Source organism: Leuciscus leuciscus (assembly GCF_965113295.1).
Source record: "Leuciscus leuciscus genome assembly, chromosome: 1".
NCBI classification, from domain to species: Eukaryota; Metazoa; Chordata; class Actinopteri; order Cypriniformes; family Leuciscidae; genus Leuciscus; species Leuciscus leuciscus.
In genome coordinates, this window is record NC_138725.1 from 67,590,241 (window position 1) to 67,662,329 (window position 72,089).

At 38.6% G+C, this 72,089-nt stretch overlaps 1 protein-coding gene, 4 long non-coding RNA genes and 1 pseudogene across 9 annotated transcripts in view; 4 read left to right on the plus strand and 2 right to left on the minus strand.

The window, feature by feature from the left end:
* Nucleotides 1-23,076: 23,076 nt before the first annotated feature.
* On the minus strand, nt 23,077-33,322 carry LOC309498812 (dynein regulatory complex subunit 3-like; annotated as a pseudogene). The gene is made up of 8 exons: nt 32,212-33,322; nt 31,108-31,224; nt 30,859-31,025; nt 30,551-30,687; nt 27,556-27,697; nt 25,845-26,199; nt 24,630-24,897; nt 23,077-24,487 (listed from the first exon to the last, which is right to left on the minus strand). The product of its transcript is annotated as a dynein regulatory complex subunit 3-like (transcript).
* A 2,027-nt stretch (nt 33,323-35,349) lies between these two features.
* Nucleotides 35,350-42,810, plus strand: LOC309504787 (uncharacterized protein). 2 transcript variants are annotated; one of them, XR_014208165.1, is made up of 15 exons: nt 35,351-35,563; nt 35,650-35,776; nt 35,868-35,927; nt 36,019-36,096; nt 36,212-36,580; nt 36,662-36,763; nt 36,852-37,084; nt 37,169-37,347; nt 37,443-37,536; nt 37,642-37,992; nt 38,389-38,506; nt 40,823-40,914; nt 41,017-41,134; nt 41,286-41,390; nt 42,670-42,810. XR_014208165.1 is itself a non-coding variant. In XM_082178079.1 (11 exons), exons 1-11 carry the CDS (start codon nt 35,462-35,464, stop codon nt 38,464-38,466), a joined length of 1,773 nt encoding a protein of 590 aa, XP_082034205.1. In that variant the 5' UTR covers nt 35,350-35,461; the 3' UTR covers nt 38,467-39,025. The 2 variants fall into 2 exon arrangements, 1 of the variants encoding a protein (XP_082034205.1); XM_082178079.1 differs by lacking the exons at nt 40,823-40,914; nt 41,017-41,134; nt 41,286-41,390; nt 42,670-42,810 and having other exon boundaries at nt 35,350-35,563; nt 38,389-39,025.
* A 1,773-nt stretch (nt 42,811-44,583) lies between these two features.
* On the plus strand, nt 44,584-51,841 carry LOC309478499. Its single transcript, XR_014199015.1, has 2 exons — nt 44,584-46,367; nt 50,858-51,841. It is a non-coding gene; the product is annotated as an uncharacterized lncRNA (long non-coding RNA).
* A 2,814-nt stretch (nt 51,842-54,655) lies between these two features.
* The window catches only part of LOC309512612, a 99,184-nt gene continuing 81,750 nt past the window's right edge, over nt 54,656-72,089 (minus strand). Inside the window, exons 1-7 of one of the 3 annotated variants that reach the window (XR_014211105.1) lie at nt 58,981-59,026; nt 57,565-57,608; nt 57,335-57,386; nt 57,046-57,133; nt 56,751-56,790; nt 55,707-55,781; nt 54,656-55,356 (exon numbers count right to left, since the gene is read on the minus strand). This is a non-coding gene — a long non-coding RNA (uncharacterized lncRNA). Of the gene's footprint in view, nt 55,357-55,706; nt 55,782-56,750; nt 56,791-56,975; nt 57,134-57,334; nt 57,387-57,564; nt 57,609-58,980; nt 59,027-72,089 lie in introns of those variants that run through there. The other 2 variants (XR_014211106.1, XR_014211104.1) reach the window with 2 other exon arrangements.
* On the plus strand, nt 63,618-66,719 carry LOC309482052. Its single transcript, XR_014200178.1, has 3 exons — nt 63,618-64,376; nt 65,318-65,483; nt 66,590-66,719. It is a non-coding gene; the product is annotated as an uncharacterized lncRNA (long non-coding RNA).
* LOC309512996 overlaps nt 71,487-72,089 on the plus strand; it is a 1,889-nt gene continuing 1,286 nt past the window's right edge. Inside the window, exon 1 of the long non-coding RNA XR_014211240.1 lies at nt 71,487-71,533. This is a non-coding gene — a long non-coding RNA (uncharacterized lncRNA). The remainder of the gene's footprint in view (nt 71,534-72,089) is intronic.

The following is a 72,089-nucleotide window of genomic DNA, read 5'->3' on the forward strand; positions in this document are numbered from 1 at the left end:
TTCATGCCTGGTGTAAAAATTATGACTAGTACTACTATACAAAAGTTGAGAGTACAGGACATTAGGAACTTTAGACACAGAGATATTTATTATAAAATAAAGCAGAGAGACAATCGGTCAGACCAGAGCATTCTTAGTATATTAGCTCTTCTTTAACAGTTTAAATCGAGTCGTGTCGCTCTGTTCTGGACAAAATATTTTTTTTCAATTAGTTAATTTTTTTTCTTTACTTGATGCACTCGACTACACCACTGGGCAATAGCACGCAATTCATCCAATCACTGATTGTGCTGTAGTGACTGACACCCCTGAGAGCCAACAGTAGCGGCATATTCATAAGGCCCGCCCACAGGTCGCGCCTGCGCCGCCGTCAGCATGAGCAGAGAGAATCAGATGAGAACAGATCTGGAACAGATCAGATGAGACAGCAGAACGGAGCATTTCTCCAGAAACTCCTTGTACTAAATGATAATCATAATCTATCGGGAACTGTGATTGTGTGCACTTGGAAACTTTGGATGCTTCAGCCTGGAGTGTTGTCGTCAGAGAGAGAAAGGTGAAGTGGAAATCGGAGTAAAGATTTAGTGGATCCCAGAGTGATAATCTTTATTGAATAATATTCTTTAATTGAATATGTGATGCAATCTCGTGTGGGTGAGTGACATTTTTTATCATATGTTATCTTATGACAGATATGTCAATTTCAGAAATGATTTGATAAGAGATGAGTTGAGTAGGCCGCACTCACAGCGCGAGCTGAACTAGTTAGCCGTGGGCTAAAGCTACCACGTGTAACAATGATCATTGTGTCATGAGTTGAGACTCTAGAGCTGTGTCCCAATGTGAAGGCTGCATCCTTCGAAGGACTGAAGACTTCAAGGATGCAGCCTATGCGTCCTCCGAAGGACGCACCATGTAGCCTTCATAGGATTTCCTAATTGCGCAACCTTCTGATCACCGCTCCTCAACGGTGCGAGAGGACAGCTGCCATCCTGATAATTCATTTTAGCCAGAATTGGCTATTGTCATTTTTATGTTTTATATTTTACTGGAGGACATGGTGAGGATGTTTCAGCCCCGGCGCTGCCAGGTCATGTATTTTCGGTTTAGCCCTGTTTGAATATAAAACCCAATTGAATATAAAAAAGTCCTGTATTTCTCGCGCTCGTCATCGGCAGCTGTCACGGTTGCCAGGCGACAAGAACATTCCTTGTAGGCTAGACCGGTCCGAGCGCTTCAGATGCGCCCTTTGATATGGGACACAGCTGTAGTTAGCAACAATTTGTTATAGTGACAACAGACCTACATTTTGTTACTCTAATTTTCGGAACTGCATATTTCATTAAATATTCACGTACAAATGTGAAGTAACCTACTGAAGTACCTTTTTTCCCTCACATATGATTTTACATTACACAAAAGTATATAATGTAACAACCTTGAAAATATTCAGAAGTAAAATGCAGGAGTAGCATAATATAAATACAAAACTATAATAAAAACCCTGACAAGGAGTTTTTTCCCCTGCAGAATACATACCTCTAGTTTTACTCTTGATACTAAAAACTTGTTATTAAAAGTACTTTTTTCAGAAATTACTCTTTTTGAAAGTCTAATTATTATTCTAATAAATTCTAATAAAAGTCTACATAATTTTTTTCTTATTTTATGTAGGCTACTGTAAATGTTTGTTGATTTTGATATGTTTAACGTATGTTGTTAATAGTTGGAAAAAGTACTTTAATGTAGACCATGGAACAAATGATTTTCATTTACCAATTTTATTTGAAAAAAAAAAGTTTGTTTCAAGTAGAAATTATGACTGTCAAAAAAATAAACAATGTCCAGAACAATTCATTCTCTTTTATTTACACATTTAAAGTTGCATAAAATTTTTTTTCTTTCCTTTTAAAAAATTGTGAAAAAAGTTAAACAAGAATATGTAGAAAAAAATATATTTTTCAATCATTTTCTCAAGAAGAGAAAACAGCCTGTCCATCCTCTCCCTACTCTCCTTGCCTCTGGGCTGGTGTTCCTGCTGCTGGCTCCTCCTCACCGTGGGCACCCACTGCTGAACTGGGCCATGAGGACAAACCAGGGCCAAGTTTCAGCAGTGGGTTTCCCAGTCACACCCTCACCTGTCCCAGGACACTTGCAATCCTAAGGGCAGAGCAAATGAACCATGGCTTGTTAACAACAAAAGCACAATACATTTCAGCAAAGACGTGTGTATTAACTTTCTTACTTAGTATTTTTTTTTTCTCCTGAATTGCTCTAAAAAAGCTTAACACAGGGGTGCAATCTTAAGTGCATTGTTAACACTGCAAAATATGACACATCAAGACATGCATACAAAATACTTAAGAAATCATATTTCTATATACTCAAATTTGGTTAAAACCACATAGCTTGCATGACAGCACTACAAAAACACATAAAAGTGAAACCCCATTGCCTTATCAACTGCTTTTCTTATTGTTGTGGGCTTACTTCTTTAGCATATTTCTTTTAGCCTAATACACAAGTGAGATAGACTAGTGCAAATATTACAAATAGGTCGTTAAAGGGATACTTCACCTCTGGAAAGATGAATGTGTATTTAAAATAGGTCATTTATGTAGAAGAAATGTGAAGACATTTTTGAATTTGGAGCTTTCTAGACTGAGAAAAGCCAGAAAATGTATTTTTGGCTTATGTGGATGAAAGACAACAACTCCCAGAATGCACTTGCTTCGCTGCCCTAGGAGGCCACTCCCAAGCCACGCCTACCGGTTACAGAGCGCAGTTGAAAACAACAAGGATTAGCTACTAGTGAGTCTCCGTGACGAGTTTGCCAGGGATTTCGAGATCGCTCAAAATGTCCGCGTTTCAGCTTTTGCGTTCTACAGTCGCCATTCATCATGTTTACTGTGGCGAGCAGGACGAGGCTGAGGGGCACGGGAGAACGACGCGAGGCCGGTGGCGTCATTACTGAGACGCATCGGTCTCCGAGGAGCGGGAATTTTCTTAGCAATGTTAAAACGCACATCAACCGAGCACTTGTTTAGCGTTCATGTATTCCTCATTTGTATTTCTTTCGAAGTGGTGAATTATTGCATGGTTACGTTACCGGGATGTTCAGTCAGATGCGGTGCGAAACTAGGATGGTTCACAACACAAACGTCCGTGTCCTCGTCTGATTCAGAGATTTCGTCCAGGAGAAATTGGCATCGTTTAAATGCTTTGCAGCAGACGGACTCTATCTCTGTGTTCGTAGTTGCATAGTGAGATCACCGGCGCCACCAGTCCGCCCCCAGCTCGAGCCAGTCTGGGCTTCTCGTCCGCGACAGGCAGGTCTTCTGCCTCGGCTGCTCTTCGCTATGCGGCTTGTAAAGGTAGCCACAAACACCTGATTCGAGCATCAGACTTCCGAAATCCTCTTCTTCTACATCATATTGAGTAACGTTACCCTCCGCTATTGTCATATCTTCACAGCTTGCTCCACAGTGCCTGTTAGCTTAGCTTCCAAACAAGATGGAGGATATTGCTTTTAGTTTCAGAAAGTGAAGTCCCACCCACTGATCTGTAATAGGCCTGTAGCGTGAGCGGGTCCCGCCCCCTGGAATAATGAGGAGCTTGTTTGTAGTCTCTACACTTTTCAATGAAATGTGACTTCCTGCTTATTATGACGCAAAATGATGATTTTTACGTCATAATAAGCAGGAAGTAAAACACTTAAATCCTTATTTCTCCCATCTCAGGGAAAAATTAATGAAAAATCCACGTTTATTATAATATATGACTGGGTTTCTAACAATACAAAGCTTAATGCAAATGGGTGAAGTGTCCCTTTAAACTAATATCAGCACAAGTTTTGCCTCAAACTACCTGACAAATGAAGCCACGCAATAGTGACGAAGGAGTTAAGATGAAGTTTATAATAAACTTTAACTTGGTTTCGCTAGCCATTTAAATAAATGAAAACATAATACTTACATTTAAATGTGAATTTGCTGTCCACCACCGATCTCTAGTCTCGACCGCCTTTAAAAATAAATGCTGTCGTCAACGGCGCGCAATGACTTATGGGGTAGGATAGGCCGCTAAGTGTTCATTTATGTATCCTTCCTTTCACGGGGAAACGAAGGACGCATTTGGCGTCGCTTTTGAATCAGGGTAGCCTTCGTCGCGTCGCGATGACGCAACTGGCCTTCAAATACGGCCTTCGGAGGATGCAGAACTGAATTGGGACAGCCTTCATCACACCGTGGTGACGCAATCGGCCTTCAAATGCGACCTTCCAAGGATGCAGCCTTTGAATTGGGACGTCCTTCGTCGCGCCGCTGTGACGCAATCGGCCTTCAAATGCGGCCAATCGGCCTTCGGAGGATGCAGCCTTCGAAGGCCGATTGCGTCACAGCGGCGCGACGAAGGACGTCCCAATTCAAAGGCTGCATCCTTGGAAGGTCGCATTTGAAGGCCGATTGCGTCACAGCGGCGCGACGAAGGACGTCCCAATTCAAAGGCTGCATCCTTGGAAGGTCGCATTTGAAGGCCGATTGCGTCACAGCGGCGCGACGAAGGATGACCCAATTCAAAGGCTGTGTGGTCGCATTTGAAGGCCGATTGCGTCACCGCGGCGCAATGAAGGCTGTCCCAATTCAATTATGCATGTCGCTACTCGATCCGTACCGGAAACACGATCTGTACTGCGCATGTGCGAGAACGCATAGAGACAGAGCGCATTTAGGCCACGCCCACACCGGGGGGGAAAACAAACCAACCGTCACCATTGACTTTGCATTGCGAGAGGCTGCCTCCTTGTCATTTCTTGCTTCTAACAAAAGACAGAAAAATGCTTAAAAGCTGCTGTGTGACAAGGTGTACAGCAAACAAGCTAAAAAAAAACAGAAACAAGTTTTTATTAGCTCTCGACCCCAAAAAACGAGTGTTTAGGACATAAAAGTGGATACAGGCAGTTGCGTCACGTGTCTCATTACTCTTGAGAACTAATGCACGTCCGCTGGAGGAGACCGTAATCGGCAACACAGGATAGTTTATCTTACAGAAATATAATATATAAAACTGACATTTGGATATTTGACTCACCAGTGACCAAATGTTTAACTTGCTGCACACGTAGTGTATTTTTAGTGCATACTGAGTGTCAGGATCCCACAATTTACCCATTCGTTCCAGCCTGTATCCACTTTTATGTCCTCAAACGCTCGTTTTTTGGGGTCGACAGCTTATAAAAACTTATTTCTGGGTTTCTTAGCTTGTTTGCTGTACACCTTGTCACATAGCAGCTTTTAGGCATTATTCTGTCTTTTCTTAGAAGCAAGAAATGACAAGGAGGCAGCCTCTCGCAATGCAAAGTCAATGGAGACGGTTGGTTTGTTTTTCCCCTTGGTGGGCGTGGTCTTCAGATTATGACGCGTTGCGCTCTAAATACATAGACGCCCTATTGGCCGCTTTGGAACGTTGCTGCGATACGTCAACGCGTCCGCCATTTTGCGGAGGGCAAGACTGCGCTGTAATCAAATGCAAGTAAACAGGTGAGCTGCGGTTTTTCTGGATAAAAACCCCCAAAAAATTATATTTATCAACCGATTTCAGTGGTTTGTATGTGGTGTATAAAAAAGTTCCATCTCTAGTTATTTAAAATCTCGATAGTTAGACTTATTTTTTTAATAAGGAATGGCCAAAGCTCAGGCTTGTCATGTATTTGGCTTTTTATTCTTGGATAAGAATTGTGAACACCCCCATACTGAGATATAATTTAATTTTCACATTAAATTAAATAAAATAAAGTTTTCTTATTGTGGAAAAAGCATATTCTGTCATTGACCCGATTTTAGCAATAACAAAGATAACTGATGGATCCTTTATGGTAATACATATGATATGGTACAACTACAGTGCAATGCAAATAGTAAATATAAGATAAAGTGAGAAGTAGGCTAATAGTAAATAGTTTAGTCAATAAATAAACAAACAGTATACAGCAAATAAAATAGTAATGAAAAGTATAATTATATAATATCATAAAGTACTATAATATAATAATATATTGATAATAGCATATAGTTTATGTATAATACTATAATAATAGCAATAGAATATGAAATATCAATTACAGAATATAGACAATGAAAAATAATAAGTTAAATAGTTACTATGAATAGTACAATCATTTAACAGCATAACTATAATAGATTGAATATCGCAAGTGGTATATTATAATAATAACAATAATAAATAATGTAAATTTATATATTTTAAAATATTCTTACATAGGCTATATAAAATAAAATGACACAACCCTGTCTCTTTTTGTTAAATTTCAGTTTTTAAAAGGTATAAGAAGCTATACAAGTCAAGAAATAAAGTAAACGATTCAGTCAAACATACAGCAGGCTACAACGTTAAATTTAAATAGCCTAAATATATAAAGTTATGAAACTTCACTTTGCCTTCAGCCAAAACGATTTGCCAAGGAACAAATGATAGATTAATGAGACCAAAGATCGCCCGTTAGATATACACAAGACGAATTATTCTCATGTTTAACCACTAGACTAAAGACATCAGATCCAGCGGCGAACGTCAGAAGCACTAGCCGAGGTAAGGCTGTTCTCGGCGGGGTACATGAGCGCTGAGCGCCCGGTGATCGCTGGATCTCACATCTCCGAAACCCTCAGATAACATTTTTAAATAGGCGCTATCTTTATAAATAAACCACAGATTTGAGCTTTAACCCTCTGGGGTCTGAGCTGTTTTCTGGCCCTGGAGGTGTTCTGACATTTGTGCTTATTTCTGTTACTTGTGACATTGTCATGGCTAAAGTCTTATTACACTGTATTTAGCACAAACTCTGCTACAATAATATATCAGCAGCATGTATGTAAAAGTTTGTAGTTTTGAGATAATGATAAAAAAAATTGTCACTGAAATAAGGCCATGAAACCCATACTGATTATTTCTTCACAAGACTTTTGAAAATTGTATCACGTAGCCTAGAATAATTGCTCCAAAACTATGTGAAAATCACCCTGACTGCTCATTCAGATAAGACAATATATTGATTAAAAATTTCTAAGACGTGTTTTGTGTGAAGAGCCATATGCGAAGAGGCGTGATCATCTCATGAATATGTAAGCCTTCAACACCTGAGAAAGACAAAGACACTCCCCTAACTGCCCTATTAGGAGCGATCAGGCCCTGTCATTCAGAGCAACCTTGCACAAAGAATGAGAATATTTAAAAAATAATGGCTTTTAGATTGTTTGGATTTATTTACAACACAACACAATCCAAAAATACACAGCAAATGACAAAAGAGCACATTGAAAACAATGATCCAAAGACAGAGACCTTTGTGCCATTCCTAAAAACATTGTACATACCTTTCATTTCCAAGGTGTTTGATTTTCACTTTACCATGTTCATGTACAGAGACTCATGTGAATGTTGAAGTCAGCAGGACTCAGTTGCATCTGGTCCCTGAAAGAAAAGAAAAAAAGTGAACATACTGGTATCAAGAGAAAACTAGGCCTGCACGATTTTGGGAATACATTTTAGATTTTTCTCGTTAAAATTGCTTTTTAAAATTCACAGAATACACACACACACACACACACACACACATGTTTCCAACAATATATAATATAATGAACAACATGTTTGTTGTGCCTTGTAGGCATACGCTATGTGCAGTACTGCATAAAATAATTATAACAATAACCTATAGCAGCCTATAAATCTTCCAAAAGATTTCAGTAACAATGCTAGAGAAAAATATATTGATTATCTTATGTTACTTCAAATGTTTCCATTCGTTATGATGATATGAAATGAGATAATAGTAAAAACATAAAGCCTAATGTTTGGTGCATTTTTCCTTTCAAACGCAATCGCCCCAAAATATGATGCATTCAAACCCACAGCGCGCTCCAAAATATGATACATTCAAACGCCATCGCGCTCCAAAATATTAAACATTATGGTTATACATATCTATGTTTGAGCAGATATCCACAAACAGTATTTAACAGTAAACACAGGTCTAAATAGTATAATATTCACCATATATCTAGCAACAGTTCAACTGCAATGTGAAGTTTATGCAACAATACCATAAACTAATAAGTACGAATTTCTTACCTTACATCTTTCTTGTCTTCAAATCGCGTTCTTCTTCTTCTGGGGGTAAATCCAATGTAAGCTCAGACGTGTCTTCCAAACTCGACGAAAAGCAGAGACTTGTGAAGTGTTTTGGTGTTTTGTGTTTGAGGTAACGAGGGGGTTCGCGTCCCATGTGGACGATTTGCATGTGAATCACTTTTGCGCGAGTGGGCGTGGTCGAATTAAAAGTAATTAGCAAGCGTTTGAGATACTGGACATCCTGTTGGTTTTATACAAATTACTTAAACAGAGAATATTTGTTTTCAGTTTGAATCCGATCATTTAAAAGTGCACACTTAAATGTGTATAAAGGTGTATGGCTCATAAATGTGTGACAAGTATTCGCTGAGTTTTGTTTCAGTTTATAGACGTGCTCAAGAAAAAAAAGTTCACCGCGACGGAGAGGCAGAACGCACACCCTGTTTATTTTCTTTATTTTACAAAAGCACAATGTTTTGATTTGATTGTAAGTGGACACACACAAAAGTAGAAATATCACAGATTCTTTTTTTATATTTCTTTTTTCTGTATAACCATAAATGACGGAGTAATTTAAGTTTATTGTACTACAATGTGAAGAAAATCCAGCAAAACACAGGGGCGCGTTTGCCGACCTCAGAGGGTTAAACAACTACATTGTCGACTGAAAAACTCTTAAAACTACATTTCGTGACACAATAACAGTAGTATTTTTAAATTTCGCGGCCTTTCTCCTCTGAAAATAAAAATAGTAAATGAAATAACACCAGAAACAAATGTTCAGTTTTGCTTGTGAAAGGTAATTCCCTGAGACCTGTTTTCAATTGTGTGGCGATTTGTACAGCCCCAAGCAAGCACACGAAATAGGCATTTTTCTCAATTCTCGTTATGAGAGGTATGGGAAAGTTGCCCTCCGCAGTATGGCGGCGCCGTTGACGCACGATCCAGCGGCCAATAGGGCGTCTATGTATTTATTATGTCTATGCGAGAACACGTCTCCTTCCTGTCTGATGTCGAAACCATTTACGGCAGTTGTTGTTCGACACTACACGATCCGTATCGTAACTGAAGCCCCTTAACTGACTTTTATTTATCCTTTGTCATTTTATTTATTGTTTATTTATTTTATTTTAACTTTAATTTATTTTCTTCTCCCTAAAGTTGTGTGTTATTCCTGTTAACATTCATATTTTTGTCAATTCTGTATAAGCCAGTTATTGTACATTTTACATCTTAAAAAATAAATAAAAAATAAGATCCGTATTGGAAAGTTATTTACTAGTGATTATCTTAACATAAATATATAAAATATCAAGGTTACATTAAATTGATTCAATAATTAAATGGAGAATTAATATTCTCGAGGATTTAAAGAATTAAATAGTTTATGTATGGGAAATACAGATGTGCATTAAGTGTGGGCATTATGATGCCACTAGTGTGCGATCAGCCTCCTCTGCAGAAGTAATATTGTGTAATATATTGTAATATTTACAATATTACTACATGTAATATTTCATTTGGTAAAGGTTTGTTCTATTTATTTCAGCATACTTTAACAAATGTCTGCACTCAAGAAAACACTGAAACACACCGGATAAAATTATTTATTTATTTATTTATTAATAAATGAAATCATCCATACCTACCTCCATCCATCTATCATCCATCCCTCCATCCATCCATCCATCTACCCCTCCATCTATCTCTTCCTCCATCTATCCATCCATCCATCTACCCCTCCATCTATCTCTTCCTCCATCTATCTATCCATCCATCTATCCCTCCATCTAGCTATCCATCCATCTACCCCTCCATCTATCTCTTCCTCCAGCTATCACTCCATCCATCTATTATCATCCATCTACCCTCCATCTATCTCTTCCTCCATCTATCACTCCATCTATCTACCCCTCCATCTATCTATCTATCACTCCATCTATCACTCATCTATCACTCCATCTATCTACCCTCCATCTATCACTCATCTATCACTCCATCTATCTATCACTCCATCTATCTATCCATCCATCTATCTATCCATCCATCTATCTATCATCCATCTACCCTCCATCTATCTATCCATCCATCTATCTATCCATCCATCTACCCCTCCATCTATCTATCCATCCATCTACCCCTCCATCTATCTCTTCCTCCATCTATCACTCCTATCTATCTATCCATCTATCCATCCATCTACCCTCCATCTATCTCTTCCTCCATCTATCACTCCATCTACCTACCCCTCCATCTATCTATCATCCATCTATCACTCCATCTATCTACCCCTCCATCTATCTATCACTCCATCTATCTACCCTCCATCTATCTCTTCCTCCATCTATCACTCCATCTATCTACCCCTCCATCTATCTATCTTATCTATCTATCCATCTATCTACCCCTCCATCTATCTATCCATCCATCTACCCCTCCATCTATCTCTTCCTCCATCTATCACTCCTATCTATCTATCCATCCATCTACCCTCCATCTATCTCTTCCTCCATCTATCACTCCATCTACCTACCCCTCCATCTATCTATCATCCATCTATCACTCCATCTATCTACCCCTCCATCTATCTATCACTCCATCTATCTACCCTCCATCTATCTCTTCCTCCATCTATCACTCCATCTATCTACCCCTCCATCTATCTATCTTATCTATCTATCCATCTATCTACCCTCCATCTATCACTCCATCTATCTACCCCTCCATCTATCTATCCATCCATCTATATACATCTATCCATCCATCTATCTATCCATCCATCTACCCCTCTATCTATCCATCTATCTACCCCTCCATCTATCTATCTATCTATCCATCTATCTATCTACCCTCCATCTATCTCTTCCTCCATCTATCTACCCCTCTATCTATCTATCCATCCATCTATCCCTACATCTATATCCATCCCTCCCTTCCTCCTCCATCCATCCCTCCCTCTCTCCTCCATCCCTCCCTCTCTCCTCCATCCCTCCCTCTCTCCTCCATCCCTCCTCCCTCCATCTCTCCTCCATCCCTCCCTCACACCCCCTCCCTCCCTCATACTCTCTCACACACACGCTCTCCCTCCCTCAATCCATCACACGCTCTCGCTCGCTTGCTCTCACACACTCTCGCTCTCCATCCCTCACACACACAGACACGCTCTCTCTCACACTCACTCTCTCTCTTGCTCTCGCACGCTCGCTCTTACACTCACACACGCTCGCACACTCTCGTTCTCACACGCTCTTACACTCTCACACGCTCTCGCTCTCACACTCACACGCTCTTACACTCTCACAAGCTCTTACACTCTCACACACTCTCTTACATGCTCACACGCTCTCACTCTCACGCTCTTACACTCACACATTCACATGCTCTTACACGCTCACTCTCACACGCTCTTACACTCTCACAAGCTCTTACACTCTCACACACGCTCTCACACTTTCTTACATGCTCACACGCTCTCACTCTCACGCTCTTACACTCTCACACATTCACATGCTCTTACATGCTCTTACACTCTCACACGCTCTCTCTCACGCGCTCTTACACTCTCACACACTCACACGCTCTTACGTTCTCACACTCTCTCACTCTCACACGCTCTCGCACACTCATGAACAAACAAACTGCCGTTTCTGGCAGTGGCCCAATCAGATGCAGGCCAAGCACCTCCCAAGCTTCTTTTACCTGCATGCCACAAAATTAGCATTAGTCAAATGCTGGTAAAACTGTAAACAAGCTTGAGACTAGCTTGTTAGTTTCATCAGTATGCTAAAACATTGTAAGAAGTACCTTAATGGAATGTAAGACTGGCACAACAGTCTTGATTGGGTCATTCAACTGGCAGCGGTGACCAGATCTGACCTAAAAAGCAACACATTTCTTGAACAAATTGTCTCGAAAATATCCAGTTGATGAGATGGCGGTATTAACATTAAGTGACATGGCATCTGTGGCTTTAAAGGACAAGTTCGGTATTTTACACTTAAAGCCCTGTTTACAGATCGTATCTGATGAAATAGAACGGTTAAGATTAAAATTTGGACACATGCTCCTGTCCCGAGAATTTTAGGTTTATTTAGCTTTTGTGGACCTATTTTGCCAAACGCATCACACCCGTGATTCTTCCGTTGAGAGCTTGAATAATAGACACTCCAGCCCAGTTGGTGGCGATAATGCACCTTTGCCAATTGCAAGCAAACCACGGGCATTTCATTGAATACACAGAAGAAGCAGAAGAAGAAGCGGCGGAGTAATATCGTAAAGGTGCTGCGGTCTCACAGCACGTCCTATTAAGTCAATGGAGTTGGACAAAAACTACGATAAAACCTGTTGGAATGCATCTTTTTCAGCGATTTTTGATGGAACATATCAGTGAACACCCCCTGACCACTCGGTGAGTTTCACGTCTTTGTAAACGAAAGTTTAATGTGTTTTTAGGACGGAATCTTCCAGTGCATATAGACAACCATTGTGGGGGTGGTGGGGGGAAGCGAAATAAACCTAAAATTCTCGGGACAGCAGCATGTGTCCAAATTTTTATCTTAACCGTTCTATTTCATCAGATACGATCTGTAAACAGGGCTTTAAGTGTAAAATACCGAACTTGTCCTTTAATATGTTTAGTCCATATGCTACTGCAGGTGATAATACAGTAGTCAACATTTGAAGTGGATAAAGACCTTTCATTAAAGTTATATATGACTTTTGAACAATACCCGTTCTTGTCTTAGGACAACATTGCATAGAAACCGTGTCTATTCCTCGTTTAGTGAGATCAAATAATAAATCTACTGCAGGATCTAGGAAAAATCTAATTGTTATTAAAACAGAAAATGTTGCTATTAGTAAACAAAAACTATTTCTAAAGCTAGGTCTTCTAAACATTAGATCACTCACACCTAAGGCAGTTATTGTAAAAGAAATAGTCACAGATAATAGCTTCGATGTACTTTGCCTTACTGAAACCTGGCTTAAACCAAATGATTATTTCGGTATTAATGAGTCTACTCCTCCTGGATACTGTTGTAAGCATGAGCCCCTTCTGATTGGTTGTGGCGGCGGTGTTGCAACCATTTATAGAGATATTCTCAATGTTACTCAGAAAACGGGTTATTTCATTTGAAGTACTTGTACTAAATGTTACGCTCTTAGATGTTAGAAAAACATCCCTATTATCTCTAGCCTTGGCTACCGTATATAGACCGCCAGGGCCTTGCGCTGATTTCCTAAAAGAGTTTGCAGATTTTCTCTCAGACCTATTAGTCAATGTCGATAAAGCATTAATTGTTGGAGATTTTAACATACACGTAGATAATCCAAATGATGCGTTAGGGGCTGCGTTTACAGATTTATTAAATTCATTTGGGGTCAAGCAAAACGTCACCAGACCAACTCATCGTCTTAATCATACACTCGATTTAATTATATCACATGGAACCGATCCAACCGATATAGATATCATTCCACAAAGTGATGATGTCACTGATCACTACATCACTGCATATTACGTACTGCTGTAATATGTCATGCGGCGTCGCGTTATCAACCAGGCAGAACAATCCTCCCATCCACCATAGATAATTTCTCAAATTGCTTATCTAATCTGTCTCAGCTGCTGCCTGAACCCAAACAAACAGATGAACTAGAAGAACTAACTAGCACTATGAGCACCATTCTCTCTAGAACATTGGATGTGGTTGCACCTATTAAATTAAAAAAGGTCAGAGAGAAAAATAAAGCACCATGGTACAACAATACTACGCATGTTTTAAAGAGAGAAACACGTTTTTTAGAGCGTAAATGGAAACAAACTAATTTAGAGGTCTTTAGAATCGCGTGGAAAGACAGTATGTCACGTTATAAAAAGGCCCTAAAAGCGGCCAGGGCTGAGCACCTCCGCAAACTTATAGAAAACAACCAAAACAATCCAAGGTTTTTATTTAACACCGTGGCTAGACTAACAAATCAACAGACGTCACCCGAACAAAATATCCCGTTACAGTTCAGTAGTAATGATTTCATGAACTACTTCACTGAGAAAATAGAAAGCATCAGAACCACAATTGTAAACGTTCAATCTTCAATTGCGCCTTATAATTCAGCTTCAATTATCACCCCGCAAGAACAATTACAGTGCTTTACAACTATAGAACAAAAAGAGTTAAATAAACTTATCACTTCATCTAAAACAACAACATGTTTATTAGATCCTATACCAACTAAACTACTGAAAGAAGTGTTACCTGTAGTAGAAGAGCCTCTCCTCAATATTATTAACTCGTCTTTATCTTTAGGTCATGTTCCAAGAACATTTAAACTGGCAGTTATAAAACCTCTCATTAAGAAACCACAATTAGATCATAATAATCTAGCAAATTATAGACCCATTTCAAATCTTCCATTTATGTCTAAAATATTAGAAAAAGTGGTGTCTGCTCAACTGGGCTCTTTCTTGCAACAAAATGATATCTATGAAAAGTTTCCGTCTGGATTCAGACCGCATCATAGCACTGAAACTGTGCTTGTTAAAATCACAAATGATTTACTTTTAGCTTCTGACCAAGGCTGTATCTCAATACTAGTTTTACTTGATCTTAGTGCTGCGTTCGATACTATAGATCACACATTACTCTTAGATCGACTACAAAATTATACTGGTGTTCAAGGACAAGCATTAAGCTGGTTCAAATCATACCTATCTGACCGCTACCATTTTGTCTATTTAAATGGAGAAAAATCGATCATAACTCCAGTAAACTATGGAGTGCCGCAGGGATCTGTGTTAGGCCCTCTGTTATTCTCAATACATATGATGCCACTTGGAAATATTATAAGGAAACATGGAATTAGTTTCCATTGTTATGCTGATGACACTCAAATATATATTTCATCACGGCCGGATGAAAACGCAAAATTTTCCAAATTGACAGAGTGTGTTAAAGATATAAAAGATTGGATGACGCGTAATTTTCTTTTATTAAATCCAGACAAGACAGAGGTAATACTTATCGGTTAAAAAAAACGCCCACAAAACCTCGCACAATACAACTTTAACATCATAGGATGTCCTGTTACTTTATCCTCTACAGTAAAAGACCTGGGTGTTATACTCGATTGCAACCTGTCTTTTGAAAATCATATTTCATATGTTACAAAAAAAAGCCTTTTTCCACCTTAGAAACATTGCTAAGCTACGTAATATGCTATCAGTTTCTGATGCAGAAAAGTTAGTTCATGCATTCATGACCTCGAGACTGGATTACTGTAATGCTTTATTAGCTGGTTGTCCTGCATCCTCAATAAACAAGCTACAGTTAGTCCAAAATGCCGCCGCTAGAGTTCTTACGAGATCAAGAAAATATGATCATATAACACCGATTTTATCATCACTGCATTGGTTACCTATAAAGCTCCGTATTAATTACAAGGTATTGCTACTGGCTTATAAAGCCCTAAATGGCTTAGCTCCAGTCTATTTAACGGATCTTCTATCGTCCTATAATCCATCGCGCTCTTTAAGATCACTAAATTCAAGGCTTTTGGTCATACCTAGGATATCCAGAACCACCAAAGGAGGGAGAGCATTTTCACATTTGGCTCCAAAACTCTAGAATAGTCTTCCTGATACTGTTCGTTGCTCAGACTCGCTCTCCCAGTTTAAAACTAGATTAAAGTCACATCTCTTCAGCCAGGCATTCATATAATCCTACAGTTCAAACTACAATCCGGCCTCTAGCTCATAAATGCCAGAGGAGAACTGGCCCCCGACTGAGCCTGGGTTCTCCCAAGGTTTTTTTTTCTCTCCATTAGGTCACCTGATGGAGTTTTAGGACACTCCAACTTTGATTAACTTTTTTGATCCACTTCAAATATAACTTTTAAATCAAGGAGGTATCCAACAATCAAAGGTGGCAAAAGTAGACACATTCTTAACTCTTTCCCCGCCAAACACGGAATTTTCCGGGTTTTATGAAAAAACGCTTCCCCGCCAAACACGGAATTTTCCGGGTATCCGTGTTTATGGTGGTATACGGTAAGGAAGACCCGTGCGCATGCTCTGAAAGAGTACGGAACTTTTTGATCAAAGAAACCGACTGTGATCGGCTCAAACATGAATGGAGTAGCGAGAATGTAGCTATCTGACAGACAAATGAAGAGGTTTACGGCTGATCAAGTACTGGAGGTGTTGATGGACTCTGAGTCCGATCACTCCTTATTTGATCATTCTGAATCTGATCGGGACGAAGTAACGTTAGTCAGTGAGAGAGATGAACATGTTGTCACAGAAAGTTCTAACGTTAGTCATGGACGAGCAGCAGATAGATTGTTCACCCGTCGATCTGGACGAAGACAAAGTTCACCTGTGTGTCGAAGAGTGGACAGTGACAGTTCAGACTGTGATACTTCGGACAGTGAGTGGACGCATTCAAGGCCAAGATCTCATTCATCGTTCCCAGGTGGCAGAACGCGTAGAGGTAAGACAAGATAAGAAAATATATGAGAAAGTGTTCTATCTTTATGCACATGTAATGCACAATTTTGGATAATATATATATAAACACTATAATGTTTGTGTGTGAGTGTGCATGTATTTATGTGTGGCTGTGTGCATAAAATATGAGCGTGTAATGCCCAAATTGTTTCTCTCTTTGTGCACATTTACCACATTGTAATATGTATTTACAGGTGAAACTCGAAAAATTTGAATATCGTGCAAAAGTTAATTTATTCATTTATATAATGTTGATGATTATGGCTTACAGCTTATGTAAACCCCAAATTCTAAATTAGAATATTGTGAAAAGGTTTTCATAAGCTGTAAGCCATAATCATCAAAGTTATAACAAATAAAGGCTTGAAATATCTCACTTTGCATGTAATGAGTCAATATAATATATTAGTTTCACCTTATAAGTTGAATTACTGAAAAACTTTTGCACGATATTCACTTTTTTCGAGTTTCACCTGTGTGTATGTGTGTGTATCTATGTCTTTTTATTGAAAGTAATTCCAATTATTCATATAATTATTTACAGGTAGAACACGGCAGAGGCAGAGGCGTCAAGTACATCAACATGGTGTTGCTGGTGACCAAACAAGTGCCACTGTGAACCATCCAGCTGAAGATGCTGAACCTGATGATCCTGAGTGGCATGAAACTAACTGGCAGCCAAAAAACATTCCCTTCACTGAGAATCCTGGGCCTATCGGTGATGCTGCTGCTCTTGAGTCAGAACAACCTGTAGACTTTACTGAGTTGTTCATTTCTGATGTACTGATTCAGAACATTGTTGATCAGACCAACCTGTATGCAGATCAGTGTATTCAGGCTATGGATGACACTTCAAAACATGCTAGATGTCATGCATGGAAGCCTGTCACAGTTTCAGAAATGAAAACTTTCATGGGGCTCCTTTTTCTCACTGGTATCATTCATAAGCCTGAACTTGATATGTACTGGTGTACAGATGACATGTTAGCTACCCCCTACTTCAACAAGGTCATGCCTCGCAACAGGTTTGAAATCATATGGAGATTTCTTCACTTCAATGATAATACAACAAGGCCGGACAATTGTACTGACAGGCTGTACAAAATCCGCCCTGTCTTGGATCACCTTGTGTCCAAATTCCGCGAAATGTATCAGCCCAAGTCAAACATTTGCATTGATGAGGGGATGTTTCTGTGGCGTGGGTGCCTAGCTTTCAGGGTGTACAATCCCCAGAAACCCATCAAATATGGAGTAAAATCCTACATCTTGTGCGATTCTGATACAGGCTACTGTTTTAACATGAAGCCCTATTGTGGGGAAAGCGCTACCCTGGGTGACACGGTTGTCTCTCTTCTTGATCGCCTAGCAGGTCATGGCTACAGATTGTTTATGGACAACCTATACAACTCTGTACGACTGTGTGAGCGCCTACTTGATGTGAAAACCCATGTATGTGGTACAATTAGGAAAAACAGAGGTGAACCGCCGGTCATTCGAGATGTCAGAAATGCTGACCTTAGGATTGGGGAAACAATCATGCGTCACAACAAAAATGTGATGGTCTTGGCATGGAGAGACAAACAAACAGTGAAAATGGTTACAACATTCCATCAGAACAGCATGGAACGTGTTGAGGTATGGCAGAGAGGCCACCAAGAAAAAGTTGCAAAGCAAAAACCAGCATGCATTGTGGAATACAATCATGAAATGAATGGCGTTGACAAACTAGACCAAAACATTGTGTACTACCCTTTTATCAGGAAGTCACACAAGTGGACGAAGAAATTTGTCATGTATCTGTTTCAGATCAGTTTGTTCAACGCTTTTGTCATTTACAAAGCGAAAAACCCACAGGGTAATTGTAACACTCTTCTCTCGTTCATCCAGAGTGTTATAAAATCATGGACCAGCCGAGAGTATGCTGGTGGTGGGGAGAAAAGTGCTACTGAAAACACTCCAAGAGCACCATACAACACTGACCCAACAAACAGGCTGAATGTCAGTTTTGCTGTTCATGAACTTGTTCCAATCCCGCCCACTCCCAAAAAGCAACACCCAACCAGAGGATGCAGAGTTTGTGTACGTAAGGGGTTGCGGAAGGAGACCTCGTTCTACTGCAAAAGTTGTGGCGTCCCCTTACATCCTGGGAAATGTTACTCTGTGTACCACTCAAAAGCAAATTACAGTGCCTAAATTTAATATATTTTAGATTTATTTATGATTGTAATTTATTTTGGAAGGTTTTATATATGATGGAAACGACATCTGAATGTATTCTGCTTGAAAATGCCTTTTTCTCACCTTTTTGTCCAGAATGTTGTGTTTTTGACAAAACCTATCTATGTTCAAGTGGCAATAAAAAAAGAAAAAATTAAGATAAAATAAAATATTTTTTTTTGTTTAAAAGCAGAGGCTCAGATCTTTATTTTGATATGTAGCATGTTCATATATTCATAGAAGAAAATATTCTGTGGGCCATTAAAGTTTAGCAAAAATCGTCAAAAACCCTGGCGGTGGCTGGCAACTTAAAAAAAAAAATGCTGGCGGGGAAAGAGTTAAGAACAGATATAAGATACCCATTAAGTATGTAAAATTACCCATTCTTTCACATCCCGGATAATTTTAGACCAATAGTAGCCAGCAATAACCCGGTTTTGAGTGCCTCTGACACCACTATGATTGCCAGTCCCAGGGTTATTGTGGCACTCCGTGAGAACAGACCTCTTCTTTTCCTCTGACAGGACAACTAGCCGCATATACTGCATACTGGGGCCCGATGTAGAAGAGTCTGTGGTCTGTTTTAAAAGGAAAAAAAGAAAACGTCTGAAAGTTGAAATTCAAAGTATTACTATCTGATATCTGACAGGTTTAACTACATTAAAATCACATATTAATACCCAGATATGGGAGCTGAACAAGTACAGTTAAAATAACTTGATATTTAAAAAAAAAAAAATTCCATTTAGCACATGAGGTTGTACCAGTCAGTCAGTTCTCTTCTATTTTTCATTATACAATCTTCCGGTTCTTATACCCCCGGTTTCACACAGACAAGGCCCAGAGAGTAAAATGCATATTTGAGCTGTTTTAACTTAAAGCAACACCGTGACTGATACATCTTAAAATATGTCAGTGCCATTTTTTGTCTCAAGATACACACCAGTAATGTTTATTTTTCTAAGGCAAGTTTATAAAAGCTGGGTGTAACGATACCCTCATTTCACGTTTCGATACATATCACGATACTGAACTCACGATACGATATTATTGCGATACTCCCAAGAAATATTATAAAAGGTTAACACAAAATGCACTGTTGATTAAAATGCTAACTTTGATATTACATTGTGGGTTTAAATGAATAGGCTTGGACTTGGTGCTTGTAACCCAAGAACAATGGTGCCACCAGAATACAAATATTCATGATTCTGAAGCTGAAAATACTGAATTATTTTAGACGAATATTTTTAACATTCTGGTAACATAAGACGTTTGGCATTATCAGGACCCACAAATATTCCCCATTGCATTATTATACATTATAATCAACATTATATAGTTGTTTAATGTAGTACTTACACAAAAACTCTGAAAACATCCATTTTTTTCCTCACACAGTAATTTTTATTTTGGGTGAACTATCCACGATACATATTCACTATCCACGATACGTATTGTTGCATTTTTGTATTACGATATATTGTGGCACGATATATTGTTACACAACACAATTGAACTAAGGCCAAATCCTGGATTAGTGTTGCCTTGTCATAGTTACCTTTGATGATAAAATTCGCAGACGACCGTCTCACTTTCCGACGCTCTTCGTGATTGTCAGGCATTTCTCCTTTTAAGAGAAATTGTTGAACTTTCACATAAAATGCAAAAGAATCCATGTTTTTTTTCGCACATGCAGGACAGTACAGTACAAATCATGACAGTAAAGTACGGATCGAGTAGTGACAGTGACGTTGTCGTAAAAACATTGATGATGACAGGAAGTGGCAGAAAAACATGCGCAGTACAGATAGTGTTACCGGTACGGATCGAGTAGCGACACTGCATCCTTCGAAGGCCGGTTGCGTCATCGCAGCGCGACGAAGGCTAAAGCGACACCATGCACCATTCGTTTCCCCGTGAAAGGAAGGATACATGAATGGACACTTAGCGGACTATCCTACCCCATAAGTCATCGCACGCCGGTGACGACAGCATTTTTATTTAAAAAAAAAATGACGGCCGAGAGTTCGGTGGTGGACGGCAAATTCACATTTAAATGAAAGTATTATGTTTTCATTTACTCAAATAGCTAGTGAAACCACAGTTAAAAGCCACAAGTTTTTCTTTCTTATAAAATTCATCTTAACTCCTTCGTCACCATTGCGTGGCTTCATTTGTCAGGTGGTCTGAGGCAAAACTTGTGCTAATATTAGTTTAATAATTGTTTCAGGCAGCAAGGAGCAGACAGCTCAATTTATTAAATTGCAATTAAAAAAATAAATAAACTAAATAAATTACATTTTATTGTAATATTTGCACTCGTCTGTCTAACTTGTGTAAATAAGAAATATCATTCACCCTATAAAGCCCACAACAATAAGAAAAGCAGTAGATAAGGCGTTTTTGTTTTTGTAGTGCTGTCATGCAAGCTATGTCTAAAGGTTTTAACCAAATTTGAGTATTCATAAATATGATTTCTGAATATTATTTTAAAAATAAGAAAGTTGAGATCACATCTTTGCTGAAATGTATTGTGCTGTTGTTGTTAACAAGCCATGGTTAATTTGCTCTGCCTTAGGATTGCAAGTGTCCTGGGACGGGTGAGGGTGTGAGTGGGAAACCCACTGCTGAAACTTGGCCCTGGTTTGTCCTCATGGATGAGATGTTGGGACAGAGGCATTGCCACCCTCATTGACTCAATCCCTGAGGACACACCAGGGCCGAGTTCAGCAGTGTGTGACCAAGAAGAGGAGGAGCCAGGGGTAACGGTAGCAGCACCAGCACCAGCAGCACGATGAAGGCGAGACAGAGAGGACGAGTTTTTGGACTTGATTAGAGAAGACATGGGACTGCAGAGGCGAGGAGAGCACAGGGGAGTAGGGAGAGAATGGACAGGCTGTTTTCTCTTCTTGAAAGAATGATTGAGAAAAAAAAATAAAAAATTATATATATATATATATTCTTGTTTAACTTTTTTTCACTTATATTTTTTAAAAGGAAAAAAAAAATTATGCAACTTTAAATGTGTAAATAAAAGAATTCATTGCTCTGGACATTGTTTATTTTTGTAATGACAGTCATAATTTCTACATGAAACAAATTCTTCAATACCTTTTTCCCCCAACTATTTACAAAATACGTTAAACATCTCAAAATCAACATAAACATTTAAATTTACAGTACATAAAATAAGAAAAAATGATGTGGACTTTTATTCAGCTGAGTGGGAGACCTAGGTGTGTTGCTGGACCAGGATGGGCTCCACAATAGAGACCCTGGTAAGGCCTCCTGCTGGTGGGACATCATCTGGGATGGTCTCCAGAGTGTTTGACTGCATATTTTCACCATCCACTAAGTTGTCTACCAACAGGTTTGCAGGGCTGACTCATGGAATAAATCTTGAGATACTTTATTACACTAAAGTACTTTTAATAACCACTAATACCGCATTGGGGAAAAACTACTAGTCATATATTTCAAACCTTAGTTAAGCAAAATTATCTTGCATACTCTAATGTACTTAAAGGGATACTTTACCGTTTTTTCATATTAAACTATGTTATTCCCTTAACTAAGACGAGTTGATACATACCTCTCTCGTCTCAGTGCGTGCACTAAATCCCTCTGTCTTGCGGCGAAACTTTGTTAGCCCAGTTCATTTAATATGGGCCAAGCAGAGAAGCTACCAAACACCTCCACGTTTTCCCTATTTAAATACAGTTACTCGCGAAGTGTAACTCGACCTAGGACGGTGACACAAAACAAAACGTTGCAATACCATAGCAAGTGCTTGTAAGCACTTCGACTTGGCGCAGTAATATCTTCACTAGAGGGAGCGGGGGTTTTTCCACGAGTGAAGATATTACTGCGCCAAGTCGAAGTGCTTACAAGCACTTGCTATGGTATTCCGCCATACAAAATAGTTATCCATTTTACACGCTTAGAAAAGCGCAACGTTTTGTTTTGTGTCACAGTCCTAGGTCGAGTTACACTTCGCGAGTAACTGTATTTAAATAGGGAAAACGTGGAGGTGTTTGGTAGCTTCTCTGCTTGGCCCATATTAAATGAACTGGGCTAACAAAGTTTCGCCGCAAGACAGAGGGATTTAGTGCACGCACTGAGACGAGAGAGGTATGTATCAACTCGTCTTAGTTAAGGGAATAACATAGTTTAATATGAAAAAACGGTAAAGTATCCCTTTAAGGTATCAAGAGTAAAAGTAAAGGAATTCTGGAGGAAAAAAACCTTGTCAGGGTTTTTGTGATGGTTCTGCTTTTATATTACTGCATATGTTGCATTTTACTTCTGAATATTTTCAAGGTTGATACATTTAAACTATATACTTTTTGTGTAGTTAAATGTAAAACAATGCATCATATTGTAAAATAACATAATTTTGTAGTGTTGCTGTCCTGTGTGGGAAAATCACCTCGAGTATCAACGATGTAGTTCCTTACTTAGCCGAAAGTACATGACCTGAAACATCCTCCATGTCCTCCAGTAAAATATAAAACATGAAAATGACAATAGCCAATTCTGGCTCCATAGCTGTTTACTCAATTATATCAAATGAATTATCAGGATGGCAGCATACTCTCGCACCGTTGCTTGGCGCCTGGAGCGGTAATCGGGAACACCTGGCTGCGCAATTAGGAAATCCTACGAAGGCTACATGGTGCGTCGTTCGGAGGACGCATAGGCTGCATCATTTGAAGTCCGCAGCCTTCGAAGGATGCAGCCTTCACATTGGGACACAGCTAATGAGTGATTAATGAATGTTGATGTGTTAAATAACTGTCGAAAAATTGGATTAATGTGTCATTTGAACTGCGCATGTATATGATTTGTTACTGAAATGTTGAATCAGAAATGAATTATTGTACGTTTGCCTTGTGTTTTCTAAGGCTGCGTTTTCTTGTTCTGTTTTTTTCCTATGTGAACGTGATCGGCAAGTGTATCCTGTTTTGTGCCATAAATAATCCTGTGGAGGTGAATCGCCTGCCTAGTGGATGCAATTAAATATGCACAAATGGCTTGCTGACCAGTGCCCATGGACCGGTTTCCACTTTGAACCATAATTTGAAACCATCAACTGGTAGGATAATTACAATTTTCTTTTGTTTTTCGGACCGTACTGGAGTTCACATGAACCGTACCTCAGACCACCCTTTTCTCGAGTACGGTTTGCGGATGCGCACAACACTACTGATTACATTTCTTTTTGTACATTTGTATGAGGTGCCCCTAGGGACATTATTCAGAATTACCATGCATATACATGTACTTTTCCTCTCACATACATATATGAAACCAAATTCATTCACATACAATAATGAAATGCTCACACACATACAAGTGAAATGCTTTTACAAACACAACTGAAACGCTCTCATACATACAACTGAAAATATTACGCTCACACACACAACTGAAACGCTCACACACACACAACTGAAATGCTCTCATACATACAACTGAAAATATTACGCTGTTATTATTATTATTATTACTGTTGACCCGTGCCAGTAGCTCATCCTCCCTGTTATCAATCTTCTGCAGGTGGGTGTCGTGAGAAGCACTGACTGCATTGGTCACTGTGTCTTTATCTACCAAGAGCTACAGGGCAGCATAGGAAATGACGAAGGATCAGTCAATACTAAAAATAAGTGTCTGGCATGTAGTTACAATGGCTTTTGACTTCTTAATTATTCATAATTATACACAAATTAAGTGATCATGAAGACAGTTTTCCACTGACCATTGCCAGATCATCCGGTATTTTCTCCTCTAGCTTGCTTTTGACCACCTTCTCCAGTGTTGCCAAGGCAATCACAAGCTGTTGTTCATGGTGCTGGTTCTCCAGGTCTCGACACAGTGCGAATGTGTGTCAGAGTTAAAGAAGCCTTGCCCATAAAATAAAAGCATTTTTGTTTAGCTTTGTTGGATAAAGGATATATCCCTTGCACAAATTCAATGAACCTTTCAACCATGTCTGAGATGTTCCTCTCAAAGTCTTTGAAGATGTCCTTTAAAAAAAAAATATATATATATTTGTGAAACTTTCATTCGTTTAGGTCAGTGGTTCCCAACCATTTTTTGTCTGAGACCCCCTTTTTCCCAAGAAAATATTTTAGGGCCCCCCTTCACATTTAATGATATTTTCGCTCTTGTAAGCTTGCAGCAAGGATGACAAAATATGTTGTTTTCAAACAAACGGTATGTTTACTATAAACAGATATGTTTATGCACAAATAATAGCCTATAATATTGAAAATACAATAACAAAAACATTAGTAGGCCCTTTGTAATTTAAAAATGTAAGCCTAGGAGTTGCCTATAAATTTTCCCTATTTTAAATGCAATAACAAAAATATCAGTATTCACACTTGTGTGTAGGTAAAAAAAAGAATGAATATAGGCTATTACTAAATGACTTCTGTCTGGGGCCTTAATACTTGCATGTTATTTTTGAGGCTTTATCAATGTGAGGCTTTATTTTTGAGGCTTGTGGCGCTATAGCGAGCGATAATAAACTTGCGTTTATTAACAGAATAATGCGTCTTTCGGAAGAACATTGTAGCCGGAACTACTTCTCTCTCTGTGTGTGTCTATGACGAGTCACGCAGGTACTGGACTACTCCGCAGCGGCAGCGATCCGAACAAAGATCGTAAAAATAGTCCCAATGTAATCACTTATTATAGGTGTACCATAGTGATTCAGGATAAGACAAAAACACGGTTTGGAAAATGGATTCATGATGAACTCGCTCATTATATACATTTTGAACAGAAAAAAGTTAAGGACTTTTATTTAATGCAAATTGCTCAAAACTTTTCAAAATATGACGCGACCCCCCACAGAGCTCGCTGAGGCCCCCTTGTGGGCCGCGACCCCCCTGTTGGGAACCAATGGTTTAGGTGATATGCTCCGTAATTAATATTACATTAACAATATAGGTGTTTTTATTCTGACCTCCAGTTGGTCCACCAGTTGCAGTTCAAGACTCATGACGGTCGATTTAAGAGAACTGGTCAGCCTGTTCATGGCAGGAAGTGATGTGAGCTTCAAGAAGCTCGGTGTCTGCGATCTGTTGCATTTCCGCATTCTTCAGCAATAGAACAGAATTTAATTTGTGAGCGTTTTGATGTTCAACTGGTGAGAAACAGGTTGTCTCGTTTTTGATTTGTATATTTTGCCATTCATAACAAGGATATGTCTTAAGCAGCGCTTTCATTCCCGGGAGGAGAGCCAGTTTCTCTGCATCAGGATCCTCAGCAAACATGCTGTCGAAAAGTTGAGGTCCATTTAAGAACTCCACGAATGTGTCCTGTGACAGAAGAAAGCAATATTTATTCACTACTGTCAAGAAGAGTATATATTAAGTTTGTATGTCCAGTAGAAAGAAGATTTTAATACAGTGCAGCGTTTCAAACACTGTAGTGTAAATCTGACTTATTAAACCTCGAGCATTTAAGATCAGCGTTCTTGTACTTGAATGAGATGGATGGCATGGTGATGTTGGTTACCTTGTGTAGTTGAAGCTCCTTGTTTTTGATCTTCTGAGCCTCAATTGCCTCCTGCTCCAGGAGGGGAAATTTTTACGGCCTAAGCCTTATGAGTGTTGTATTTTGTGCGTATCCTTTTGTGCTCTGATTACTCTTTTCTCTTCTGAGTGTTAGGCTCCGCCCCTGCACAGTGCACACCTGTGTCCCATTGCTCTAATGGCTCCTGCTAGAGTATATGAGAGAAGTGAAACAGAATGAGTCACGCAGCCGTGAATCCCGTGCACGTCATGATGCCCAGCCAGCCGTTGAAGACAAGTTGTGTTCTATTTGATGTTCTTTTTTGATCTATTTGTTAGTCTCTGTTAAGTATGTTTTGACTTTAGTATAGTTTAAGTGTTATTTTTACATGTGGAGAGTGGGGAATGAGAGATGTGAGTTTGTGCAATCATTTATTAGTCTTATAACAAATGTTTAAATTGCTCTTTGCCTCGCGTCTCCTTTTATGTTGCTGACCCCTTTCTCAACGAGCATCTTAAAAACAGGGGTTCTTAACATAAATGGGGGCTCGTTCGGGATCTTGTCCCGTTTTTTTTTTTTTTTAGGTTGATTGATTAATTTGATTGATCTAATTGGATTCTGTGGAGCAGATTGGGGGTGATCCTACCTATTCTCCGGTTAGAAAGAGTAAGCCAGCAGGGCTGTGTCTAGCGCCAGTCCTGACGACGGTTTGCTGTTTATTGTTTTTCTTTATTATTTTAGTTTGTTGTTTTTGGAGGTATTCCGGGGGAGAGAGTAATCTCTTAATCGGTACCCTCTGAAGACTAGTTAGGTTATAGTTAGAGTGATGGTTAGGTAAGTAGGTCCGGAGTGCGTTGGATTATCCTTATTGTCTATGGTCTTGACACAGGTCTTGACACAGTGCGAATGTGTGTCAGAGTTAAAGAAGCCTTGCCCATAAAATAAAAGCATTTTTGTTTAGCTTTGTTGGATAAAGGATATATCCCTTGCACAAATTCAATGAACCTTTCAACCATGTCTGAGATGTTCCTCTCAAAGTCTTTGAAGATGTCCTTTAAAAAAAAATATATATATATATATATTTGTGAAACTTTCATTCGTTTAGGTGATATGCTCCGTAATTAATATTACATGAACAATATAGGTGTTTTTATTCTGACCTCCAGTTGGTCCACCAGTTGCAGTTCAAGACTCATGACGGTCGATTTAAGAGAACTGGTCAGCCTGTTCATGGCAGGAAGTGATGTGAGCTTCAAGAAGCTCGGTGTCTGCGATCTGTTGCATTTCCGCATTCTTCTGCAATAGAACAGAATTTAATTTGTGAGCGTTTTGATGTTCAACTGGTGAGAAACAGGTTGTCTCGTTTTTGATTTGTATATTTTGCCATTCATAACAAGGATATGTCTTAAGCAGCGCTTTCATTCCTGGGAGGAGAGCCAGTTTCTCTGCATCAGGATCCTCAGCAAACATGCTGTCGAAAAGTTGAGGTCCATTTAAGTATTCCACGAATGTGTCCTGCGACAGAAGGAAGCAATATTTATTCACTACTGTCAAGAAGAGTATATATATTAAAGGTAGGGTAGGTAGGAATTGTCTAAAAAACTTATTTTCCAAATTTGTTTAAACTTTATTTATATATCAATACATAATTAAAATGTAAATACTCTGAAAAAGAAAGTATAAAAATCGAGTGTCTGTAGACCTCTCACGACTGTTTTAAAGACAGCTCATTATTTCCATTCACTCCACCCCCTCCCTTCTGGGCTCCTTCCAAAGCCACGCCCCCAAAACACATGAACGCGCGACTCCGACCACTGAACTGGAAGACGCATTACCTGAGACGAGCGGAGAGGAGCGCAGTGCATGCAGTGACATCATGTCAGAATCACATGTAATAAAAAAATCTAACTTTATCATTATGAATATAAACAAATAAGATGTATTTTAGTACTCACTATCAAGCTAGCATATTGATATTGGTAAAGTTTAAAATATATATTTTTTGATTCGCTAACGAGCTAGTTATATCTATAAGACAAAGCTAAAAACAGGTTGCAATACACGTTTTTCCATTACCATCAGTTACACTGTGATGAAGATGAATTTCGTGTAAGATTCATAGCATATATGGTGTTCTGCATGTAAGAGTTTCCATAATGAAAGCATTGTTGACTCTGATGACTACACTCCAGAGACAAGTACCGCATCGTCAGCTCGAGGACAGGTCCGGGGTCGAGGGCGAAGCAGAGGAGGTCGTGCAAGAGGCCGTGCAACTAGGGTCCGAGCATATTGACACGCGTTTTATTTCTTTGTTTATCCAAATACTTTTTGTTCATTACCTTTTCTAGTACTGTCTTCCTTTTTTGCCTTGTTTGCCTTCGCTAACTGCATATGCCGGTAATGTGAATTTTGATTGCTCTTTCTCTGCCATTGTTTTGCTATTCCTAGGTTCTGTGCCTCTTGAATTCCTCAAATCAAACGGGTGCGCGCAAGTAGGCAGATCCTGTGTGGCAAAAGGGTGGTTGCCATGGTTGCGAGAGAGTGACAGTCGCCTAAGCCAATCCTTTGTTTCGTCCCGAATGGAAATAATGAGCTGTGTTTAATGCAGATTAAACGGTCTGGAGTCACTCGATTTTTATACTCTTTTTTTCAGAGTACTTACATTTTAATTATGTATTGATATACATAGAAAGTTTAAACAAATTTGGAAAAAAGTTTTTTATAAAATTCCTACCTACCCTACCTTTAAGTTTGTATGTCCAGTAGAAAGAAGATTTTAATACAGTGCAGCGTTTCAAACACTGTAGAGTAAATCTGACTTATTAAACCTTGAGCATTTAAGATCAGTGTTCTTGTACTTGAATGAGATGGATGGCATGGTGATGTTGGTTACCTTGTGTAGTTGTTGTGTTGCACTTCTTCTACAGCATACTGAAACTTTGCAAAGGCAGTTTCACGCTTTATATGTAGGCACAAAAATGATGAATTATGAACAGAACATCAGGACAAATGTTAGCAATCCCTCACTTGTGAAAAAGAAGCATGTTTAAATGTATTGAATGTGCACTTGTATGTGTAATTCGAATCTCATATATTTTACAAAACTGTACTTGCAGATAATATAACATGAATGCACTTAATGAGAGTTCACTTTCATGAATGTTTCTTAAGTAAACTTTTAAAAAGTGCATTTTGCAATAATGTAAAATGAAAACTTTACTTTGAAGTACATTTTAAAACTTTTTATTGGTCATGCTTTAAATAAGTACATGCTTTAAATTGTGTTGACTAACATTTTAAAGCTCATGTAAAATACTTGATTATAATTTAAACTGAAGTGTGTTGTTCAATATGACATTTTAAGTTTATTTATTTTAAATGTACTAAATTGCAACTTCATCATTAAGTTTGTAATTACAAATATATTTAAATGCGTTTTTCAATAGAAATTACATTAAAGTATATTTTAGTTTACACTCTTAAAAATAAAGGTTCTTTCTTGGCATCGATGCTTCCATGAAGAAACTTTAACATCCACGCAACCTTTCCATTCCACAAAAGGTTCTTTATAGTGGAAAAAGGTTCTTTAGATTTTAAAATGTATTTTATACTATAAGAAAAAATAATGGTTATTTTAAGAGCTGATCACTTAAAGGTTCTCGCTGCAAAGAACAAAAACTTTACTTTAAGGAGTTTTAATGCTTGTAAACCTGAACCATATTTAAAAGAAAATAGAAGTAATTATGAAATTGCATATAGATCTATGCCTGGTTTCACAGACAGGGTTTAGATTAAGCCAGGATTAGGCCTTAGTTCCATTAGGGCATTTAAGTAGCTTTTATATACGTTCCTTATAAAAAATAAACAAATGAAACAAATTAACAAAAACATTACTGGTGTGTTTAAAAGTTCAACTAATTTCATTTATTATAGATTAAATTTTTTAATTTAAATTGCAATTAAATGTCAGAAAACATTACATTCAGTTTGCACTTAAATATTTTATTCTAAAGTATAATATTTCCATAATAGCTCCTCTTTTAAAAGTGTGCTAGTGTACTTCTCTCTCACAAGTGGTCAGCTGAAAAACAAAGCCAAGCAACTGCAATTATATGCAGCTGCGGATATATGAGAAATGACTTATTAATGTCTCACTCCAGCCGTCTGTAGTCCAGATAGACCAAGTCTGGAAGTTTTGCCGTCACAAATATCTTAAAGTCCTCTTCATCACAGATGGGATTTCCCGCAAGGTTGAGAGTGCGCAGATTCTTAAACTGTCTGAGGTACAGCACCTGCAGGGTCAGATATGATTTCCTTCAGCTTTATGTTTGAGTGACACTCATGAATTGGAATATTGGAAATTAATTAGTGGATGGCTGCATATTTTGGAGTCAGACTCATTTTCATCCTTTTGGGATTCCACATTTTCTAAAAATGTATCCTCTAAAATATAGTTGGCTTACATTATCTAGTTGAGCAATGCTATTGTTTCCAATAGAGAGGATGTTCAGGTTCTGCAGCGCATCCAGATTTTCAATGACAGAAATCCGGTTGTTGAACAAACTCAAGTCCTGAAGTTTCACAAGAGAGTCCAGTCCTTCAATCACTTAAATATTATTGAATGACAAATCTAAGGAATAAAAGAATTCTGGGTTAGTATTTGGAGATACTCCGGATATGTTTTTGATATCAGTCGGACAGTCTGTACTCACCCAGCCAGATCAGATTAGTAAGGTTTTCTAACCCTTCAATCCTCTCAATAACATTATTATCCAGCTGAAGAGTTGTTAGAGAGGGGAAATGCCACAGGTGGAAAATCTTTAGGATGTCTACAAAAAACATAAATATTATATTAATTATATTTTTCAATAAATAAATAAATATATGCTATTTTTTTTACAATGAACTGTTATTGAAATTATACCAATCATGATAATGAAAATGAATGAAATCAAATAAAAATCCTGTCATTAATTACTCACCTTCATGTCGTTCCAAACCGTTCATGTTCGAAACACACATGAAGACCTTTTTGATGAAATCTGAGAGATTTCTGTCCCTACTTTGACAGCTACGCAACTATCACTTTAATGTTTCAAAAAGTTCACAGAGCATGAGAATGACCCTCATTGGTTCTTGCTGAAGCTCACACGTGCTGCGTAATACGAGAATGTACCTCAGTGGTTTTTGCATTTCAAGCGAACAAGCTTGAGCTTCAGTTTACCACAACTGATGTGCGAGTTAATAAATGTTTATATGTGAATGAAAGCCTAAATTAAATTTGTTCATCATATAATGCGATCGTGTCTGTTCAGAAAATGTATTGGACTAAACCGCTCAATTCATATGGATTAGTTTTACAATATCTTTATGAACTTTTTAAAGTGTCAAAGTGGTAGGCCTAGTTGCGTAGACTGTCAATGGAGGGACAGAAATCGCTCAGATTTCATCAAAAAGATCTTCATTTGTGTTTCGAACATGAACAAAACTCTTTTGGGTTTGAAACGACATGAGGGTGAGTAAATGATGACAGAATTTTTATTTTTTGCGTGAACTGTCCCTTTAACACTGATTAAAAAACATTATCTGTGTGAGAGGGTGGATGTATTTTACTTGTCATGAAAATAATGTCTAAATAAATAAATAAAGTGGGTTTCACTTTTTCAATAATTCAAAATATATTCTTATTTTTCTCTTGATTTTGGGGGTGAAATCTGTCCCAGGAAAGTTTTCATGAGATTCACCCAGAATAAAATAAAAAATCAATCAAAAATGTTTAATTTTACGTTAAAATGAAATTTAATTACGGTTCTTACTTCTGAAGTCCAACCGCAGCTGATACACCCCCTCGGGCTGGGCTAAAGTTTTTTGTCCAGATTGTCCTTGAAGTCCCTGTTCAACAATTGCTTGTTGTAGCATCTCCTCATCCATTACTTTGGGTTCATCCTGTTCTCTGCTTATTTTCCAACGCTTCTGATTTTATTTTATTATACCTTTATTATACCAGGGAAGAAAATCACATTGAGATAAGATATCTCATTTACAAGTGAGCCCTGGCCAAGGTAGTAAACACAGTAAACATAATAAAACAACCTGATCTCACAGAAATGCGTGAAATGAACACGACCCCTTAACCCCGATTGTAATTCTTGTTGTAATGGGTGAAGAAAGGACCCGGACCACGACCAACTGCTGGTTGCTCTTTTAATGAATGCAGAACGATGGATTTGTCTGTACAAATCAACAAAAATATACACAAGGCTCTGTTACATGCAGTCTCCTCCACACAGCACACAGATCTCAAGCTCCTTCTCTCAGCTGGCCTAGCGCAGACTGCACATACATACACGACTGATAAAACAGACGACTTTAATTCATCTTTAGTATTATCAGCAAAAATACTTTTAAATAAAAATGTGAAAAAGAATTAAATTTTAAAATGCTCAATGTAATTGACATGAATTTCTTTTACATTCTTAATACAGCCAATGTAAATATGCCAAATGAATAATAATGAACATGATACACATACCTCTACAAATCAACAAAAATATACACAAGGCTCTGTTACATGCAGTCTCCTCCACACAGCACACAGATCTCAAGCTCCTGTTAGCAGATAAACATACAGAAAGCCCTGTAGACTAGCACGTGGAAACATGTCTAACTTGACTTTAAAGCTTGCAAACAGTCTGTTTACAAGGTTTATATTCGATTGACACATTACCTGCATGTTCACAACCTCAAAACTAACATTTATGGACAAGTAAAAGAGAATTTTACTTGCCCGACCGGACAAGTAGCCTGATTAAACGTCAATAACAAAAAAAATTAAAATAACTAGGGAATCACTAAAATGAGAGAGTGATTTTGATTGTATTATATTTATTGTAAGTTGCGATCGATAGTGGATGTATTACTGACGGTAACAAGGTTGCGCTGTAGATTGCGCCTGTATGTTCGGCTGGCCGTCGGTCTCTCTCGTGTTTATTTTTATGGATCTATTTATGGATGTTAACCTGGACTTCAAATTGCTGCACACGCCTGGTCTATGACCTCCAGTCACTACTGAACATTCGTCCCAGCAAACACAGAACGTTCCCCTAATGTTCCCATATGGTTCCCATTTGGTTATTTTTTGGGGAACCAAATAAGAACATTCTAGGAACGTTCTTTGTAGGTTATTTTTAGGTTTAATTTTTATAACCTAAAGAGAACGTTCTGAGAACGTTCCCTGCAGGTTGTTATTTAATAACCTAAAGAGAACCTTCACAGAACGTTCCCTGCAGGTTATTTATAGGTTTTATTTAATAACCTAAAGAGAACCTTTCCAGAACGTTCCCTGCAGGTTATTTTTAGGTTTAATTTTATAACCTAAAGAGAACGTTCTGGGAAGGTTCCCTGCAGGTTGTTATTTAATAACCTAAAGAGAACTTTCCCAGAACGTTTCCTGCAGGTTATTTTTCAACCCAGGCTCATTGGAAATACGTTACTCTGGGTACTTTTTTGCAAACCCTGAAATACGTACCTGAAAGTACATTTCCCTGCACTTTCCGGGTGAAACGTCCACTAGAGGCACTATACATACATTTAAGCTTGGCATACATTTCCCCCGTTCCAGATGCTTGTCTATAAGCTTATAAAGGCGACAATATTAATAAATGATGTTCAGCATACACTTATTTTAATATAAATTAGGAATTATTTCCACGCCTTTGAGGTGCCAAGCATGCCAGACTGAGGATAGACGTCCGACGAGCACATTGGATCGCACTTCCCTGAGGTAACTTACCGAAATAGTATGGTATTGCCTCGCAAAAGGAACAATTCATAATTAAAATGCTTTTGCATGTTTTAGTTTTCATGTGTTTTGTGTAAATTAAACGGCAGGGAATCGCGCAATCATGACCGTGTTGATTACGTACCAAACCGCACAAAACTTGTTGGCAAACTATTCGCGAACAGCCAGCCAAAAAATATTATACCTTTGCTATGTGTCTCACTATGTCTCACACTAGTATGATTTAATAAGATATCAAACGCATTAACAAGTTTTGCCAGAACGATACGTTTCAGTCAGGTGATTTGTTTTATTAACACTTTATTGCAGCGCCACAAATATGTACCACTCGGTACGTAAAGTTATTGCTCAATGCTCAAACATCCTATTGGAGTCGCTAAAGAGACCTGGGTACTTTTTTGCAAACCCTGAAATACGTACCTGAAAGTACATTTCCCTGCACTTTCTGTGTGAAACGTCCACTAGAGGCACTATGTCCAAGTCACGTGACTTTCAAGATTCCGGTCGCGAGAACAAAATAACATGGCGGACATTTCTATCATTTTTAGTGAAAAAAAAACAATATTTTGAGTTAGATTCTGGATAAAAATAAGTTTTGATTACATTTCTAGCGAGAAATATATATTTTATTTTCATAATATTCATTCAGTGAATGTACATAATCACTCGCTTTAACAAGTTTTGCCAGAACCTTACGATATGTATGTAGCCAAGGCTACGTTTCAGTCAGGTGATTGTTTTATGTAGACTACTCCGTGAAACGTACTACAGCAAGTTAACGTTAGTGAGCATGAGGACACCCAGCTGAGCTTCAATTAACCCTGGTAAAAAAAATAGTACGTTGACCCCATAATCATATCTATATTATATACATACATATTCTTTTGAATTTAACATATAGGCTACATATAGAGGGGACTGCTCACATTTAGGCTAATTGATAACGTTTTATTATTTTTGTTATCAGTGAATGTAAGCAAATATAAATAGTCTTACATTGAACATTCACAGACTGATCAGGCTACGATCAGCATCGTAAATGCTTTAGATATTTATGGGGTTATATATTTATTTATTTATTTATAGAGTAGTGAGCAACGGCGAATGTGATCCACACTCCATATCAGAAGGTGGCGGTAATGCACACTTAAAAGTTGTTTGACAACTGCAATTTAAACAAAGAAGAAGACCCGCTGCCTGGCTGTGAATTTACAGGCCTATACCTGTAAATAACCATCTGTAAACCTGAAAACCATTCTGTAATAATGGCCACCAATAATTTCTCTGATCCATCTGCAGAAGACATGGAAAAGGAATTTGAACTCGACATCGATGAAATAATGTCTGATTTGCAGGAGTTGCAGGAAGTAAATTGTCTCTTGAAATGTCTGTAAGTATTGATACTGTTCGTTTTGTAGCATTTTATTCTGATAACATATATCATTATGGCTAGGAGGATACTGCTCTTAAATCACGACCTAAAAAAAAAAAGAAAGACGTTCCAAGGATCAGATGGAAAAAAAGAGACAAAAGTGGTCATTTGGTGTATACAAAAAGAGAAGCCAAACAAGGAAAAGGAGGTAAGTGATAATATCATGTTTATTTTCTCTTAATGTTTCTGTTTTCAAAAATCGTATAGAGGCTTATCACTTTTACACTGGTACGTTACAGGTAAATCCAGAGCTTCAGTGGTCCATGCATCAACAAGCAACCAAACTTTGATTGATCCTGGTAAGCCGATTGTGTCCATTTAGTAGTTTATAAAAGAGCCAATCAAAAATACAATAATGGGTTTACTGATTTAAAAAAAAATATATTCTAGTAAATTCAAGTGCTGCTGACTCTGAGTCTATGAATGAGGATTGTTCAGATACACGCATCAATGCACAGTGTGCTATTGGTAAGTAACAAAAGTCTTCCATCTTGTCAAGATTTTTTTTTTAAACCATTATCTGTGTTTTGATAAATTATAATAGATAATGACTTTGTTTTTTATATGACTTTTGGCTTTTAAGATATACAGTTACATCAGCTCCATGATGCACTTATCTCAGAGAAAAGTATGTCTGCATCTCACAACTGGACAGTAAGAAAAATAGTGTCTGAAAACCATTGGATGGAAGCAAGACAAAAGCTCTTGGACGGCTCGCTTGCCTCGGACAGGGTATTTTCCGTATCTTGTGATCACTGCAGAGTGAATGCAGCAGTGATAAGGTGCAAGGACTGTTTGCCAAAACCACATTACTGCGACAACTGTGATGTGTCAACCCACCAGTACCTTGTTTTGCATAACAGGGAGTGTTTTTTAGATTTTTTTTTTAAACCTATTCCTCCATCAAATGTCATAAAGAACATCAATGGCCAACACACATTATGTGAGCAAGGTAAGTAAAACATTTTTAAGATGTGTTGTCTAAAAATCTAAGTCATATGTTAGTTATGTTCTTTTCTTTTCTTTTCTTTAGCATGTTTGTTACCCATCCAACAACCGCAAAACATTTGCAGTTGTGTGGCTCAAAACATGTCTGTAGGTGCTGGCCGATTAGTACATCTCATCAACATAAATGGTATGTACTCCTTAAAACCAAAGTATTTACTCAATCCAAAATTTTTGATATTCAGGCTTGTCACTAACTTATTTGGACTGTAATGTAGGTCGCTATGACCTCTCTTTGCCTGTTTGGCGCTGCATTACATGCCACAAAACATGGACAGCTGAGCTGCAGGACCTTATCCAAAGTGGTTACTGGCCAGGCTCTTTTGCATTTCAAACTATATATCAGATTGACCTATTTACATCTTTTGAGCAGTTCAAAGTCACTGCACCAGGCCTCTCAAGACAAGCCTTTGTGAACATGTTAGAGAATAGGTCACGGACATTTGGACGGGTTCTTTTAAAAAATTACAATTAATTTTGTTAATGAACTTTTCCTTATCCCCAATTAATTTTAGTTTTTTTTTTTCACTGCTAGATTGATACTATTTGTGGCAAAACATTCCAAAAAGCATTTTTGGAATGGACTTATTGTCGTCATGAGAAAGAGAAGCTCAGTGGAGTCGATCATTTCTTGTGCCCTGCATGTGTCCCAGATGCAGTTGCTGTGTCTGCAGATGGAAACCGTAAACTATACCGGTTTAACAAAGCCAAAGAGTAATAGCATAACTAATATATTAAAGGAATATTTCTATACATGTTTAGTGTATATTGGCCCTCTAATCCAATTTGTTCCACTGTAATTAATATAGAGTAGAGGAGCAGCCTTTCTACGAAGGTATTTTCATTGCCAAGGATGAAGATGTGGCAGCATTTGTTGATTTCATTCAGCAAAACACCAACCCTGTATGTTTCCATCATTTTATTAGTATTTTTGTTGTTTAACTGTATATATGTTATACATCTTTACTGATAATGTTGTTTATTATTATGATTATTACTGTCTTGCAGGTAAAAGGGAGAGGCACATGTGGACAGTCAACATGGGCTGCTGCCAGGGAGACCTCAAAAAAGTCAAGCAATAAATTGGATGAGGAAGGGTTGGAGGTGGCAGTGTGCGGACACAACATTTTGCTTAAAGGACTCAACATGAAGAGGGGGGAAATATTTGCCTATCCAATGTTTTTGCAAAATGAAGTGGCTACAAAAACCAACTGCAGATTCTTCTGCACAGACATTATGTGTCGATATTGGCCCTATTTGCAAAAAGTTGCACAGGCAGTTCCATGTCTGCAGCCGTTAACAGAGATGAAGCCTTTTCTTTCTGTTATGCACGCAAAGGGACACTCTACTAGCTGTGAGGTAACTCTGTTTTAAATGACTTAAAAAAAAAAAAATTCCTGCACATTATCAGTACTTGCACATGTATCAGAATAGCCCATTAACAACGTTTTGGTCCCATGACCTTCATCACAGTAATATACCTACATTCATGATGGTCATGGGATCTAAACTTTAATAACAGTTGTGCAAGTATTGACCGTGTACAGGATTTTTATTTATTTTTTACCCGCAGTTGTGTAAAGGTAATCGTTGATCGATTGTTTTAAATAACATGAAATTGTTAAAGGTCTTAATTATTATTGTTAAAGGTAACAATTATAATTTGTTATATTTATATATAAATATATTTTTCTGCATACTCATTTTCACTTTAAACTTGATTTGTCTGTAAAATTGTGCCGGTTTGTTTTATAGGTTCAGTGGAGTGGTAAAAATCAAACGGGAGCAGGCACTACTATTGGTGAAGAAGTGGAGCAAGTTAACAGTTTTTAATCACGTGTTGCTCTTACAACAAAATATATGAGTAAGGCTGGTAAGTGTCATGTACACAGCCTTGTATTTTTGTAGTCCATAGATTTAGACAAAATAATCTAAAATTTCATAATCAAATTTAAAAATGAAAATGATGCCTGATTTAGGGCCTGAGCAGCAATGGTGTGAGGACCCTATTGGAATTGTTCAGTTAATTATTATTATTTAAATTTATATTTGTGCTCATATTAGTTGTTTAGCTTTTCGTAAATCACATAGTTCATTCAAAATAATATTTTTTTCAACATTGATTGACCCTGTTGACTTCCATAGTATTTTTTTTCCTACTATGGAAGTCAATCGGGTCCATCACCTGCGTGGTTACCAACATTCTTCAAAATATATGTTGTGTTCTCTTGTATAAATAATTCAGGGTGAACAACTTCCATACCAATTGAGGATGAATCTTGACAGAATTTTAATTTTGAAATGGACAATTCCTTTAATCTTGGAATATCAATGTGCAGTGAATAGACATAAAAAAAAAATATATATATATATATATATATATATATGTGTGTATATATATGTGTATGTATATATCAGGGTGTCCACGCGGTAGTAAAAGGTAGTAAAAGTAGTAAAAATAATCTACCAAAATTAAGGCCCTTGAAAGGTAGTAAAAGGTAACAAACGCAATTTGACTTGGTAGTAAATTTTTCATCACCACCTCAATATATGAGTTTCCATTTTTTTACTTAATATTTGTGTCTCCATATTTTAACTTCATCTAGCATAATTAAAAAATATATATACGGTGCTAACAGGACCTGACGGGCTCGACATTAACGCTTGTCCGGGACAAGTGGATTTTTTGAAGGGACAAGTAAAAGACAATTTTACTTGCCCGACCGGACAAGTAGCCTAATTAAACGTCAATAAAAAAAAATGTATAAATAACTAGGGAATCACTAAAATGAGAGAATGATTCTGATTGTATTTATATTTATTGTAAGTTGCAATCGATAGTGGATGTATTAGGCTACTGACGGTAACAAGGTTGCGCTGTTGAGGCTCGCGCAGCCTCTCGAGGAGAAATCCAAACAAATGTAAACTCAGTTTAAACTCAGTTAACAACATAACGTTACTGCCAGTGCCAAAATTCAAAATGTGTTTTAATATTTTTAACATATGATACAGTTTAGCAACCTCACACGACGAGTGCTGTTTTCTTGAGTACCATCACGACTGAAAATGTGACATTGCTTTTGATACAACAGTTCAATAAACAGTTCAAATTAAGTTACTTACATTTTAGACACAATATTGACTGTTTTTGTTCTGTTTCAGCAGCAAAAATAGTTCCAAACAAAGATCACAGCAGAACCGTAACGCATCTCACAGCAACACTTAACCATGTTTCATTACTGAATGATTCAGCGTTTTGAACGAATTGGCTGAGTCAAAGATTCAATGTCCCATTCATAAACATGTCTCATTCTTGAATGAATCAGTTGTTTGAACGAATCGTTTGAATGAATGACTCAATGACTTGCTCATTAAGACGGTCGCCTGACGCCTCCTACTGGCGGTTTACTTTCATGTTTAAAAGTATAATTCTTTCCAACGTTTCTTATTTGTATATTCAAAAATATTTTAAACGATCTCATATTCATAACATTATTTAATGCAGTTGTACATTCCTTAAACTACTGGTGCCGTTGCCTTTAAAGGTGCAGATATGACAATATGCAGATTTAAATATATCAGAGCTGATTTAACACAGATGGGGATATTTCTTCAGAATAAATTATATTTACAGCACACACACACCAAAAACATTCCGGACAAGCAACTTTTTTACTCGGACAAGTGAATGACAGATTTACTTGTCCAGAGGACAAGCACATGAAAAGGCTTAATGTCGAGCCCTGAGTGAGTCGGAGTTGATAGCAATGACAAAGTGCCAAGGTTATTATTCACCTTATTAGGGCTAAGGGCTATGGTTAGGATAACTCAAGGGCTAGGGTTAAGATAAGGACAACTGAAACTCAACTCGACACTACAAAAAAAAACATAATTGACAATGACAATAGGCCTACTTAATGATAACAATTAAACATTAGTGTACCTAATATGTATGATGGGTGTGACAGTGTCACACTTATACCTTATAGTAAGTAGTAAGTGGTGCTTTACATACCCCGCCCACCCCACCACACCCCCAAAAAAAGGGCTGCTGCTTGATGTCGTGATGGTAGTAAAAAATATTGTGGAGGTGGTAAAAAAGGTAGTAAAAGGTAGTAAATTCATCTCTATGATTCCTGCATATACCCTGATATATGTTTGTGTGTGTTTGTTTTTTGTTTTTGTTTAGCACGAGTGGACATGATCACCCTTCATGCTAAAGGATGGAATGAGAGAAAGAGGAAGAACCTTCACATTTACTTGTCTAAGCGGTATATCAAGGTACCACGCATTTAAAACAGTTGTTTTAAGCCATACATTTACTATTAATTTATTTTTAAACAGTCATATTCAGTTAAATGTTTAATCTCATCTATGTTTAAGACTGGGCAAAAGATGAAGGAAGCCAAGGAAGATGTCGAGGCGGTTCAGGCAGTCCTGGCTAAGTCCAAAATAGAGCTGCAGCAATGAGTGTGCGATGTTAAGCAATGGGCAACTCAAGGTGCATTCTCAATTTTTTGTTTTTCCATATTTTTACAGTTTTTATATTAAGTAAATATCATAGTTTTTAATAATTTATTTGAAGTAAAATCTTAAAATACTTTTCTTGCTTAATGTCCTGATTCAGTAATCTGATATGCTATTTTAAACAGTTCCCGATGGCAGTAGAACCGACGATCCAGTGGGGTTGCAGCATCAGATTGAAGGGTTGTATTTAGGCATTCAGCAGAAAAAGAGAGATTTGTATCGGCTAACAGGTAAATAAAATGCTCTATATATGCTGTAGGGGTGTGTCGAGATCTCTTGCTACAATATCTTGCTTGACTAAAATGTGACAAGATGAAATTAGCATAGAATGTCACAGTTACATTCCCATTACATGCCTCCACTGATGTTTTGCTGTTAAAAAAATAAATATAACCATTGTAAACTATTGTAAAGTCTGCTCTGCTCATCCAACATGAGTTGCAGTTGCTAATAGTGTAACAGGAATCACATTTCACTGATTGCGTGAAGATTGCGACGGATTTGTTGCATAAAAGAGCCTGCATGTATTGTATTGTAGAACACGTGTTCAGCACCGCTGCTCCGGGTACATAGTACGTGCAATCGTGAATTTGAAAGTGAAAGTAAAACAAGAGCTCTTTCTAATGTGTGCAATTTAAGCTGCATACAATAACCTAATATCAAACTTATATCTCTGTACTGTGACTCTGGTCTCTGTTTTTGGTTTGTTTGCACTTCAAAACTGAGAGAGTACTTGGATTATAGTTGAATTTATTTTTTCCAAAAAAATTTAAAATTGTGTCATCATTTACTGACCCTCAAGTTGTTTCAAACCTGAATGAATTTTTCTTCTGCTGAACACAACGATATTTTGAATAATGTTGGTAACTTGGGTCCCATTGACTTCCCATAGTATTTTTTTTCCTACTATGGAAGTCAATGGGGTCCATGAACTGTCTGGTTACCGGCATTCTTCAAAATATCTTTCTTTGTGTTCAGCAGAAGAAAGAAATTCATACAGGTTTAAAACAACTTGAGGGTGAGTAAATGATGACACAGTTTTTGATTTTGAGGTGAACTATTCCTTTAATAAGACTAAGAAAATTGTATTTTTATTATTAGTTAATGCTGTTTTTATTTTTATGTTTTCATGTACAGTAAGGTCTGAAGAGACTTAAATAATATAGGAGAAAAACCAGTCAGTTGAGTTTGGCAAAACCTTTTAAAGTGCTTGTATATAATTGTCTGTAAGCATTTGATAATTCATACTCCAATGAAGTAGTACTGAAATGACATTCATTAGAAGATTATCAGTAAAACAATTCAAATTTTTCAAGTCATGATTTGGCCTGACCATTGAGGATTTGAATAAAATATTGTGCAAAAATCTTTCCTCGTTCTCGTGAACCCATTGCGTCTCATCTCGTGAGATAGGTGTCTCGTCACACCCCTAATCTGTTGTTTCTTATTTGGATAATCCTAATTTCTTTTAAATGGTCTGTTTTAATCACCTTTTTTTATATAACCCAGATCGCAACAAGCAGCGGCACAAAGTCCGACGGAGGATTGTCGAAGAGAAGAAGAAGTTATCCGATGCAATATCCAAGTACAATTCTATTACAACAAGTACCAAAGCTTTGAATTCTGCAGATGACTTGCTTGCTGCAGAAACGCATTTACTCCCCTCAGTGCCATCCAAGATGTCAATGTCTCTCTTTCTTCAGTGTAAAATATATATATATTTTTTTAGAAAAACATTTCAGGATTTTTCTCAACACAATGGACTTCAACTGCAACCAATATGTTGATGTCAAAATCAATTCAGTTTCAAAGGGCTTTGTAGAATATCAGCTATAGGGCTGGTCAATATTATCGCATTTTAAAATATATCGATATATTTTATATATCGATATATTTTAAAATGCGATACAAAATTCGACCATATCGCATATATCTCGATATAGTTCAAATTTGCACTGTGATCATTGCTCCAAGCAAGCTGCTGACTGCTTATGTAGAGTGTGTCTCAACAGTAGGGCTGTACTCAACCAAAGAAAATCTTGGTCGACTGAAGTCCTGAAATTTTCGACTAAAATCGACTAAAAATTAAACGTTAAATTAACTAGATGCGCACTGTGCGCAGTACTTGGTAGCCTTGTTGTCCGCCTAAATGAATTATAAATAAACATAAAAAAAACTAGTAGGCTATTTGCAGTATATTAAATCGTTTTTTGACCTAATTATTTTGCACTGAAATGAGTCTGACACTCGAGTCTGTCGGCTCTGACAGCGTGATCACGTGCACCTGCGCAATATCATAGCCTACGATTTCCGAAAATAGTACTATGTTGTCAACTAGTGATATCATCACAAGAACTGTTGAGGAATATGCAACATAATTTAGACAATTATTTGTCATATGTTATAATAATAAGTTATAACTGTCAGACACTATCATTTCACCGTGCATGTCCTCGCACCGAGCGAGGCTGAACATGAGCTCAGCTTCGCAGCTGAGACACGAATAGACTATTAACTTAAAGCTTTTACTCTTAATAAACACAAAAGGCACGTCCACTTTAATAAAAAAAAGAATATTTATTAAACAAACCAGATCAAGAGCAGAAACGAAATAAAGTGCATAACTGAAAAAAAAGCATCCTAGGCTCAAAACTAACACAACCAACAGCACAGCGCAATTACGCATTAGGCTCCAAAAAAAAAAAAAAAAGTTAGGTTATCACACTAAAACATTGAAATATGCAAATTCTGATATGTTCATATAGCCTACTCAAAACAGACAGGGCAAGCTAACGCAGACAAGTGAGCTTACCACTTTTAGATGATATGTCATGTCATGTTTGTCGTCGAGCTGTGGAAAACTGTTGCTTGCAAACTTTGCATTCGACCTTTTTCCTGTTATCAATTTTAACAAAATGCTGCCACACTGTCGATTTCTTTGTTGTTGACATGTTAGAAGAGGACTGACTATTAAACGCTCTCACAATTAAATAAATAATATTCAGCATCAAACCTTCTATAGTTATCGCTCTCTCTTGGGTTGGGGTAATCCAAAAAAGGTGAAAACAAGGGGGGTGTTCTGAAGACAGACTGTTACAGTGAAACAAGGGTACTCTGAAAACACCCCCATTAGCAGTTAGTGCTTTCCACCTGATGAAATGAGCGCGCCTCAGCACAGCAAAAATGATGAAATAAACGCGGCAAAAAAATCGACCAATCAGAATTTTGGTCGAACCAGAACGTATCGACCAATTAATCGACTAATCGACTGGGACAGTACAGCCCTACTCAACAGCCTAGGGTACAGCGCGACACATACTTGCATCGAATGTTAACGCAGAGGAACGGGACACTGCAGTTTAGTGAGTTCACAAAAGTTCATTATTTCCATGTGCTTTAAAGCCTTCCCAGTTATACGTGTCATTCACTGCTGATGGGCTGTTCTAACATGCGCTTTACTGAGCACGAACACCTGAAGCGCACATGCACTGAAGCCTATTTAACAGCGCCTGGTTACTTTTGGACTAAGTTATCTTTCGAGTCTTATTTTGCTAATACTCTCAAATACACACAAGGTTTACATAAAGAAAGTTGGTTATGTCTAAGCTGAAAGCAAACCGAGAAAATTTAGAGAAATCTGCTTTTCAAATGCATGTATATTAGAAGTGTTGTGGTCCATATCGCCCAGCCCTAATCTCAGCTGAGGAATAGGGTCTTATCTAGCTAAACGATTGGTCATTTTCTAAAAAATATATATATACATTGATATACTTTAACCACAATTGTTCATCTTGTGCTGGTCTGCGACGTGCCGGAAATTACGTCGTCATGTTGGAAATGTCACAAGAGTTTTTTTTTTTTTAAATGGTAATAATAAACTAAATCAAAGATGTCCGACAACAATTTTGAATTTGGAGGAGAATGAGATGGAATTTTTCGCCCCTTCCCTGCCTTTTTGAACCGGATGCCTGGCAGACCATCACAAGATGAACAACTGTGGTTAAAGAGTATATAAATGCTAGATAAAGACCCTATTGTGTAGAGCCCTTTGAAACTGCATTGATTTAGACTTCAATATGTTGGTTGTGGTTGAAGTCTAGCCTGGTTAAAACCAGACCCTTCTCAGTCGTAACTGAGATAGGGTCTGGAAAATCTTCATTAACAACTCATTTTCAAAGAACACAAACAGACGTTGCTCAAATGCCTCTGGGCGCAATTGAATAGACCAAAAACCAATCGGAGCGATCGTCATTGTGTAAAGCCATATGCTGCGTCCCAATTTGCCTACTTACTCTTTTTGTGAATAAAAGGTATTTACTTTTGAATGTGTAGCAAAAGAGTAGGCAAGCTTTGGGACATACTACTTTGTTATCTTTATTGGATGGATCTTTCATATACATCCTGTCACATAAACTGCCCTGTCAATCATCTTGTCACAGTTAAAATGCTCCATTAAATCTAATTTAATCTCCTACCATTTAGGAGAGAAATGTAATAGCACGTTCCTCTGTCAGTCGTGGGTCTTTCATTGAGACTGTCCTCATGTGTTTGCAATTTTAATATAATAACGCATTTCAAAGTTGTTGCGCTTCACCAACGGATGTCGCTGGGGGTAATTGGAAAGACCTAAAACCAATCAGAGCGATCATCATTGTGTAAAGCCACCTAAACTTTTGAGATTATTGCCAAGATTTGGAAAGATTAGAAATGAGCTTAAATGGACTCTTGGCCAGACTAACTTGCAGAGCAAATCTACATTTGCCAGAAGTTGGTCTGTGTTTTCCCTGGTTAGTTGAAGTCCATCATGGGGAGAAAAATCCTGAAATGTTTTATTAAAAAACTTAAGAAATAGAGAAATGAACATTTTGGTTGGCATTGGGGTGAGTAGATTATCAAGAAATGTTTATATTGACGTGATTAAATCTTTTAATTTATGTAAACAATTTATTTAATTGATAAACGTGCAAAAACTTGTATCATACCTTTTATTTTTTGTTACATATCAAGTTCATTTTCATTTTCAGTTGGTGATGCTTCTCTGGCCATGAAAAAAAAGGTATTTGACAAGCTGATGCAAGTACAGAGACTTGAGGAAGAAGAGGCTGTACTTGTGGAGGAGATGAAGAGACACTGGGATCACATCTGCAGACGTGTCAAAGATCTAAACGATCAGACTGATGCGTTGTCAGATGGCCTCACTACTAAGAGTAAGTGTTTGTTTTCTCAGAAATCATTGATTATTAAATTATAAATATTTTACCTCTCATTGGAGTTTACTTAAGAATTTTGACAGGCATGTCAAATTTAGTGTATTGATATACATCGCTAAGTTGCTTCTTAAAAGGTAACTCTCGCCAAAATGCAACCTAGGGTCGTCTTGTTAATCAGAACCAGAATCAGAATCAGAAAGAGCTTTATTGCCAAGTGTGCTTGCACCCACAAGGAATTTTTCTTGGTACTGAAGCTTCCAGTGCACATATACAAATACAAATACAACAAGAAACATAGTAATACAAATTCTAAGAATAAAATATATAAAAAAATAAAATAAAATAAAAATAGTATAAAAAGTTAAAAAAAGGGGTCACAGTTGGGTTTAGTCTGAATAAACATTTACAGATTATGAACATATTTACAGTATTTTGAGAAGTATGAATAATATAAATATAAATATCACCTGAGTTAGAGAATATTACACTAGACAGTGGGAGTCTAGTGCATGTTACAGATTATGAACATATTTACAGTATTTTGAGTAGTATGAATAATATAAATATAATTATCACCTGAGTTAAGAGAATATTGCACTAGACAGTGGGAGTATTGCACTTGCAGGCATATGCCTTGGGGGGCATGTTAAGTGTTCAGAAGGGAAATGGCCTGTGGAAAGAAACTGTTCCTGTGCCTGGATGTTCTTGTGGCCAGTGATCTGTGTCGCCGTCCTGACGGTAACAGTTCAAACAGGGGGTGTCCAGGGTGAGTGGAGTCTGTGATGATTTTACCTGCTCTCTTCCTCACTCTGGAAGAGTACAGGTCCTGGAGGGTTGGCAGGGGGGCACCAATAATCCTCTCTGCTGTCCGGACTGTCCGTTGTAGTCTCCTGATGTCCGATTTGGTAGCTGAACCAAACCAGACAGTGATGGAAGTGCTTAAAACAGACTCAATGACGGCTGAGTAGAACTGGATCAGCAGCTCCTGTGGCAGATTGAACTTCTTCAGCTGGCGAAGGAAGTACAGTCTCTGCTGGGCCTTTTTCACAATGGAGTCAATGTGATTTGCCCACTTCAGGTCCTGAGAGATGGTAGAGCCCAGGAACCTGAATGACTCCACTGCTTCCACAGTGCTGTTCATGATGGTGAGAGGGGGGAGTGCTGGGGATTTTCTCCTGAAATCCACAATCATCTCCACTGTTTTGAGCGTGTTCAGCTCAAGGTTGTTATAGCTGCACCAGACAGCCAGCTGTTCAACCCCCAGTCTGTAAGCAGACTCGTCACCATTTTGGATGAGACCGATGACGGTGGTGTCGTCTGCAAATTTCAGGAGCTTGACAGAGGGGTCTTTAGAAGTGCAGTCATTAGTGTACAGGGAGAAGAGCAGTGGGGAGAGAACGCACCCTTGGGGGGCGCCAGTGCTGATGGTGAGGGTCCTGGATGTGAGCTTCCCCAGTCTCACTCGCTGCTGCCGGTCTGTCAGGAAGCTGGAGATCCACTGACAGATTGAGGATGGCATGGAGAGCTGAGTCAGTTTGGCTGTGAGAAGATCAGGGATGATGGTATTGAAGGCCGAACTGAAGTCCACAAATAAGATCCGTGCATAAGTCCCAGGTCTGTCAAGATGTTGCAGGATATAGTGCAGTCCCATGTTGACTGCATCATCCACAGACCTGTTTGCTCTGTAAGCAAACTGAAAGGGATCCAGAAGGGGTCCAGTGATGTCCTTCAGATAGGCCAACACCAGTCTTTCAAACGACTTCATGACCACAGACGTGAGAGCGACAGGTCTGTAGTCATTAAGTCCAGTGATTTTAGGTTTTTGGGGAACCGGAATGATAGTGGAGCGTTTGAAGCAGCAGGGAACTTCACACTGCTCCAATGATCTGTTGAAGATCTGCGTGAAGACTGGGGCCAGTTGGTCAGCGCAGGCTTTTAGACAAGCAGATGAGATGCCGTCTGGGCCTGAAGCTTTCCTAGTCTTCTGTTTTTTGAAGACTCGGCTCACGTCCTCCACACAGACCTTAAGCTCAGGTTGGATGGCAGAAGGGGGGAGGAGAGGGGTTGCAGGAGGTGATGGTGGATGTGTGAAGTGCACATCAGAGCGGGTGTGAGGTGTGAGTCTGGGCTTCTCAAACCTGCAATAGAATGCATTGAGAGTGTCAGCCAGTTGTTGATTCTCCACAGATCGGGGGGATGGTGATTTGTAGTTGGTGATGTTCCTCAGGCCTCTCCAGACTGATGCCGGGTCGTTGGCTGAAAACTGGTTTTTCAGCTTTTCAGAGTAGCTTCTTTTAGCAACTCTGATCTCCTTTGTCAGTCTGTTTCTGGCCTGGTTATACAAGATTTTATCCCCACTTCTGTAAGCATCCTCTTTGGCATGACGAAGCTGTTTGAGTTTCCCAGTAAACCATGGTTTATCATTAGTGAATGATAAGAATGTCCTGGTAGGAATGCATGTATCCTCACAGAAACTGATATATGATGTTACAGTATCTGTGAGCTCATCCAGATCGGTGGCTGCAGCTTCAAAAACAGTCCAATCAGTGCAATCGAAGCAGGCCTGTAGATCCTGCTCTGCTTCGTTGGTCCATCTTTTTACAGTCCTTATTACAGGTTTAGCTGATTTCAGTTTCTGCCTGTAGGTCGGTATAAGATGAACCAAACAATGATCAGAGAGCCCCAAAGCTGCCCGTGGGACGGAGTGATACGCATTCTTTTAAGGGTGCAACGCAAACGCAAACTGCGTTTAACGCAAACCCTTTAAGGGTTTAAGGGTAATCTACCTGAGGCAAACTATCGTTTGTCATAAAACATAAGCCATCAATACAGACCCTTTCCAAAAAATTTAAAAAAGTTCATTTATTTCAGGAATTCAACTTAAAATGTGAAACTAATATTATAGACTCATTGCATGCAAAGTGAGATATTCCAAGCCTTTATTTGTTATAATTTTGATGATTATGGCTTACAGCTTGTGAAAACCACAAAATCAGGATTAGATTTATGACCAGTCAACGCAGCCGTCTTCCAGGACATTTAGAACGCTTTATGCTTCCTTCAGCAGAAAAGCTTTATGCAGATGCTGAGTTCATTTTCCAGCAGGACTTGCACCTGCCCACACTGCCAAAATAACCAAAACCTGGTTCAATGAGCATGAGATTACTGTGTAACTACTGTGTGATTTCATGCAATATTATCATTTTCTGACATTTCGATTTTGTTGTTTTCACAAGCTGTAATCATTAATTAACAAGCTTCATCAAAATCACAACAAATAAAGGTTTCATCAAAATTACAACAAAAAAGGCTTGAAATAGGCTATCTCATTTTGCATGCAATGAGTCTATATATTAGTTTCACATTTTATTCCTGAAATAAATGAACTTTTTCCACGATATTCAAATTTTTGGAAAGGGTCTGTAGATTTAGGTTATCTGGATTGAAACAATATTATAATGCAGGATTGTTGCAATGATAACCATGACGTTCAAACATTTCCCTCTAATTCCATAAAGACTCAGTAAAGTACCTTTTTAATCAAACATTATTTTTAATGTTAATTAGTTTAACACCCAAAGAGCTAGACTAACGTTGTTAGACCCTTATCTGAGAGACCTGACAATCATAGAAAAATTTGAAAGTATTGCGTATGTAAATAACGTAACAATGTGGTTGTTGCAGGGTTACTTAACTGTCTGCTTATGGACTTTTTCAACTTGGTGAAAAACTTACCTCTAAACTCACTGCTAACTGCTTATCAGCCTCTCTTTTCCGAGACACTTATTATATACCGTCAATGGAGACACTGCGTACTGCAGACTGTAAAATTTCGCAGGGGTCACTGCTGTGCTGATGATGGGTGAAACCATTGTGAAGGGGAGGGGATTCTAAGATTTCTGTTTGATGCGGGTCTCCTTGGTCTTCAACGTAGGCTATGAACACAAAATATACTTAAAGGTGCTATCAGTGATGTCAGGCGTCTTTTAGGCCAAAACATTTTTTTTTCACCTACCGCAAACAACATCTCACGATCCGCTAGCTGGCTGTCTCCTGAACACACTGTAGAGAAACGAGGTCTCTGCAGACAGCCTATTCTCCACAAAAGCAGCTCAAACAAACTGAGCAAAAACAGTTCGACCCGTAAGCAGTAAACATAACAGACTGTTCCAGTCAATAACTGACTAGAATGATGTGGGGGTGGGGTTTGGGGAAAGTATGAGGAGAAGGGAGGGGCTAGTTAGCGTCCGTTTTGTTTGATGATAATTTCAAATATCAACAAGAGGTTATACCAACCAGGATCGCATAATGCACCTTTAAGAAATATTATCTGACTTATAAATGGGGTGGCAACATGGGTGGCAAGGCTTTATCCCATGGGTGGCAGCTGCCACCCTGTAGATCCACCCCTGGTTTCATGTTACCTATATTACCTATATTTATAATGCCTAATTTTTTTTTTTTTTTTTTTTTTGCCTATCCATCAGGACTGTCAGAGGATGCATATTGTGGCTTGCTCTGTCTTCTTCGAAAGCAGCTGCATGATCTGAAGACTGAAAAACAAAGGGTGAAGGAAGCATATCACCGATTAGTGACTGGATGGGATAGTTTGGATGTCCTTGAAGAAGATGACTGTGACGACTATGAAAGCATGTCTACAGATTCCTACGAATCAGCTGACGAAGACAGCGTAGATCCACACTTCTGATTTTCCAGAGATTTCCAATGTATTTTTATTTTTTGTATCTGCCTAAAAATTTACAAGATTTGTAGATTGCACTTCTGGAGTAAAGAATGGTTCAAAAAGCACTATTGCATGGATTAAAAAGATGACTGACAACTATGAAAGCATGTCTACAGATTCCTACGAATCAGCTGACGAAGACAGCGTAGATCCACATTTCTGATTTTCCAGAGATTTCCAATGTATTTAATTTTTTTTATCTGCATAAAAATGTACTACATTGTAGATTGCACTTCTGGAGTAAAGAATGGTTCAAAAAGCACTATTGCATGGATTAAAAAGTTAAAGAAATGTTTGACTCACTCTTTTTGTTTAAAATAGGCCTAAACAGTCCCAGGGCATGCTCTATCATGACATTTTTGTTTTCCTGTTTGTTCATTTATTTTAGCAAAATTTCCTTTAGTAGGATCATCCATATGCATTATTTGCTGATAACAACTACAATAAAGTAATAGCTTAGTTAACAATTACTTGTTTGCATTGGTTATATGATGCATTTTATATTATTCTAAATCATAAAACCCTATCAGTTTAAAAAAAAAATAACTTAAATAACTTCATTTACTTACCGTATATTGAAAATGTTAATTTTCTGTCATCTCTTAGAATATCTGAAAGGATTTCTATAGCATTTCTTCCAGTAAGGATACATTTACAGGTTAGACCATTAGTGGCTCCTTATAACCATGCTAAGGGTAATGTTAATTTTTATTTTTAGCTGTTCAAACCTGTTCAAACCTGTAATCTAATTGTGAAAAATATATTCCCTCAACAGACTATTTTATAAATTATATAAGTTAATCAAAATTAACCACACTAAAACATGATCCATTCTAGTGAATCTGGTCACATAGTTTAAATTGCTTTGTAATGAATGTTTGTGCAGGATGATGTTTTCTCCTCACCCTTAAATGCCCTTTAGCCAAATATATACACACTACACTTCAAATCAGGTTTCTTAAACTGCTTAAAAGTATAATTCACCCAAAAATGAAACTTCTATCATCATTTACTCACCCTCAAGTTGTTGAGTTTTTTTTCTGTTAAACATAAGAGAAGATATGTTGAAGATTCTGCGTACCAAGCAGTTGATAGCCCCCTTTGACTTTAATAATATGGGGAGAAAAAAAATCTACTCTGTTTAAGAAAAGAAATAAACAATTTCTTTATGACCTATCACTTTAAGTTGTCAATATAATCCATCCACTCATTCTCCAGACCACTAATCCTCTTTAGAGGCATGAGACTTCAGAGGCTGGTTTGCCTTCCCCAACATCTTGGGCCACATGTAGAGAAATACCCTGGATGAATGGCCAGTCTATAACAGGGGTCACATTCACACCTAATGACAGTTTATGTCTCCAATTGAACTATGATGCATGTTTTTGGACTGTTGTAGGGAAACCAGAGAAGGTTAGGGTTAGGGTTAAGCCTGAGGAAACCCCACATATACTGGCTTAGATGATCAAATAGGGACATTGCCTGTTGAGCGAACTTCCTGTGAACGTAACATTTGGACACCTAATTTGATTACTCTCTTTTTGATTAGTAAAGAGAGTCATTTGATAAGTCAATGCAGATGCTCACGGGAGCGTGTCTATGTTCCCACAGCCCTATGTTCCATCATTTCCAAGGTTGATTTTCTTTAACCCTAACCCTAAACCCAATATAAACGAGACTGTGGGATCATAGGGCTGTGGGAACATAAGACTGTGGAAACATAGGGCCTAATTTTCTAAATTCTTCGTAACAAGAAAAAAAAAAATCTTAGAAATGTGGGAATATAGGGTTGACCCCATGCTGACAAGTTCATGACTCATACAAAAACACTTAAACAGTGCATATTTTACTTGGGTGTGGTACATGGTACATGCATATGTGCACTACTGTAATAAACACAATTGTGATGGGATGCCTGTGAGGTTGGAGGCTGGAGGTTGGGCTTCCAAAGGTTTCACTGAAACTATCCCTGGGACAAAGCTGTGTCAATGAAATGTTGAAATTAAAGCCTTGACGTAGGATTAGAGAATAATATATGCCAGTATGAAGATTGGAAATGGCTCCTGCTTTGGAATATTGACCTCTGAACTTTGACCTCAGTGCATGCCCTGCTGAAAAATCCAGCTAGCCATGGCTGGTCTCCCAGCCTGGCCTAGCTTTTTTCCAGCCTGGCCTAGCTGGTTTTAGCCTGACCAGCTAAAACCAGCTAAGACCAGCTAAAAAATGTTCAAAACCCCTCTAAAACCAATCTGCTATAGCTACTTCCAGTTTAAACCAGCTTAGACAAGCCAACTGTCTTAGGCTGGTTTTAGCTGTCATTCAAAATACAGAAGGGGCGAAATACATCGGACCAATTGTTATAGAGAGCTCTTTAGCTATGTGACTATACTCTTAAGGATAGAGTCACTAAAATGGGGTGCAGTCAATTATGGTCAAAATTGATTCTCACCTATTTAGCAGTTATATAAAATATTATCACACAAATGCGATTACATCCACTTAAATCCCGCCTAATTGTACTCTTAATTCAGTATTTATTACTTTCAATTTTAAGTAATAAGCTATATTTATTTAAAACTACAATTTCCTATAGCAGCACCCTCCAGCTTGACACAAATTAGCGCCATATTTGTAGTTCTTCCAGTTACCAAAGTATTGCTGTGAATAGGGTTGTAAAAAGATACATCTACGGAATATATCAAACCTATAGTAGCCTAAAACCGAAGTCATACTTACACTGTATTTATAGATCTATGTTGAGAAAAAGTAAAGATGTTAGTTAATATTTTGGAGCAGCTTTATAAAAACATCAGCAGCACCACTCTCGTTGTCTTAGCAAATTAGGGGTTAAATATAGGGTTATAAAACCATCTATGCACATAATATAAAAAGGTTTTACTGCAGCCGGAGTTTTACAACGTTTGTTTGGCCATGGCTTTACTAAACTGCCCCCTTACTTAGAAATTAGCAGTTAGCATGTTGTTAACAGTGTAGGATTAATGTGATATGAATAATGCTATTTGGGTGAACATGACGCTGTTTGTAGTTTGCATTTACTTTTGGATGTGAAACTTACTTTAGTAAATTGTAGTAGGCCTATTACCTATTACAACACTTTGTTAATGAATACTACAGAACCCTGATAAAGTGTAGCCTACTGTTTTGTTTTTACTACGGTAAACTGTAGTGTAGTTCACTCAACAGGCAATGCCATCACAATTGTCATATAATTGTCTTAACAATTGTCTTTACAGTAGTGTACGCACCACACAAGTAAAATATGCACCATTTAAGTGTTTTTGCACGAAAGTGTTTGCTAAGTGTTTTTGCACAATTCATGTAGCCTACTTGTGAGCATCTGCATTATAGAGAATAAGTCAATTAGGTGTCCAAATGGTACTTTCATAGCAGGCAATGCCATCACAATGGTGTTTATTAGTGCACATACGTATGTACCACAGTAAAATAGGCTACACTATAGGCCTAAGTGCTTTTGCATGAGTCATGAACTTGTGAGAAATAAAAACTATAGTAAGCATGATACATTTAATTTTTGTTTATTTGATGAATGGAAAGTTTAAAATAATTATTTTATATTATTTAACAGAAAGCTTTTGTAGCATTGTAAATGTCTTTACTGTCACTTTTAATTAATGTAATGTATCCTTGCTGAATAAAATTATAAGTCTACTTTCTTTAATTTATTTTTTTAAATATGTATTCTGTTAAGTTCACACAACCGGCCATTACAATTGTGTTTATTACAGTAGTGAACATATGTATGCATCAAGACAAAGGAAGAAATTTCTCCACAGATTTACAGGATGTCAGTGAAAGTGGATTTTATCGATGATACAATATGGAAAACATAACAGAAAAACATCTATGGTTTAAATTCCATTTGATGATGTTCAACAAACAGTGAATAGATATTGCATACGTACACATACAGAATAATATGAAGAAATTGAAGAAGATCAGAGGCAATATTACATACCCTGTCAATGTACTTCATGCAAAAGTTACAGTGATTTATTAAAGCAGTAGGCTACTAAGGACTTTTTAGTTCACTAACAAACTTTTAACATTATTATTTCACTACTGGTGATGCCAGTCAAGAGAGACACTTATTAGCTTTGGTTTGAAATGTCAAATTCAATTGCACTATTTTCCAACAGACAAACAGACGATTGATAGAACTGTTGTGCCCACATCTAGCGTCCTCTATCAAGTCACAGGAACCTGTAGAGGAATTGTAAGGAAAAACAGAAAGAAAAAGATGACATCACACAGCAGTCAAGGTCCCAAAAAAAGATGACAATTCCAAATATCTACAAATAGTCTACAATGCTGCATTTCCAGCATCAAAATAACTTTTTAATCATTATCTTTACTCGTCAAAAGAAAATGCAGCTTCATGTAAACGATACCAAGATATCATACAAGTGGCTATAAATATTTGGCTGGAGATATTGTGAAATTGTGACAGACAAGCATTTAATTACAGATTACTACAGCAGAATAACATTGTGGTCAACTTCGTAATAAACATAAAACTTCTTCATGTCAGATCATGTTCATTATTTTCTTACCATCTGCCCACTCTCTCATTTTGCAGCTGGTGCTTTCAGGGTTTCCAGGTCCCAAAGTGGATCTGCTTTAGAAGTCTAAAATTACAAGAAACGTATTATTAGTGTACGAACCACCATTTGATTTTTGTTATCTGATTACTTGATAATTCAGGTTATTCTGTTTAATCATGTTCATATTGTTAAAAACAAGTTACATTTGTTTCTTGGATATTAAACAGGTCTCTTTTTTATGTATTTAAATTTATATGTAATTTTATGCCAATATTAAATCAGTTTGATGCTTAGAAGGCATAATTATTGCATTGCCAATGAATAATAGATCAAAAGATCCAACTGCTACTGGTCTTCTATCCAAATACAGAGGCATATAATGATGGCACTTGGCACATCTATGGTGCTTTTCCACTACACAGTACCAGCTCGCCCCGACTCGCCTTTGTTTGGTTTTCCACATGTATAAAAGTTGTACCTGTAACTGCTTCCAGGTACTTTTTTTCGTATCACCTCCGGCCAGGTTCGAGCGAGCTGAGGCGATACTAAAACATTGTGAAAACCAGGCAGACTGCTGATTGGTCAGAGAGAATCGTCACTATTCACTGCATCACTGCAAAGTAACGAGTGAATAACCCCGTCATTTTTAAATAGTTTACTTTTTGCTATGAGAAACAGCCACATCCAGAGGATCAAAAACAGCATATACACTCGATTTCCTCCATTGCCCTGTGTGTGTGGGTAGCGGGAGTGTGTCGCTATGACAACCAGGTACTATTGTGGAGGTACTAGCTGCAATGGAAAACACAGTGAAAAGCTAGCCGAGCCAAGCTGGTACTGTGTAGTGGAAAACTGCCATTACATGGCATGCCAACTACTGTTCCACTTCCTTCCCTAGTGTGGAACCAGGACCATTATGATGTTTACCACACAATGTCATCTGAACAAAGGGACACAAACCTGAACATCAAGGGCATATAGTAAAGCAAATGTCTCCAAATACATCCATTTTAATTAATCTAAACCCTAATAAAAAATTTGATAGTTTCCTACCTGGACCATGCCCCACCCATCCATCAAGTTACAAGTAATCCTGTTTACAAACAAGACACATACAGAAAAACACAGGTGAAAAAAAAAATAACATCTTTCACAGACATAAATATAAATGAAGTTTTATTAACTAAGTTTGGGAGGAACACGTTCAGATAATTAACACGAGTGGATAGCACTCAGCAAACAATGACAAGAGGGTATCTATAGACTCAACAGTTTTACCTCGATCCATTAACAGTTTGCATCATCCCTCCACCACCCCTTCTCCACACTTCTAGTTCTGAACACTTACACGGGGGGAGTACTCTGGATTCGGGCCTAATCCGAGCTCGGAGCCCTCCCTCCGGACAGCACGCCAAATAGGCATTAAACCTTGCTACCTGAAATTATATGTAAGTGTGAACTAGTGAACATTTATTCATACAAAACTGACATTTAATACAATATTTTAAATTAAGTTATTTCTAAAGATCTGTATGAACTGTATATAGCATAGTTTTTTAGACAATGAATAACAAGCCAAAAACTTTGTAGTTATTTTATTCATTATAATTTTAAAATTAACAAACAAAATGCTTAACTCATTCTTCAAGAAGGGAGGAGGGCTCCCAGGAGTCCTTCCATTTGGTCCCACTGTAAAGATACAACGTTTAAAGTAAAAATTTACATTTGCTGAGTAACTCTGTCAGGCTAGCAAAATGGTATATCATTTTATGAAATATAACTATTAAAAAAAACTGTTAACATTGTTAATGTTTAAACTGTTGTGTATGGTGTCAGTGTGTAATAAACTGTACATTAGTACACCTACCAGGTCTTGCATGGAACCCAACAAATAAGGACCTCCTCTGTTCCCTATAGAATAAACACACACAGAAAAACTATCACAACACAACATCCAGCAACGTTTGTCTTGGCACAAGTCTTGCAATTGTGGTGGTAGCAAGTAAGTCATGTCAGGAGTACTCAAAATATACTTTGTTGGAAAATATTAACATGTAATAACATTAAAACAAGAACATTTATTGCTGTAAGGTGGTGTTTCAAAGTGGTACAGTACAATATCATACATCTGAGTGGTCTAGTAAATTACATGAAAACATTGTGACAGTTTCAATTCATGTTAACTTTACATTACCAACGTAATCATTCTACTATTTTATCTTTACATTAATGTTTTCAAGGTTTCTGCAAGTTTCAAAAAGTAAATTACATTTAATTAGTAAATAAATATTTTTAAGATTTTAAGAATTTAAGACCTATTTCATGTCAATACTTGCAAAAAAGTATGAAGGCTATAAGGAAAATCAAAGACGAATAATTACTTGCAAAATTACATTAATGTGCAATTGTAGGTTTCATATTTGTCAGACAGACAGACAACTAATAACTACAACAAGTAACGTTAAATAAATTCCAACATAAGACCTACCTAAACATATATTGGTTGGTAACCGAAGTATTGATTGGACAGCAGTCTACATCATATGAGCAATACGTACAGCCAAATTATTTTCTGTTATTGTAAAGTATGTATGCATCTTGTTTGTAAAACTCTGGTTAAATTAGTGCTCAGTGCATGAACACTAAATCCAGATTATTGTTCTCCAAACATCCAGTTGTAGAGTCAAGTGCTCAAACAATGAAGACATTTTTTTAACGCAGTATTAAACCGCATGTCCACCAAACCGTTTTTAGCCAGCTGAAAACGCTAGGCGCTCTGCTGAAATCACATATTATATGAAATATCAACAAAAGTGTACTAGTATCTCATTTCACAGATCATTTTATTTCTGTGTTGTTAAAAATTCCAATAAATTTAAATGTGAGCAAGCAGAATGTGACAGTTGGTCTGTGTGGCATTTGTCCAGCCCCTCCTCCACTGTGATTGGACGGCTGGGTAAAAAGTGACAGTGATGAGCGCTGCGTTTTACCCAAAGTTGAACATTCGTCAACTCTCGGCGACTGGTAAAAAACGCAGAAGGCTCGGTATATCAGCGTGTAAAATACGCTCAGCACCTTGTTACACCCATGCATGTTTTAAAACCACGGCGCTCCCATTAAAAACAATTGGAAAAATACGGCAGTCGCGTGAAAAAAACCGCTTTGGTGGACACATGGCCTTTTTTCATTGTAGAATCAAAAAGGATTAAAATATTAATAATGAGTGAATGAGGGTACATTGATATAAAGCAAGACAGTTTGAAATGGCTTTAGAAAGACAAACCTCTCTCACTCTTCTTTTCAAAACTTTGGAGTACTCAAAGTTGTTTGCCTCACTCTTATACAGCATTCTGGACACTCATCTGAAAGATAGGCAATATAACATTGAAATAAGTATACCAATATACCAGTATAGACAATACCAAACTGTGGCAAACTGTTACCAAATACCCTGAATCAATGTGTAATTGATACATCATATCATTTTAAATAGAGAAAATTTACTTAAAGGTACAATATGCAAGAATTTTTTTGCCGCTAGAGGGCGCTACATTCCAAACAACAACAACGGCGTAGCTTGATGACGATGTGAAGGAGCGTGGAATGATGGGAACTGTCGTTTTAAACTCCACCGTGGATGTAAATCAGTCAGACGGGAATCGAAAAATCATGTTCATGGATGAGGCTAAGTTCTATTTTTATAAATGTTGCGTTTAATGACATGCTTTTTGTGGCGAGGGGGGCGTGGTTCAGCGCGGTCTGTAACGGGAGAGAGAAGAGACGAGCAAGTAGGTCAAGTGCAAAGTATTATTGGCGTGGAGAGCTTATAAGCCGCGCTGGAACGAGAGAGAGACTGGAGAGAAAATTGGACGCAGAGAAAGAGAACCGGTGGATCCGAGCTCTCATTTTTGAACTGTTTTGTGCCGTCGCGGTTGCCACGGTAAATGCGCGTTGTGCGCGGCTTTTGTTTGTTTTGCTTTATTTTAATAAAGTAGCCTACGAGTCCCAGTCACGCCGACCCCTGTCTTCTTCCTTCCTGACTCTTAAACCTCATCACACTTTTATTTCATTAAAATGAATTAACCGCAAGAAAAGTAAGGTTTAATACTAAATTGGTTATCATAGATGTTACTGTATTTGTTGAATTCATTGTTGTGATAACGCTGCGCAGTTTTACGTGTTCTAAACAATTGTTGTAAAAGTACATTCGAACATGCCCACATCATTTGCCAAAATACTGATTAATCTTTATGTATAACACATGCTATGTTTATTTACATGGCCATAAACACCAGACGTGATAAACAATGTCAATAAACTAAACACAAATCTAAAGCAATAATACTTTCCTTACATAAACATAACTATTACCGAATGCTACATTTGGAAAATATAAAATTAAGCATGCTTTGTCGACAGAACCAGCAGCAATCGGTAAAGAATAATTGTGTACCATAACGACTGCAAGAAACAAGCTAAAGTTTGTAGCTTGATAGACGCTACAACTACAACTTCCGCATTTGTCCAGGACTCCACGCAGTATGAGCGGAAACCGAGGGTAACGCGGATATGACGCAATTGACTGGCGACTCCCAGCTCACCCCTGTTCTAACGCCCCGTTTCCTTGGATAAAATCGCAATTTTCTCACGATTTAAAAATAGTTGGAAACATTTGGGATATTGTAAGTAATCAACTTAACAAAATATATAACACTGGCCTTGAGATTTTGGGATATTTTAATGCAAAATTCTTACATATTGTACCTTTAACACTTTTTTTTTTGCTTCATCTTGCTGGCTACCCTCTGTTGGACTGAATCTGTATAAAGAATATACAACATACCACATTTTATTAAACATTATTTCAGTCAGGGCCACAATCATCAAACATGATTGACAGTTAGCATACAGTTTTGATTGGCGATCTAGTTTTGCTCTGGACAAGAACTCCATGCGCATCCATGCTGCCTAGCATGAATAAGAGCAGGGAGAGCAGCAATAACAGAACAGAACCAACATTAATGTATTGCAGATATCATTAATTATTTGTAATGTACAACAATATTAGAGAATTTAAGTCTCATTCAGAGGGAATCAGAATGCCACATACTGATTGATGAGAGGAGGAGCTGGGGATGGAGGAGAGTAAATAGCTCCTGGGAAACGCAATAGCTTTTAATAATACTGGAGGAGCGTATATATGTATTCAGTGATAGGCGTTGTATTCCTATAGGTAGACGTGGATCAGCTGATGCGAGCTTGTCTAACGTGACCTGCCAGAACTGGGTTCTACAGACTCATTTAGAATGTACAGTATCAGTCAAAAGATTGGGCACGCTTTCCCATTCTCTCAAATGGGTATGTGGGTTCCAACTTTTGACAGGTACTGTATTAAAAAAAACATAGTTCTGAGATGCCCCACATATTATTCACTAATAAGACATTACTGACAATTAAGGAAATATACTTCACTTCTTTGTCTTTTTGCCTTAGGGCCCCGGGGTCTTGTAGCTTCTGATGAGCCTGTGGTCTCGCTGACAGTAGCTACTGGAGGGTTCTCGGTCTCGCTGACAGTAGCTACTGGAGGGTTCTCGGTCTCGCTGACAATAGCTTCTGGAGGGTTCTCGGTCTCGCTGACAATAGCTTCTGGAGGGTTCTCGGTCTCGCTGACAATAGCTTCTGGAGGGTTCTCGGTCTCGCTGACAGTAGCTTCTGGAGGGTTCTCGGTCTCGCTGACAGTAGCTACTGGAGGGTTCTCGGTCTCGCTGACAGTAGCTACTGGAGGGTTCTCGGTCTCGCTGACAGTAGCTTCTGGAGGGTTCTCGGTCTCGCTGGAGACAACTGCAACAACTGGAAGTATCTCGAGCCAAAATGGCATGGCAGTTCGGGACATAGTCACGAAATTTAATCTATTGATTCGTGTTCGTGGACACGAATTTCCCCATTTTTTCGTGTCACTCTGCACGACTTTCAATCTAATGTATTTCAATGGGACGTATTTTTCCTGCCTGCACCATGTTTTTCTTTCGAGAGCACAGTATTGTTTTTTCTCAATTGTTATTCATTTTGCAAACTTTAAGAGCTACATTACTCAACATTTAATCAAGAGATTTTAATCCTCGTTTTTATTGCTTTATATTCGGTAGGTTACTCAACATGAATCTATTGATTCGTGTCTATGGGCACGAATTTGCTTCTTTTTTTTCGTGTCACTCTGCACGACTTTCAATCTAATGTATTTCAATGGGGCGTAGATATGCACCACGTCTTTCTTTCGAGAGCACACTATTGTTTTTTCTCAAATGTTAGGCTATTCCCTTTGCAAACTTTAAGGGCTACATTACTCAAGATTTAATCAGGAGATTTTAATCCTTGTTGTATTGCTTTATATTCGGTAGGTTACTCAACACGAATTGATTCGTGTCTATGAGCACGAATTTCCTTCTTTTTTTCGTGCCACACAACACGACTTCCAATCTAATGTATTTCAATGGGACGTATTTTTCGTGCCTGCACCACGTCTTTCTTTGCAACATCGTCTCACCCCTATTCGTCACATAGGCTATGCCGTCTGGTCATTTCCCCCTCACGTCCAAAGCCGACGTTGAGGGTACCCCCCTATTCGTCACTTGACAACGGAGAGGGTCGTCCGATAGATTTGAGTGCAAATCCCTCATCTTTGAATTTTGAACTTTGATTATTTTTCTAACCCTAACTTTTTTTCCTCTCTTTTTTATATAATTTTGGGCTACATTAAAATTACATAAAGGACGGTATATTTTCTATATGCTTAAAACATGCCTTAATTTAGGTGGGATATTTTATAATTTTCGATCACATATTGTGGTAATTTCCCCCTTACGTCCATAAGCCGACGTTGAGGGTAGCTAGCTGAAACACTTTTCTAAATCGGTAATATCAACGATTTTTCCTCTCTTTTTTTATATAATTTTGGACTACATTAAAACGACATAATTGCAGGACTGCATATTTGCTGTAGGCTTAAAACATGCCTTAATTTATTGTGGGATATTTTATAATTGTCGATGGTATTTCAATTTGCAATGGCTTATCGTGAGCCTACTTTGCTGCTTTTTTTTTTGCGCAAAAAAAAAGAAAAAAAGAATAGCCTAGTTTTATAGAACTTTCATCTCAATACTGATTATGAAGTTGTAATAAATTAATTATATAGCCTACTGCAGAAATGTTTAAATTACTTTATATGGACATATCCTTTGGCAAAGAGATGGATGCATTCTGGGAAGTGATATGTGTTTAAATGTAATGGCTACATACTCGTGTTTCCTTCACTTGGACATTTATGCTGACCCCTTTAAAATGTTTAGCACGGATATAAAATATTAAGACTGTACTTTTTAATTATGATTGATATTTTGGCTCAATTTTGTGCAACACGTCACTGTGTGTGTGACCATCGCAGAAACCATTGCCCAGCGCGATTCCACCACGGTAAGTCGCTTACAACAGCCTAATAAGCAAGATGAATTCATAAGCATTATTTACACGTCCAAAATTAATAAAATTACGAGTTTATAAAAAAAAAACATGTTCTAAGCCTAGATATAGGTTCTAGATGTATATATGTATATATAGGTATATAAAAAAAAAACATGTTGATATATATATATATCAACATGTTTTTTTGTTTGTTTTTTTGACGTGTAAATGCTTATTGAGAATTTATTGGGGGAATAGTAACTTTAATTGGGGACATCTAGATGATGTAATTTTCTCTCGATCATCGTGGTTCACACACAACGTCACTGTAATGTGTCAGTAATAACAATATTATCACTTGATCTAACGTTATAACGTTACTGCACATAACGCTGCCTTTATATCTGGGATGGCGAAACCTAGACACATACACGCCATTAAAAAAAAAATTTTTACGCGACTTTTAACAGTAGCACAGGAAATAGGAACAACGTGAATCTGTATTTATTTATCCTAAGAATTTACAAGAAAATGGGAATCACTCACTATTAGAGTACACTTTTTAAATCTTATATCAACATAACACTACATAATTAACATTTTCTGTTGTTCTCCCTGCAGATCCTGTCAAACATCACCCGTCGAACCTATCCGAACCTGATTTTCAAAACCCAAAGGCACTTTTTAAGAGCCAACCTCTATCTCTTCATTATTTTCTATATCTTACATCCTCTCTGTTACTCTCTTTCATCCTCAATCTTTATCTATCTCACAGTCTTTATCTATTGCTCTTTCTTTCCTCCCTGTCTGTCTTTGTCTACTTGTCTGTCTTACCCATCTTTGTCAGTCTGTCTGTTTGTATCTGACTGTCTGTTTGTATCTGACTGTCTGTCTGTATCTGACTGTCTGTCTGTCTGTATCTGACTGTCTGTTTGTATCTGACTGTCTGTCTGTATCTGACTGTCTGTCTGTCTGTATCTGACTGTCTGTATCTGACTGTTTGTTATAATGCCAGGGGGGTCTACAAAAAAGATCTGCCCCTTTTGCCAGGGGATTTTATTTTGCGCTCAAAAGATCTGCTCACATTGTAAAAAGGAGCAGCCTCTGAAGCAGCGCCTCAAGAAGAAGCTTCAGAGGTTTGATGAGAAGCGAGAGGAATGGGTGGTTGGTCGTAAGAAAAACCACAACACTGCATCCATCAAGGATGAAGCCAATATCATGGTACGTACAATTTCATACATGACAGTAAACTGTCCAGATCATCTAGGAAGTACATTCAGTGGTACCATTTGTTATTAAGTGAGCATGCCAGCGCAAGGTCAGAAAGGCATTATTTTTTGCCAATATAGATGAATCTTTTTTTTCCAATGATACTTTGTCCTCCCTGTGTCATCAGAATCAATTTAAAAGTATAATTTAACTATCAACTTTGAAGGCACACGTAATTGTGATTTGTAGTTTTTATTTTAGTGGCAATACCCTTAAGTAATCACATCTTCACCGTAATACATCACATACCAAAATGATCTACCAGAGCAAAATTTGAACACACAGCAAATATAATTGAAACTCAGGAATTCTTGAGTTCATAACATATACAGGCATGCATTATGACAGAATTACAGGTGGAATTTAATAATCAAACTTTCTTATCGAGTGGATGAGAAATAACACATGAACTGCATTCATACTGTACTACTCAAAGCACTTTAAAATGTGAATGCGTCAACTGTAAATATGTGCAGCATTCACCCATTTGGTCACGTAATCGCTAAGGTTCTGCCTTTATTTTTACTAAATCTTTAGATTGTCATTGTCCAGTTGCACAATGGTTACATAATCTTATCAATGTAGGTGCAAAACCCGAGCTACTAATGTTACAAAAATAAATATTTATATAAAGTTATATAAAGGGTTCCCTCATGGTGTCAGATTCATCTTTTTACTGTTTTTCTATATAGAGTTGTTTTTTGCTTCTATTGTATGAGCCTTTCCTGTTTGCACATACAGCTAAACTCACCATTAGGTTAAAAATCCTGAATGGCAGTAACCTGGATGCTGTCATTAATAATGTTATATATTTTTTAATTAATATTCTTAGTTATTTTTTATGTTGTTTTTCTATTACTTTAAACAGCAAACACACAATTTTGTCATTGCAGCTTGAGAAACTCCATGCCATTGGCTACAAACCAGTTCTGCTACTAGGAAAGGAGAACAAAAAAAAAGAAATTAAGTGCGAAATATTAACGCCTCGCTGCACACTCTCCACCTTTGCCCAGGACTACCTACAGAAGATAGGTTCATTTTATGAATACCTTTGTGAAGGTGAGATGCATGCACTGTATCTTAAAGTCACAGTTCACAACTTGTGTTGAGTACGCAAAATATTTTATTAATGTTTAAATCTTAAAGGAATGGCTCACCCCTGAAACTTAAATTCAGTCATTCTATTTTTCTGCTGCTGAATGCTTGTATGATCATAGTCTACTCTATGTGACGTCTCTACCAACGCATTTAATGTAGACGCAAATGGGTAGAAAAACATAAAAATTCACACCTGGCAATTGATTATGGGAATTGAAGTAAACTATTTCAAAACAGTAGTTTCCTGCAACTGCAGATGTAGACATGTAGATTCTAAGTGTATTGAGCCCTGTTTGTATTAATAGCATGCAGCACACTGGTCTACAATGGGATTTGGCACCCAGAGTTAAGTGCATTCAAGCATATACTGTCAACTTTAGAATTATGTTTGGTATGTTTTTGTAGGAGACATATTTCATTTCTGTTTTCAGCCCACATACAACCATATTTTTAATGTTTAGGCACTCTGACCACAGCAATTTTTGTAGTGACATACTAATTGAACACATTACATTTGCAAAGACCCGTTTTGGTCACTGGGTCAATGAATCAAATGATAATGAATCTATATATACTCATTGAAACAATATCGAGGACAGTGCTAAAATGTAGATCATTAACGGAAATAGCACAAAGAAAAAGAAAACCATCAAATTTTTGCTGGATACACCACAAACTTACACTGCTACTAACTTTGAGGCATAAAGCCCAAAGTTTTTTAGCGCACGCAGTCTAGTCTTAACTGAATAGTTTGACCCAGACTGTAAACGAACATTATACTTGTCATTTTTTCAATAGATATTATGAGCACTCTGGGTTTTATTTTTCTGACTTAAAGATATATTGTATTGGTTATCGTCATAGAAAATCAATCAGATATATTACAGATATCTAATACATCCAGTAGACTCTCAATAGTTCTCCTTGCCTTCAAATCTGGTTGGAGAAAATTTGGTATATATTATTCAAACACATTTACCTAACAGTTAAAACAGGTACAGATCAAGCTTATGGTTAACCTCTATGTTTTAAATAAGCAAAACACAACACTTGTTTAACTTGCACAGGATGGACCCAGGATTCCAGTGGCAATGAGGATCAGCTGATTACTCTGCAGCTCACACCCTGCGAGGCGAGCCCCACGGAGGGGCAAGTGGAGCAGGCGGAATCCACGGAGGGGCAAGTGGAGCAGGCGGAATCCACGGAGGGGCAAGTGGAGCAGGCGGAATCCACGGAGGGGCAAGGCGGAATCCACGGAGGGGCAAGTGGAGCAGGCGGAATCCACGGAGGGGCAAGGTAATTAGAACAAATTTAAAGAGTTACAGTTTATATTTGTAAAGGCCAAAACCTTAACTTGACTTCAAGTGTTTTTCCCCCATAGAGCTTGATGCAGGTTAGGGCTCTTTTCAACGAAATGAACTCAAACACACCATGCTATAACTTTTTTGCTGCTTGATAAAGTAAAACTCACTAGGTGATGATACACAGGGCAACTTTTTTAGCAATGTTGCTGGGCAATCTTGCCGAGCGATTGTTCCTTGGGCACTTTCACATTGAAAATGGGCAACACATTTCTATCTGGATAATTTAGATGGGTTGTGGGCCCTGTGTCTCATCTGGTTGCCCGTTGACGGCAACATTGCTAAAAAATTTGCCCTGTGTATCATCACCTACAGGGTTCTCATTTTCAATGGATAATCTGCTAGAAAAGTTGATCTGATATTACATAATTAGATAGATGAAAGGTCTATCTGATTCTGTACAAGGGCTGTTGGAAGGAATTTTGTGAGTCTATTATAAATCTAAAAGTAAAATAAGTACTACTAATCAAATGCTGAAATTACTAGGCCAAATTTGATTACTAAAGATATTAGGATAATTTGAATATTCAAAATAATTGGGAATGTCAGTGTCCCATGAACACTTAACTTAACCATTCTCCCACCCCTTGCGTTCCCTGAACAAGTCAGCGCAGGATCAGCGCTTGTTGAAACAAATTAGGATTATCACAAACAGGATGGACATAAACGATAAAATGAAACACGTGGAGTTAATGGAGCAACCTTAATTCAATCGCAATAAGAATGCATGTACTTTACACCTATTAATACATGTACTGCCACACTTGTGCGATGTTGTGATCTTCAAGTATTTTAAATAATAAGTTAAAGATTTATTTGGTATATGAGTAATTTTCTTTCTCCAAACCCACAGCTGTCTTCACAGGGTCAGCCAGGGGCACAGTCGCAAGTCGAAAAAAAAAAAAGTCAGGTATGTAAATAATGTTTGTCCGTCCTTCGGATGAGATGTTAAACTGAGGTCCCTGACTCTCTGTGGTCATTAAAAATCCCAGGGTGTCCTTCGAAAAAGTAGGGTGCGGTGGGGTGTAGGGGTGTAACCCCAGCATCCTGGCCAAATTTGCCCATTGGCCCCTGTCCATCATGGCCTCCTAATCACCCCCATATACTGATTGGCTTCATCACTGTCTCCTCTCCACCAATAAGCTGGTGTGTGGTGAGCGTTCTGGCGCAATATGGCTGCCGTCGCATCATCCAAGTGGATGCTGCACATTGGTGGTGGTTGAGGAGATTCCCCCTTCCATGTAAAGCGCTTTGAGTACCCAGAAAAGCGCTATTGTCACGATTAATGTCTGTGTTCCCCTGTCTCATTCTATGTTTAGCAGGTCCCCGTTATGTTGATTAGTCTTCCCAGGTGTTTTCCATTAGCCACGCCCCCTTGTTATCTTGTTTAGCTTGTCTGTCTGTGTATTTAAGCCCTGTGTCTTGTTTCAGTCTTTGTGAGTTCTTAATGTTGTATGTTGGCTGTTCCTGTATCTCTCTCTGAGTTTATTACCTTTTGAGTTTGTTTAATAAAACCTGCTGCAATTGGATCCTGCTTCTGCATCTGCTTCAGCTGTCATTGTAACAGAAGAACTCACCATTTATGGATCCAGCAGTACGCGTCCTTCAAGATGTTTTGGGATCGGCTCACGGCGATAGTGAAGGAAAGCCACGATCTGTTTGAGTTTACTGAGAAATTTTGTGAGCTAGCTACAAACTGTGATCTGAGTGATGAAACTTTAAAAACAGGTTATATAATCGGATGCGTCGATCCTCGACCACTCCCCGATCTCTTGGGGCTGGACTGGAGAGAAGCAGTTGCCATCTGCTGGGAGAGTTTTACTCCCAAGTATGCTCTACATTCATCCAGCCCAGCCAAACCTGCTCACACTGTCAGCCCAGGCAAACCCACATTACCACTCCCTGCTGAGCACCGTATCTGTTTCGGACCAGTGGCTGAGATCACATGGCCCAGAGCACGAAAACTTATTTCTAACAGTGCTGATCTGGTGTCTAAAGTGTTTGACCCCGCTTGGATAGCCGTCCGGGGAGCTCGCAGGTCTGCTCCACGTTCCACCAAAACCACCGAACCAGTCATTTGCCCAGTCGAGCCAGAGCTTCACGTCAGTCCTGCCGAGCCAGAGCTTCACGTCAGTCCTGCCGAGCCAGAGCTTCACGTCAGTCCTGCCGAGCCAGAGCTTCACGTCAGTCCTGCCGAGCCAGAGCTTCACGTCAGTCCTGCCGAGCCTGAGCTTCACGTCAGTCCTGCCGAGCCTGAGCTTCACGTCAGTCCTGCCGAGCCTGAGCTTCACGTCAGTCCTGCCGAGCCAGAGCTTCACGTCAGTCCTGCCGAGCCAGAGCTTCACGTCAGTCCTGCCGAGCCAGAGCTTCACGTCAGTCCTGCCGAGCCAGAGCTTCACGTCAGTCCTGCCGAGCCAGAGCTTCACGTCAGTCCTGCCGAGCCAGAGCTTCACGTCAGTCCTGCCGAGCCAGAGCTTCACGTCAGTCCTGCCGAGCCAGAGCTTCACGTCAGTCCTGCCGAGCCAGAGCTTCACGTCAGTCCTGCCGAGCCTGAGCTTCACGTCAGTCCTGCCGAGCCAGAGCTTCACGTCAGTCCTGCCGAGCCAGAGCTTCACGTCAGTCCTGCCGAGCCTGAGCTTCACGTCAGTCCTGCCGAGCCTGAGCTTCACGTCAGTCCTGCCGAGCCAGAGCTTCACGTCAGTCCTGCCGAGCCAGAGCTTCACATCACGCCCGCCGAGCCAGTGTCTCTGGACAAGATGGCTGTCGACGCCGAGCCAGAGTCTGTGATGGTCCTGCCCAGCTCAGAGCCCTCTTCGCCGCTGGCCCTGCCCAGCTCAGAGCCCTCTTCGCCGCTGGTCCTGCCCAGCTCAAAGCCCTCTTCATCGCTGGTCCTGCCCAGCTCAAAGCCCTCTTCATCGCTGGTCCTGCCCAGCTCAAAGCCCTCTTCATCACTGGTCCTGTCCAGTCCTGACCTGCCCTCGTCGCTGGCCTCGTCCAGTCCTGACCCGCCTTGGCCGCCCGAAGGGTCCTCTCCGCCGTGGCCACCCGAAGGGTCCTCTCCGTCGTGGCCACCCGAAGGGTCCTCTCCGTCGTGGCCACCCAAAGGGTCCTCTCCGTCGTGGCCACCCGAAGGGTCCTCACCGCCATGGACACCCGAAGGGTTTTCTCCGCCTTGGCCACCCGAAGGGTCCTCTCCGCCGTGGTCACCAGCTCAGCCTGCTTCACCATGGCCACCTCCTCAGCCTGCTTCACCATGGCCACCTCCTCAGCCTGCTTCACCATGGCCACCTCCTCAGCCTGCTTCACCATGGCCGCCTGAAGGGTCGTCTCCGCCCTGGCCGCCAGATGGCCTGTCGTCTCCGCCCTGGCCGCCTGAAGGGTCGTCTCCGCCCTGGCCGCCTGAATGGTCATCTTCGCCTGCACTGCCTGCTCCGCCCTGGTCGCCTGCACTGCCTGCTCCGCCCTGGTCGCCTGCACAGCCTGATCCGCCCTGGTCGCCTGCACAGCCTGATCCGCCCTGGTCGCCTGCACAGCCTGATCCGCCCTGGTCGCCTGCACAGCCTGATCCGCCCTGGTCGCCTGCACAGCCTGATCCGCCTTGGCCTCCCGTCTTGCCGCAGTCTCCAGGTCCTCTTCCACTCCACGGGCCTGGCCCTCCATCCCACCCCCGGGTCCGCCTCCGCTCCACCACCCTCCTGAACTATTGTTTTGTTTTGTTTTGATGGGCGTCGGGAGCCGCCCATAGAGGGGGGGCTATGTCACGATTAATGTCTGTGTTCCCCTGTCTCATTCTATGTTTAGCAGGTCCCCGTTATGTTGATTAGTCTTCCCAGGTGTTTTCCATTAGCCACGCCCCCTTGTTATCTTGTTTAGCTTGTCTGTCTGTGTATTTAAGCCCTGTGTCTTGTTTCAGTCTTTGTGAGTTCTTAATGTTGTATGTTGGCTGTTCCTGTATCTCTCTCTGAGTTTATTACCTTTTGAGTTTGTTTAATAAAACCTGCTGCAATTGGATCCTGCTTCTGCATCTGCTTCAGCTGTCATTGTAACAGCTATATAAATGTGATGAAGTATTATTATTATTATTATTATTAGGGTAATTATTGGTGGTTCTGATAACTGTTACCATAGCTTGGTAACTATGAAACTCATTAGTCAAGCAGATTCTCTAATATGTAAATTAATTACTTAAATAGAATTTAAAGGGGACCTATTATGTTCATTTCCAGTTCTATATTTTTATTCTGATACTCCACTAGAGTAGCTTTGCATGATCCTAAAAAAGTCCTTATTTATCTCAAACTGGTCCTTTATGCAGACCCTGTCTGAAACAGGTCATTTTAGATGGAGTATTCTAAAAGCCTACTATGATTACTATTTTCCAATGAGCCTGCATGTGATGTAAAATCTGGAGCCAAATTAAACAGCGTGTTTGCACACACATTAACTGAGAGGATGGTCTTTTCTCATATTTCAGGGGTGTCTAGACACACCAGGGACACATATTTATGTTGAAAAGACATTACAAAGTGCATTTTGTTTAATTATTGTAAATGTGTTTTAGTTTTTTTCTGAGTGGATATAACTGGACTGTAATCTTATATCCCACAGGGGGACCAAGGCATATGCCTGAAAGGAAAAGGCCACAAAAGAGTAAGTGCATGTAAATGCAATGATTCATACTTTGTTAAACATTGCAACTTAACCCCTGTTAATTCGCTTTAGATATTACTGCGCCAAGTCGAAGTGCTTACAAGCACTTGCTATGGTATTCCGCCATACAAAATAGTTATCCATTTTACACGCTTAGAAAAGCGCAACGTTTTGTTTTGTGTCACCGTCCTAGGTCGAGTTACACTTCGCGAGTAACTGTATTTAAATAGGGAAAACGTGGAGTTCTCTGCTTGGCCCATATTAAATGAACTGGGCTAACAAAGTTTCGCCGTAAGACAGAGGGATTTAGTGCACGCACTGAGACGAGAGAGGTATGTATCAACTCGTCTTAGTTAAGGGAATAACATAGTTTAATATGAAAAAACGGTAGAGTATCCCTTTAAGAGAAAGAGTGAGAAAGGTTAGACAGTCATAAAGGAACTGCAGAGTGTAGGCCGTATGCAGAGTGTAATATAGGATCTAGAAACTTCCTTGTGAGTTGGCAAATACATATTATACATACCATAATTGTTAGGTAGATACTTTTTATGTGTTC

Excerpts from the sequence above, each read along its gene's own strand:
- LOC309504787 (XM_082178079.1), top strand. The coding sequence starts at position 35,462 with ATGGCCACCAATAATTTCTCTGATCCATCTGCAGAAGACATGGAAAAG. Across the intron at positions 35,564-35,649 it reads ATTTGCAGGAGTTGCAGGAA|GAGGATACTGCTCTTAAATC; the intron begins GTAAATTGTCTC and ends CATTATGGCTAG. Across the intron at positions 37,348-37,442 it reads CGGTTTAACAAAGCCAAAGA|AGTAGAGGAGCAGCCTTTCT; the intron begins GTAATAGCATAA and ends TAATTAATATAG.